At 41.0% G+C, this 52661-nt stretch overlaps 1 protein-coding gene across 1 annotated transcript; it reads left to right on the top strand.

Annotated features, from left to right (window-relative positions):
• Positions 1–24096: 24096 nt before the first annotated feature.
• Positions 24097–44408, top strand: LOC145511561 (uncharacterized). The gene is made up of 7 exons (XM_081505111.1): positions 24097–24388; positions 25652–25755; positions 28658–28834; positions 32363–32575; positions 41631–41808; positions 43266–43394; positions 43611–44408. The coding sequence occupies exons 2-7, from the start codon at positions 25753–25755 to the stop codon at positions 43649–43651; spliced, it is 741 nt and encodes a 246-aa protein (XP_081361237.1). The 5' UTR covers positions 24097–24388; positions 25652–25752; the 3' UTR covers positions 43652–44408.
• The last annotated feature ends 8253 nt before the right edge of the window (positions 44409–52661 follow it).

Below are 52661 nucleotides of genomic sequence, written 5' to 3'. Positions count from 1 at the left end.
GTAGGATAGGTGTTAGCTCCTCTCTAAATTTTTGGTAGAATTCACCTGTGAAGCCATATGGTCCTGGGCTTTTGTTTACTGGAAGATTTTTGATTACAGTTTCGATATCTGTGCTTGTGATGGGCCTGTTAAGATTTTCTATTTCTTCCCGGTTCGTTTTTGGAAGGTTATACTTTTCTAAGGTTCGTCCATTTCTTCCAAGTTGTCCATTTTATTGGCATTTGGTTGCTGATTGTAGTCTGTTATGATCCTTTGTATTTCTGTGTTGTCTGTTGTGATTTCTCCATTTTCATTTCTAATTTTGTTGATTTGATTCTTCTCCCTTTTTTTCTTGATAAGTCTGGCTAATGGTTTGTCTATTTTATTTATCTTCTCAAAGAACTGGCTTTTAGTTTTGTTGATTTTGCTGTACACTCCTTTGTTACTTTTCCATTTATTTCTGCCCTAATTTTTATGGTTTCTTTCCTTCTACTAACCCTTGGGTGCTTTATTTCTTCTTTTTCTAGTTGCTTTAGGTGTAAAGTTAGGTTATGTATTTGATTTTTCTCTTGTTTCTTCAGATAAGCTTGTATTGCACTGCTTTTACTGAATCCCATAGGTTTTGGGTTGTTATGTTTTCATTTTCATTTGTTTCTATCCATATTTTGACTTCTTTTTTGATTTCTTCTGTGATTTGTTGGTTATTCAGAAGTGTGTTGTTTAGCCTCCATATGTTTATATTTTTAATAGGTTTTTTTTTTCCTGTAGTTGACATCTAATCTTACTGCATTGTGGTCAGAAAAGATGCTTGAAATGATTTCGATTTTTTTGAATTTACCAAAGATAGATTTGTGGCCCAGGATGTGATCTATCCTGGAGAATCTTCCATGTGCACTTGAGAAAAAGTTGAAATTCATTGTTTTGGGGTGAAATATCCTATAGATATCAATTAGGTCTAACTAGTCCATTGTATCATTTAAAGTTTGTGTTTCCTTGCTAATTTTCTGTTTGGTTGATCTATCCATATGTGTGAGTGGGATATTAAAGTCTCCCACTATTATTGTGTTACTGTTAATTTCCCCTTTCATACTTGTTAGCATTTGCCTTACATATTGCAGTGCTCCTATGTTGGGTGCATATATATTTATAATTGTTATATCTTCTTCTGGGATTGATCCTTTGATCATTATGTAGTGTCCTTCTTTGTCTCTTTTCACAGCCCTTAATTCAAAGTCTATTTTATCTGATATGAATATTGCTACCCCTACTTTCTTTTGATCTCCATTTACATGAAGTATCTTTTTCTAGCCCTTCACTTTCAATCTGTATGTGTCCCTTGTTTTGAGGTGAGTCTCTTGTATACAGTATATATGGGTCTTGTTTTTGTATTCATTCAGCCAGTCTTTTTTGGTTGGGGCGTTCGACTCATTTACATTTAAGGTAATTATTGATAAGTATGATCCCATTGATATTTACTTTGTTGTTTTGGGTTCGAGTTTATAAACCTTTTCTGTGTTTCCTGTCTAGAGAAGATCCTTTAGCATTTGTTGAAGAGCTGGTTTGATGGTGCTGAATTCTCTCAGCTTTTGCTTGTCTGTAAAGCTTTTGATTTCTTCTTCATATTTGAATGAGATCCTTGCTGGGTATAGTAATCTGGGTTGTAGGTTTTTCTCTTTCATCACTTTAAGTATGGCCTGCAAACTCTTCTGGCATGAAGAGTTTCTATTGAAAGATGAGTTGTTATCCTTATGGGAATCCCCTTGTGTGTTATTTGTTGTTTTTCCCTTGCTGCTTTTAATATTTGTTCTTTGTGTTTGATCTTTGTTAATTTGATCAATATGTGTCTTGGGGTATTTCGCCTTGGGTTTATCCTGTTTGGAACTCTCTGGGTTTCTTGGACTTGGGTGACTATTTTTTTCCCCACTTTAGGAAAGTTTTCAACTATTATCTCCTCAAGTATTTTCTCATGCCCTTTCTTTTTGTCTTCTTCTTCTGGGACTCCTATGATTCAAATGTTGGGGTGTTTAACATTGTCCCAGAGGTCTCTGCAGTTGTCCTTATTTTTTTTAGTTCTTTTTTCTTTTTTCCTCTCTGCTTCATTTATTTCCACCATTCTATCTTCCACATCACTTATCCTATCTTCTGCCTCAGTTATTCTACTGTTGCTTCCCTCCAGAGTGCTTTTGATCTCAGTTATTGCATTATTCATTATTGATTGACTCTTCTTTATTTCTTCTAGGTCCTTGTTAAACATTTCTTGCATCTTCTCAATCCTCGTCTCTAGTCTATTTATATGTAGCTCCATTTTGTTTTCAAGATTTTGGATCATCTTTACTATCATTCTGAATTCTTTTTCAGGTAGACTCCCTATCTCCTCCTCTTTTGTTTGGTGGTGGGCATTTATCATGTTCCTTTACCTGCTGAATATTTCTCTGCTTTTTCATTTTGTTTAGATTGCTGTGTTTGGCGTGGCCTTTCTGTAGGCTGGAAGTTTGTGGTTCCTTTTTATTGTGGAGGTCGCTCCCTGTGGGTGAGGTTGGACTAGTGGCTTGTCAAGGTTTCCTGGTTAGGGAAGCTTGTGTCTGTTTTCTGGTGGGTGGAGCTGGAGCTCTTCTCTCTGGAGAGCAGTGAAGTGTCCGGTAGTGAATTTTGGGGTGTCTATGGGTTTGGTGTGACTTTGAGTAGCCTGTATTTTAATGTTCAGAACTGTGTTCCTGCGTTGCTGGAGAATTAGCGTGGTACGTCTTGCTCTGGAACTTGTTGGCTCTTGGGTGGAGCTTGGTTTCAGTGTAGGTATGGAGGCTGTTGGATGAGCTCTTGTCAATTAATGTTTCCTGGAGTCAGGAGTTTTCTGGTGTTCTCAAATTTTGGATTTAAGCCTCCTGCCTCTGGCTTTCAGTCTTACTCTTACAGTAGCCTCAAGCCTTCTCCATCCGTACAGCACAGATGATAAAATATCTAGGTTAATGGTGAAAAGATTCCCCACAGTGAGGGACACCAGAGAGGTTCACAGGGTTACATGGAGAAGAGAAGAGGGAGGAGGGAGATAGAGGTGACCAAGAGGAGAAGAAGGGGAGTCAAAAGAGGAGAGACCAATCTAGCCAGTAATCAGTTCCCTAAGTATTCTCCACAGCCTGGACACCAGAGAGATTCACAGAGTTAAGTAGAGAAGATAAGGGGGAGGGAGGAGATAGAGGTGATCTGAGGGAGAAAAGGAAAAGTCAAAAGAGGAGAGAGCAATCAAGCCAATAATCACAATTCAGTTCAGTTCAGTTGCTCAGTCGTGTCCGACTCTTTGCAACCCCATGGAGTGCAACACGCCATGCCTCCCTGTCCATCACCAACTCCTGGAGTTTACTCAAACTCATGCCCATTTAATTGGTGATGCCATCCAACCATCTTATCCTCTGTTGTCCCCTTCTCCTCCCACCTTCAATCTTTCCCAGCATCAGGGTCTTTTCAGATGAGTCAGTTCTTCACATCAGGTGGCCAAGGTATTGGAGTTTCAGCTTCAACATCAGTCCTTCCAATGAATATTCAGGACTGATTTCCTTTAGGATTGAGTTGGATCTCCTTGCAGTCCAAGAGACTCTTAAGAGTCTTCTCCAGCATCACAGTTCAAAAGCATAAATTCTTCGGCACTCAGCTTTCTTTATAGTCCAACCCTCACGTCCATACATGACTACTGGAAAAACCATAGCTTTGACTAGAAGTACCTTTGTCGGCAAAGAAATGTCTGTGCTTTTTAAAATGCTGTCTAGGTTGGTCATAACTTTTCTTCCAAGGAGTAAGCGTCTTTTCATTTCATGGTTGCAGTCACCATCTGCAGTGATTTTGGAGCCCCACAAAATAAAGTATGCCACTGTTTCCACTGTTTCTCCATTTATTTGCCATGAAGTGATGGAACTGGATGCCATGATCTTTGTTTTCTGAATGTTGAGCTTTAAGCCAACTTTTTCACTCTCCTCTTTCAGTTTCATCAAGAGGAACTTTAGTTCTTCGTCACTTTCTGCCATAAGGGTGGTGTCATCTGCATATCTGAGGTTATTGACATTTCTCCCAGCAATCTTCATTCCAGTTTGTGCTTCATCCAGCCCAGCGTTTCTCATGATGTACTCTGCATATAAGTTAAATAAGCAGGGTGACAGTAAACAGCCTTGATGTATTCCTTTTCCTATTTGGAACCAGTCATTGTTCCATGTCTGGTTCTAACTGTTGCTTCCTGACCTGCATACAGATTTCTCAAGAGGCAGGTCAGGTGGTCTGGTATTCCCATCTCTTTTAGAATTTTCCACAATTTATTGTGATCCACACAGTCAAAGGCTTTGACATAGTCAATAAAGCAGAAATAGATGTTTTTCTGGAACTCTCTTGCTTTTTTGATGATCCAGTGGATGTTGGCAATTTGATCTCTGCCTTCTCTGCCTTCTCTAAAACCAGCTTGAACATCTGGAAGTTCATGGTTCACGTATTCTTGAACCCTGGCTCGGAGAATTTTGAGCATTACTTTACTAGCATGTGAGATGAGTGCAATTGTGTGGTAGTTTGAGCATTCTTTGGCATTGCCTTTCTTTGGGATTGGAATGAAAACTGACCTTTTCCAGTCCTGTGGCCACTGCTGAGTTTTCCAAATTTGCTGGTATATTGAGTGCAGCACTTTCACAGCAACATCTTTTAGGATTTGAAATAACTCAACTGGAATTCCATCACCTCCACTAGCTTTTTCGTAGTGATGCTTCCTAAGGCCCATTTGACTTCACATTCCAAGATGTCTGATTCTAGGTGAGTGATCGCGCCTTTGTGATTATCTGGGTCATGAATATCTTTTTGTAGAGTTCTTCTGTGTATTCTTGCCACCTCTTCTTAATATCTTCTGCTTCTTTTAGATTCATACCATTTCTGTCCTTTATTGTGCCCATCTTTGCATGAAATGATCCCTTGTTATCTCTAATTTTCTTGAAGGGATCTCTAGTCTTTCCCATTCCATTGTTTTCCTCTATCTCTTTGCATTGCTCACTGAGGAAGGCTTTCTTTCTTTTTTTTTTTAATAAATTTATTTATTTTAGTTGGGGGCTAATTACTTTACAATATTGTAGTGGTTTTTGCCATACATTGACATGAATCAGCATGGGTTTACATGTGTTCCCCATCCTGAACCCCCCTCCCACCTCCCTCCCCATCCCATCCCTCTGGGTCATCCCATTGCCCCAGCCCTGAGCGTTTGTCTCATGCATCGAACCTGGAATGATGTTCTGTTTCACATATGATAATACACATGTTTCATTGCTATTCTCTCAGAATGTCCCACCCTCACCTTCTCCCTCAGAGTCCATAAGACTGTTCTATGCATCTGTGTCTCTTATTCTGTCTTGCATATAAGGTTATCGTTACCATCTTTCAAATTCCATATATATGCATTAGTATACTGTATTGGTGTTTTTCTTTCTGGCTTACTTCACTCTGTATAATGGGCTCCAGTTTCATCCATCTCAATAGAACTAATTCACATGTATTCTTTTTAATGGCTGAGTAATATTCCATTGTGTATATGTACCACAGCTTCCTTATCCATTCGTCTGCTGATGGACATCTAGGTTGCTTCCATATCCTGGCTATTGTAAACAGTGCTGCGATGAACATTGGGGTACATGTGTCTCTTTCAATTCTGGTTTCTGAGGAAGGCTTTCTTATCTCTCCTTGCTATTCTTTGGAACTCTACATTCAAATAGATATATCTTTTCTTTTCTCCTTTGCTTTTTGCTTCTCTTCTTTTCACAGCTACTTGTAAGCCCTTCTCAGACAGCCATTTTGCCTTTTTGCATTTTTTTTTCTTGGGGATGGTCTTGATCCCTGTCTCCTGTACAGTGTCATGAACCTCTGTCCATAGTTCATCAGGCAGTCTGTCTATCAGATCTAGTCCCTTAAAGCTATTTCTCCCTTCCACTGTATAATCGTTAGGGATTTGATTTAGGTCACACCTGAATGGTCTAGTGGTTTTCCCTACTTTCTTCAATTTAAGTCTGAATTTTGCAATAAGGTGTTCATGATCTGAGCCACAGTGAGGTCCCAGTAATCACTAAGTAAAAATGGGTACTTAAGATTAGATTCTTAAAGGTACAAAATTGATAACAAATACCAAAAAGCAAAGATTAAAAATCTAGAGTAGAGGTTAGACTCTCAGAAATATAATATTAAAAATACAAAACAAAATTAATCGCAAAAATTATAAAAAATATATATGAAGTTTTCTTGAAAAATAGGGGGCTTTTTGCAAGGTAATAGTAGGTTATAAAAATGAAAATTAAAGGAGTAATAAAGAACTTAAAAATAAAAAAAAAATTATAAAATGATAATAGTAAAAATATATCAAGGAATTTCTCTGGAGCTGTTGAGGGCAGTGTGGGGTCAGTTCAGTTTTAGATAGTTCCTTGTTCCAGCTTATATTTCTTCTCAAGGTCTATAGGCCCCTTCCAATGCTTAGTCAATGCTAACTACAGGGTTTTAATCTGTTGCATCTGTCACTTCCAAAGCGGTTCCCTCTTCTTTGTTTATTTTGGCTTCCTCTGTTTGCAAGTCTGTTCAGTGTCTAATTTCTGCCCTGACACAAGGAGGTAAAGGTGGTCACTTATTTAGGCTCACTTGTTCAGTTGTGTTGTGGGGAGGGAGGAATACTGCAAGCAGATATCACTGGCTTGTGTGGGGAGTGCTCGCAGTATAGGGATCACACTGGGTTTGCCCCAGCTCACGGAGGCGTGTGCTTTCCTGATCTACACTGCTTAGGCTCAAGGTTGCTCTGCTGGGTGTACTGTCCAATGCGGGTCCTGCGTTTTGTGCGCTTCCCAAGTATAAGCTGGTCAGGTTCATGTTCTTGGGCACTCCACAAAGGCACAAACTCAGTTGGGTGTTCGTTTGATGCCCTTACCAGGTCCGAGCAGCTCAGGCGACCAGGTGCTTGGCCAGTGCACTGTCCAAGGTGGGCCATGCATCTTAATCACCTCCTTGGTCCTGGCTGCTCAGTTTCCTGGGTGCACTGTGAAAACACTGTCTGAGGTGTGCCGTGTGTCTCCTCTGGGGAGCTGATCTCAGACTGCGACCCTCCTGGCAGATGACAACCGCCCAGGATCCCAGGAAGACGTGGTTAGCAACTGGGAGCCTGCTCACAGTTTGGTGGAGGATGGTGTCTCTGGGACCGAGATTGTCCCTTGCCTTCTGGCTCTGGCTGTCACCCACCTGCCTCTCTGCCTCCAGTGGGCAGTGATGGGCCAGTCCGCAGCCCACTAGCTCTCCTTTGGTATTTGCTCAATCTTTTGTTCTGTGAGCAGGCCAGCCTGCGCCTTAGGTTAGAGCTTTTTGCAGGAAAGTTCTCTTTCTTTCTTTTTTTCTCTCTCTCTCTGGCTATCGCACAGTTTGGGTTGCTATCTCACGTTTGCTCCCTCAGATTGTCCTCAGGACATTCAGGCCCCGTCCTTACCCTAAGCATGCAGCCCGCACCTCCCTGTCCAGCCCCCGCTTGCTGGTGGTGGATGGGAGTGTCTGGGCTATTTCTCCTGTGGGCGTTGTGGTTAGGCACATATTCCGTGTTTTTTTTTTCCCCCTCCCCTGCCCTCTGAGATTCCAAAACTCCCCACAGACCCGCCAGTGAGAGGATTTCCTGCTGTTTGGAAACTTCTCCTCCTTCACAATTCCCTTCCCAAGGCAGGTCTCTGTAACTGTCTCTCTTTTTGTCTTTTATATTTTGTCCTACCTCCTTTTGAAGAAAATGGGCTGCCTTTCTGGGTACCTGGTGTCCTCCGCCAGCATTCAGAAGTTGTTTTGTGGAAGTTGCTCAGCATTCAGATGATCTGATGAATTTGTGGGGGAGAAGTGGTCTCCCTGTCCTATTCCTCTGCCATCTTCTGAATACCTTTTGACAAAATAAATATTCTTCCCCTCTTACCCACTGTATCATTGCTATAATTCATTTCTTTTATATATAAGCAAATGTTATATATACATAAATACATAATTCTGCTACATCCCCATTCTCCTGCTACTGTTTACTATTCAGAACCTTTATATAGCTGCTGCATACATTCTGTCAAGATTTTGTAGCTGTATTCAGTGAGAGAGACTGAGTGGGGTGTGTTGCTCCATCTTACCTGGACCTGGAGCTCTTGATTAGAAATGTGTAATTTTTCTATCATATGAGTGGTGGTTGTTGTTTAGTCACTCACTCGTATCTGACTCTTTGTGACTCCACAGACTGTAGCCCTCCAGGCTTCTCTGTCCATGGGATTTCCCAGGCACCAGTACTGGAGCAGGTTGCCATTTCATTCTCCAGGGGATCTTCTGGTGCTTGGCAGTAAGGCTTGTTTTTTTGTTATTGTTGTCAGTGACAGTGTATGAAGTGCACGTGGCAACAGGTGAGCTTTGGAATGCTGGAACAGTAGCAAACATCTACATTTCTGTCTATGGGGAAAAGGGAGATACAGGATCCAGACAACTGTTTCGATCAAAGAGCACCTTGAATTTTTTAAGAGGACAAGTAAGTAACAAAAAGTCTTTTGTCTGAGTTTTAAGATTTTATGGTTAAAAAAATAAAATGTGCCATCTTTACTACAGTTCATCATTGAATAACCCAAGGGTTAGGGGCCTGCACATGCCATGTATGAAGCGTGTAAAAGGTCACAAACTATCCTGTCTCTTTTGATGGAGTTCCTGCTTCATTCTGCATGGGACTGGTGGTACAGCTTCTTTCCTGGTGTTTGGGGTTGTCCCAGAAGTATTCTGGTCCACATGCTGTCATTAAAATGGTGCCTCCATGAAGAACAAGGGCTTTATTCTCCCTGTCCACTATCATGCTGAAGTCACTACCAATTGTCTGATTTTCAACACCTGTATATTGTTAAATAAGTATTACTATGTACAGTTGACCCATGAACAACACAGGAGGCTAGGAACTCTGGCCCCATACGGTTGAAAATGTGTGTATAGCTTTACAGTTGACCTTCCACATCCATTGTTCTGCATCCTAGGATTCAACCAACCTCGCTGATTGTATAATGCTGTAGTACATGTTTATTGGAAAAAATCCACATAGAAGTGGACCTGTGTAAGTTCAAACCTGTGTTGTTCACTGACTGACTGTAAAGCATCTTTCATTGTCAAATATAGAAACTGAATGTATTACGTTATATTTACTATTACTGATACTAATATGTAAGTAATACTTAACTTCTTAAAACTGAGTAATTTATAGACAACCCATTATAGTTATCTCAGCTGTGTTTTCAGGATGCAAATAGCCTATGAGTATGTCAACATATTTTCATTGTTTCCCCTGTTTTCTTAGAGTTCTGTATGTCAATCATCATAAATATTATAACACATGATTTTCTTTGCTAGTATTTCTGTCATTGCATAGAAAAATTTCCTTTTCCAGCAGATTTCATTCATGAATAAAGAGATGGCAGTATTACTCATTTACCATTACCAGGCATTGACTGTATTTTTGTGAATAAATGCTAATGGCTTCATCTGTTATTTATATTTTTATAGTTCATTTATGTAGAGGTAGAGTGATGGCAAAGGAAGGTATTAATAGTATTAATAAATATAAGAGAATCTGAGCTCTAACACTGGTTCTATGCCTCCCTGTTTTTATCTGTAGAGCAGATATGTTTTTTTCTCACCTAGAGACTTTTAAGGATAAAATATATGTGAAAATATTTCAAAACGTATAAGACATGTATCTTTTGTTGTTGAATTATTTTTCAACTGATACACTAAATCATGCATTTTTCTTGCTCTTTAATCTGTATCCTTAGCTTAGGTTTTAGTGAAAGAACTCTGGGTTCCTCACTTTTACCTGTATTCTGAATACACAAACCATTGGAGCACAAACATGCATAGTTTTGATGGTAGCAGTGCAGTTGACCCATGAACAACACAGGAGGCTAGGAACTCTGGCCCCATACGGTTGAAAATGTGTGTATAGCTTTACAGTTGACCTTCCACATCCATTGTTCTGCATCCTAGGATTGCAGATCCTAGTGGGTCAACTGCTTGACCCACTCTGCTTTGCAGAGACTTTAGGCAAAATGTTTTAAATGTTCAATAATTTTTGCATCAAGATTCTAAAATTACTTTAGAGACATTTTTGTGAATGGTCCCTAATCATTGCTAACATATTTCATTCAGGACAGATGAGAGTTTGCTATAGTCAAATAAATGGAAACTTAGTGTATTTTATAACTACTACATTTATACTATTATTATTTGAAAACATATATGTAGAGAGCCCACAAATTTATGTCTTTGTAATACAATTAGCAGGAAGGAAAAATTAGAAAACTTGTTATTATGTCCTGTAAATTAATATTGCTGTTTAATCTTTACTTTTTTTGTAGGAAGAAACACTTTTTAATAATCAATGAAGGGTGAAAATACTGTATTCAATGTTTATCTTTCTTAGGAAAACAACCAAATGTTTATCTCTAAATAGTTCAATTCAGTTCAGTTCAGTCGGTCAGTCATGTCTGACTCTTGGCAACACCATGAATTGCAGCACGCCAGGCTTCCCTGTCCATCACCAACTCCCGGAGTCTACCCAAACCCATGTCCATTGAGTTGGTGATGCCATCCAGCCATCTCATCCTTGTCGTCCTCTTCTCCTCCTGCCCCCAATCCTTCCCGGCATTAGGGTCTTTTCCAATGAGTCAACTCATCGCATGAGGTGGCCAAAGTATTGGAGTTTCAGCTTCAACATCAGTCCTTCCAATGAACACCCAGGACTGATCTCCCCTAGGATGGACTGGTTGAATCTCCTTGCAGTCCAAGGGACTCTCAAGAGTCTTCTCCAACACCACAGTTCAAAAGCATCAATTCTTTGGTGCTCAGCTTTCTTCACAGTCCAACTCTCACATCCATACGTGACTACTGGAAAAACCATAGCCTTGACTAGATGGACCTTTGTTGGCAAAGTAATGTCTCTGCTTTTTAATATGCTGTCTAAGTTGGTCATAATTTTCCTTCCAAGGAGTAAGTGTCTTTTAATTTCATGGCTGCAATCACCATCTGCAGTGATTTTGGAGCCCCCCAAATTAAAATGTGACACTGTTTCCACTGTTTCGCCATCTATTTCCCATGAGGTGATGGGACCAGATGCCATGATCTTAGTTTTCTGAATGTTGAGCTTTAAGCCAACTTTTTCACTCTCCTCTTTCACTTTCATCAAGAGGCTCTTTAGTTCTTCTTCACTTTCTGCCGTAAGGGTGGTGTCATCTGCATATCTGAGGTTATTGATATTTCTCCCAGCAATCTTGATTCCAGCTTGTGTTTCTTCCAGCCCAGCATTTCTCATAATGTACTCTGCATAGAAGTTAAATAAGCAGGGTGACAATATACAGCCTTGACGTACTCCTTTTCCTATTTGGAACCAGTCTGTTGTTCCATGTCTGGTTCTAACTGTTGCTTCCTGATCTGCATACAGGTTTCTAAAGAGACAGGTCAGGTGGTCTGGTATTCCCATCTCTTTAAGAATTTTCCAGTTTATTGTGATCCACACAGTCAAAGGCTTTGGCATAGTCAATAAAGCAGAAGTAGATGTTTTTCTGGAACTCTCTTTTTCGATGATCCAGCGTATGTTGGCAATTTGATCTCTGGTTCCTCTGACTTTTCTAAAACCAGCTTGAACATCTGGAAGTTCATGGTTCATGTATTGCTGAAGCCTGGCTTGGAGAATTTTGAGCATTACTTTACTAGTGTGTGAGATGAGTGTAATTGTGCGGTAGTTCGAGCATTCTTTGGCATTGCCTTTCTTTGGGATTGGAATGAAAACTGACCTTTTCTAGTCCTGTGGCCACTGCTGAGTTTTCCAAATTTGCTGGCATATTGAGTGCAGCACTTTCACAGCATCATCTTTGAGGATTTGAAATAGCTCAACTGGAATTCCATCACCTCCACTAGCTTTGTTCGTAGTGATGCTTTCTAAGGTCCACTTGACTTCACATTCCAGGATGTCTGGCTCTAGGTGAGTGATCACACCATCGTGATTATCTGGGTCGTGAAGTTCTTTTTTGTACAGTTCTTCTAAATAGTAAGACAGTGGTAAAATACAGTATCATTTTTTAAAATAGCAGGTCCTCATTGGTTATATGTTTTAAATATATTAATAGCAATGTGTGCATACCTTTACTTTCTTTATGTAGAGGTGCGTATTTATTGAATGAACTTAATTCTTTCACAGTGAAGTTTTGCTGTATCTTAATTTTTACGCTTATTAGAAATCAGCTCATGGTCTAGATCTAACTGTACTTTTTTGGTTTGTTACAGATTGACAGCTTCCTCCTGGAAGCTGTGCACCTGGGGAATTTGTACAAGATTGTCATAGCCCATGATGGGCTTGGACCAGGTAAGAGTCTTCCACAGGTATTCAAGGTGCGGTTCTGCTCTGTTCTTGTGACACCCCATACAAAACTTGAAAAAACTGTGGGAAACTCATAGTGAACTGGTTTCTAAGTATTGATTCTCTGAGGCATGTGGCAGTGTTCCAGGCATGCTCCTGGTGGACACCGTGTCTGCGTCCAGTGACAGGGACTGCCCATGAAGTGCTAATGATCATGCCAACAGTGGCACCTTAAGGAAGCTGTCCTGGCAGCCTTGCTGTGTTTCCTGTTGTGTCCTATCTCAGCTGTGTTCTTTGCTGCCATTTTTGTTCTCACTTCTTCCTCAGGTTTCCCATCACTTTTGGGACTTGACCCACATCTTCATTTTCTGCTACTGTATAAGGTCTCCATAAGATAAATCCTTTAACAAAAGACATGAGTAAAGTGCACATTAACACAAAAAGGATAAAAAAATCCCAAAGCATCAAAGAAGATGATAGACTCTTTTACTTAAAAATATCAACTTTCAAAACGTTAAGAACAGAGTTCTCATACCAATATGTAGTGGATATGTATTTAAATAATTAATGATGGACCCAGCCAGGTGACAAAGCTAGTTCAAAAGAAGTTACATGAAAATAAAAAATATACATTTGTAATCAGTGAAAACAGAAAGAATGATAAAGTTGACTGACAAATTAAATTAAAAGTATGGCTAATGTCCTAAGATAATAAAAACATACCTTTGAGATTATGTTACCTCTTGGACAAATTCACTTATATTTTTATCAGACCCAAGGCTATTGTATTTTATTTTTCTGCCAGTTGACAACTGATTTTACAGAGTCTGGGCTCTGATCTATGGTCAGTACTAAGTCAGGTAATATTCCATTTCTGCAGGGAGTCAGATGACTGCCCAGCAGGCTTGTTGGACGGTGAATGCTCTGGTAGGATTCTGAAAGGACATGTTAATATGCCCAAGTAACATACACAGCAAATTTAATTCGGGAAATATATGTGGTAGACCTGCTATGTACAAAGTGCTGTGCTGAGTATTTTCTATGGTAAATATGAAAATACTTTTCTGTTGTTTAAAAGCTGCCCCGACTGTGTTATTTCCTTACAGCAACCCAAGCAGACAAAGACAATATTTTAATTTGACAGTTAAATTTCCCATTTTGTCCTACTCCAAATACCCAAATAAAATGGGATTTGTGTTACTTCTGAGGATTTTCACAGTTGCTGGCACAATGTGAGTATCCCATGGAGCCTACATTCTCCAGAAGAACTGTTGTAGGTCAACAACACGGATGCACGTGTGTGCAGTTATTTGAAGGTAAATGTGTACGAAATGAATCAAGAAGTACAATAAGGGATAAAATATGACAACTAAGTAGGGCTCATGCTGGAAAACTGAAGGATCGTCTAGTCCTAGGAAATCTATTAATAAAATACATCACCTCAGAAAATTGAAGAAAAAATTATCTGTCAGCAGTCAACTAATGTTATTATTAAAAATTCTTTCAAAATTTGGAACAGAAAGAATATTTTAAAATTATTTAACTCAAGATGACCACTTAATAAACAATGAAATCCATGAAAGTTAGGAATACAATAAGGATTTTTCTCCTTATGAGAAGAGTCATTCTTTGGGAAGTAATATATGTATTTTTAAGAAGCTTGCATTTTGGAAAGAAGAAGGGTAAATTTATTGTCTACAGGTGATAGAAATGTCTATTAAAATGCAAGGAGGATCAACTGAAAAATAGATGAAAGAAGAGAATTTATAAAGTGATTAGAATTTAAATCAATATACAATAACTGGAGGTTGGTTTTTTTTTCTATTGAAAATATGAGATATAAAAGCTCTTCAGAATAGCAGCAAAAATATATAAAATATATAATAATTAACATCAACAATGAGAAATACATGTCCCTCTGAATTATTAAACTGGCCTGGTCTGAAAGCCATATTGAGAAGTAATAGGAAACTCTAGCCAGGACAGTTTGATTTATAGGTTCTATCTGTCCTGAGGATTAAGTGTTCCTTAACGATTTATTTACCAACGATCTCAGCTGGCACTGTGTTCTTGTTTTGATTTGTTCTGTGTTTTGGTGGGAGAGGTGAAGGTTTTGTGCGTGCATGTATTTACATATTTCCTTTAGGCCCCAGCTGCCTGTGTTTGTGGTGCATTGGCAGTTATACGAGTTAAGAATTTTGTTTAACCAAATTGCGTCCAGGTCTCTCCAATTTTTTGGGCAAAAACAATCTGTGGCAAGATTTATTTTTATATAAGATAAGATCTCAGACGATGATGGGGAAAAACTGCTGTAGTGGTTTCTTTACAGAAAGACTGTTGGTTACTCCACAACCCAGTGGAGCATCACAAGTGAGAAAATGATGGAGAACTGGAAAGAGGTGGGGTGCAGTGCCTGGACATATCTACTGGTGTTGATCAAGAGCTATCACAGACTCAGGAGAGAAAACATGAAAGACAGGGTCATGCAGAGAATGATGAGGAGTGTGGCTCGGCTCAGAGATGGGAATGTGGTGAAGGACGAAGTCTGAGGCTAAACAGAGACCAGTCTGTGACCATGTGCTGCGTTAAGAGTCTACAGTTGATGAGTATTGCCTCAGCAAGTCAAGCAGTTTTAATTAAAGGAGGATACATTTTGAGCTGGCCCTTTGTATAAATAAAACCATGATGGCTAGTTAAAATAGTCCAATTTATCTATAAATAAAATTAAATTGTATTTTAACCAACTTGAGTTTGCAAGTTAATATAAAACTAAACATTTAAGAAGAGACCGTTTTCTTCATTAAATTAGCTCATGCTGTGTGCTTGGGCAGAGTTTCTCAATGAATATGTATTTAATATATACATTAAAGTCCAAATTTGGACTTTAATAGCTTTCAATGTGTATGCATTTTAGAAATTGACAGTATTGCTAACTCATCAGATATATATTCTTTGAAAGATGTTAGGTTGAGGGTTATAAATGCAGTATATGAAATCAAGAGCAATTGCCGAGTTGTTCTATTTTCAACCATTTGGAAAATCACACTGAAGTAGATGTCATAACATACAAATCTTTGTGACTTCCCTGATGGTCCAGTGGCTCCAACTCTGTGCTCCCAGTGCAGGGGGCCCAGGTTTGATCCCTGGTCAGGGAGCTAGATCCCACATGCTGTAACTAAATAAATAAACATTAAAAAAAAAAAAAGAGCTTCCCTGGTGGCTCAGATGGTTAAGAATCTGCCTGTGAGTGCAGGAGACGCAGGTTTGATCCCTGGGTTGGGAATATCCCCTGGAGATGGGAATGACAACCCACTCCAGTATTCTTTCTTGCCTGGAGAATTCCATGGACAGAGGAGCCTGGTGAGCCTTGAAATAGGCTATGCATGTAGAAGAAATATTTTTAAATGCCTCAGAGTACATGTCCCAAGTATCTTGTGTTATCTGAAGTATTAAAGCTTACAGGTGCATGAGGGCTTTACTTACTCAGAAGCTAGAGCTTCTTTCTCAAAACCTCAAGTAATACCCAGTCTGTAACCTATACACACTGCAGTTTTCTTTCTTTAATTTATGTTTAGGAAATGGTTGGTTTCTTGATGATGTTGTGATCAAGGATCCCACAACGAACTGTGAATACACCTTTTTCTGCCACAGGTTGGTAGGCATGCTTTACCTTGAACAAATTCATTTCTTATTAGTCAGTGCCAGGCTCATATATTTTGGGCAAATGGAGAGTTTATTCAATCACTCCTAGTTGTTGGTGCTTTGTTGGGTAAGTTTTTTGAACACTAATTTTAGGGGCTGTTTCTTCTACTTGCAAAGATACCCATTGTATTTATCATCATTCCTGATGATGCAGATTTAGGTCTTTGTTCAGATTTAAAAATACGGTTTCTCTTTATACATCAATAAGGAGAATGAGGGCTTCCCAGGTGACACAGTGGTTAAGAACCTGCTTACCAGTGCAGGAGATATAAGATACCCAAGTTCGATTCCTGGTAGGGAAGATCCCCTGGAGAAGAAAATGGCAACCCAGTCTAATATTCTTGCCTGGGAAATCCCATGGACAGAGAAACCTGGAAGGCTACAGTCCACGGGATTGCAAAGAGTTGGATACGACTGAAGCAACTTAGCATGCCCACTAGCTGTTATTTCTGACCTGGCTAGATAATTACTAGTGGTTAGTGTAAATATAAATTCAGGATATACTTGATTTACTTTTCTTTGCATAGATGGCTGGATCAAGGGGAAGATGATGGCAAAATCGTCAGAGAACTGTACGCCAGGAATAACAGTATCCTCTCTGCCAGTGAGTATCAGATGTTTCTCGAAAAACTCTGTTTTGTAATGACTGAGGAAAGAAAGCTTGACTCTGCTGAAATTAATGGTCCTTTCCCTCCTTTACATCCTCAGGGCAGAAGCTGGAAGTTATTAGAAAAGAAACAGTAAGATTTTACATTTTGACCCTAAATTATTTGTACAAAACAGTGTTCAAATAGCTATTTGATGTGTTAAGTCAGTATATAATGTTTAGTAAGGGGTGTTTCCTAGTAACTTCTTCTGTCTGTCTTCTCATATTGGTGTTGTTTGTTTGTTTTGTTTTTCTACTTAGTGGGCTGCAGAAAGCTGGAAGTTTAGAAAAGGAAATACTCTTCAGTTCTACAACAGGCTTACTGGAGGGTTTGTCCGTCTGCATCCGGACAGCACAGTGGACGCGGTTGGAGAGAAAACAGACAAATATGGTAAAATCATTGGCCTAGCGTGTGATGCCATGGCAGTTTTGGGAGCTGGAGGAAAGCAGGTTTCTAGACCCAGTTTAAGTTGTGCTTCTTCCTTTTCAGATGACTTTATACCAGTATTAAACCATTTAAATAATTTACTACCTACATTAACACAAATGGTCAATAGACAAAAGACACTAAATCTTGGCAGACAATGCAATTATGCAGACAATACACCATGGAAACACTTATATTTGGTAATTCTTACTTGAAGAATAATATGTAGGCAATTAACATAAAGTGTTTATAAAAAATAGCATTTGTAGTTCTTGAAAGGGTACGGCCATTTAAGCAATTAAGTAGGTTCTACTAAACACGGAGAGCCTGTTACTTCAAAGCACCATGTTAAATAATGTGAGGGCCACAGAAATAACCGAGACATTTTTCTGAACTCCAGAGATTCATTATCTGATGCAGAAGACAAACACATACAACAATTCTAATAATGCTTGTTTGTAGTGTCAGAATGATAGTACAGAGGAAGAACTAGGCAAAGGGAAATTGGATTGGTTGTTTAATGTCAGCACGTCATGAAGCCACAACCACAAACATTCATGAAGAAGGAGTAATCCAATAATGGTAGACTGGACTATGAACCCAAACCTCCAACTCCTCTTGAAATTTTGTTGTTGTTCAGTCACGAAGTCATGTCTGACTATTTGTGACCCCATGGACTGCAGCAGACCAAGTTTTCCTGTCCTTCACTATCTCCTGGAGTTTGCTCATGTTCATTGAGGCAGTGATGTGATTCAACCATCTCATCCTCTGTTGCCTTGAAGTTTAGGCCATCTCGATTTAAGCAAAATCCACCTTCTGCATCTGTGGATGTAACTTTGCTGTACCTTGTTAGAAACTGTGCCTTCAAATAACATTGAGAATGTGCAGGAGATATTAACCTCCAGCATCTCCTAAGAAGGTAGCTTCCATCTCCTGTTAGAGACCCCAGGGAATAATCCAACTTCCCCTTCTATGAAAATGTGTGAGAATCTGAGAATGCATCCTAGTAGCTTCTCTTTTCAAAACTAGTCTATTTCTCAGACATTTTTCTTGCCTGTTGGTTCCCATTTGGGATCACTTATCTACTTAGATCCCTCAGAATGGTCCTTCATGTCATGCTCCCCAAGGCCCCTGCTGCCAGTGCTGATGCTCTTTTCCCTTATTGAAGAGAGTGGCTTGTATTTCCAAATGTAAAAATGTCTCCCATTTTGAAATCAGAAACCATAAAGGATCTAAGTTTAACTCTACTTGTGAAAAACACAAGAGCACCGAGTCAAAGACCAAGACCATTATTTCTTGGAGCAAATGCAGCAGGTAGGGCAGCATATTACATTGGGTCCCCAAGTCCCCACCCCTCAGTATCATCAGGTGAAGGCCTGATGTTACCTAGGGTGGGTACATTAAAGCAGAGAAATACCCAAGGTAGGAAACTCTGATCTTTTTCAGGGTTGCCCAGTTTTCCTTTCAGAGAAGGAGAAACAGAGTGAGAGACAGAGACAGAAAAAAAAAAAAAAAGATGAGAATGTAAGCAAATATTCTCCAGGGAAGGGAAGGAAGATCTTTTTCTTTACTCTCCTAGGATGTTGAGAGAGAGGGAAAGAAATGGTGATATCAAAACATTACTATGCTGGAACATTTCCCTATATGTTTTGTAAAAGGAAATGGCAACCCACTCCCATGTTCTTGCTTGCAGAATCCCATGGACAGAGGGAGCCTGGCAGGCTACAATCCATAGAGTCACAGGAAGACAGACATGACTGAGCACACACTCACACATACATTTGTAAATCCCTTTATTCATAGGGGCTGGTCCATGCAGGAAAATGACAGGTGTAGGGATACTTGTCTTCTAACACCCACCCCGACAAGCTGGTTTATAAAGGGAACTCAACACTCCCACATCAAGAAGTGGAGCCTCATCCCTCTCCGGGTCAGCCCTTTCTCCGTATTTTGACTAATAGAATGAGCACGCTGTAACTTCTAAAGTCCTCGGCTTCTGCCTCCACTTCTTGGATTAATCCTTCTTGGAAGCCAGGTCTCATGATATGGATAAACCCAGAGAGTTATGCAGAGAGGCTTCCCAGGAAAGAACTGGTGTCCTGCAGCTGCACAGACAGCAGGCGTGTGAATGTGTGTGTAGAACTAACTAACCAGTGGATGATGAAAACAGAGAAATTTTACCCTTAAATGTTCCCAGCATCTAAATACTCTAGTCCTGCAATATATAGAGTAGAATGAGCAGTCCTAAGAAAGGCAGGTGCAGGATGGTATGAGTCATTTTCCTCGGCGTAACTGACATTTTTGCAACAGGAGGTGTTTTATGTATGATAATTACTGCGGCATTATTTCCTGATGTTATATGCCTTGTCCCGTAAATTCACATTCATGAATCAGTTTTCACTTGCCTGGAAAGGGTTGTGATGAACAACGCTGACCCATGAACATCTTTTCAAGAAAATATTTTAAGAATATATCTCAGATATGTTGGCTTTCATGTTCACTCCACACACACACAAAATGTATTATCATGTGCCAACCCTTCTATTTAGTTATCAAGCTGGTTGTGAATTTAGCTATTTCCATGCCCAGAGTTAGAGTGCTCATTTCTCTGAGAGCTGCTGAACCATTTCTTGGCAACACTAGACCCAAGAGGAGATACACAGCGTGAGAAGATCATTGAAATACCACAGGGAACTTCATTTTTACGATTATAAGCTCTTAAGAATTAAAAAAATAATACTATGCCTACTCTGACAATGACCATCAAAAACAAGTCTTCCTGTCCCTAGTGTCAATCTCAGAGCCAAAAGGGAGGCCCGGATGACAATACAAATAAGTGTTTAGTTCTAAACCATTGATGGCTACCTTATATCAGGGCCAGTTCACAAACTTCCCATTCCCTGAAATTTCAAAAAGATTTACTATAAAATATAGATTCACATAGTTCTCTCATTATATTTTTCAAGGAAAAAAAACATAACCTAAATTCAGACTCATTCAATTTATAGTCCTAAAAGGGTTAAGCATGTAATTTTAAATGTACAATGTATTACTACACTGAAAGTTTCTAATGCGTCTTTATTGTTCTATGCAGTGTCTCTATGGACCTATGTGAATAGTTGTACCTGCTGTTGCTGTTTAGTAGCCAAGTCATGTCCGACTCTTTGCGATCTCATGGACTGTAGCCGGCCAGGCTCCTCTGTCTGTGGATTTTCTCAGGAAAGAATACTGGGTTGGGTTGCCATTTCTTCCTCCATAATGAGATTGCTCAAAATTCTCCAAGCGAGGCTTTAACAGTACGTGAACCGAGAACGTTCAGTTGTTCAAGCTGGATTTAGAAAAGGCAGAGGAACCCGAGATCAAATTGCCAACATCTGATGGATCATAGAAAAAGCAAGAGAGTTCCAGAAAAGCATCTACTTCTGCTTTATTAATGCCAAAGCCTTTGACAGTGTGGATCACAACAAACTGGAAAATTCTTAAAGAGATGGGAATACCAAATCACCATAAAGAAAGCTGAGCGCCAAAGAATTGATACTTTTGAATTGTGGTGTTGCAGAAGACTCTTGTGAGTCCCCAGGACAGCAAGAAGATCAAACCAGTCTATCCGAAAGGAAATCAGTCCTGAATATTCATTGAAAGACTCATGCTGAAGCTGAAGCTCCAATACTTTGGCCACCTGATTCGAAGAACTGACTCACTAGAAAAGACCCTGATGCTGGGAAAGATTGAAGGCAGGAGGAAAAGGAGATGAAAGAGGATGAGATGGTTGGATGGCATCACAGACTTGATGGAAGTGAGTTTCAGCAAGCTCTGGGAGTTGGTGATGGACAGGGAAGCCTGGTGTGCTACAGTCCATGGAGTCACAAAGAGTCAGACACGACTGAGTGACTGAACTGAACTGAACTGACCACCTTACCTGCCTCCTGAGAAATCTGTATTCAGGTCAAGAAGCAACTGTTCGAACTGGATATGGAGCAACAGACTGGTTCTAAATTTGGAAAGGAATACGTAAAGGCTGTATATTGTCATCCTGCTGCTTGTTTAACTTATATGCAGAATGAATGAATGAATCAATGTGAAGTCGCTCAGTCGTGTCCAACACTTTGCGACCCCATGGCCTGTAGCCCACCAGGCTCCTCCATCCATGGGATTCTCCAGGCAAGAATACTGGAGTGGGTTGCCATTTCCTTCTCCAGGGTATCTTCCCGACCCAGGGATTGAACCCGGATCTCCCGCATTGTAGGCAGACGCTTTACAGTCTGAGCCACCAGGGAAGTCCCAAATATGCAGAATACATCATGTGAAATGCTGGGATGGATGAAGCATAAGCTGGAATCAAGATTGCAGGGATAAATATCAATAACCTCAGATATGCAGAGGACACCACCCTTATGGTAAAAGTGAAGGGGAACTAAATTTAGAACCTCTTGATGAAAGTGAAAGAGGAGTGTGAAAAAGCTGGCTTAAAACTCAGCATTCAAAAATCGAAGATCATGGCATCAAGTCCCATCACTTCATGGCAAATAGATGGGGAAACAATGGAAACAGTGACAGACTTTATTTTGGGGGGCTCCAAAATCACTGCAGATGGTGACTGCAGCCATGAAACTAAAAGACTTGGAAGAAAAGCTATGAGGAACCTAGACAGCATATTAGAAACCAGAGACATCATTTTGCCAACAAAGGGCCATCTAGTCAAAGCTATGGTTTTTCCAGTAGTCTTGTATGGATGTGAGAGTTGGACTATAAAGAAGGCTGAGTGGTGAAGAAGAATTGATGCTTTTGAACTGTGGTGTTGGAAAAGACTCTTGAGAGTCCCTTGGACTGCAAGGAGATCCAACGAGTCCATCCTAAAGGAAATCAGCCCTGAATATTCATTGGGAGGACTGATGCTGAAGCTGAAACTCCAGTATTTTGGCCACCTGATTGAAAAACAGACTCGTTTGAAAAGACCCTGATGCTGGGAAAGATTGAAGACAGGAGGAGAAGGGGATGACAGAGGATGAGATGGTTGGATGGCATCACCAGCTCGATGGACATGAGCTTGAGCATGCTCTGGGAGTTGGTGATGGACAGGGAAGCCTGGTGTGCTATGGTCCATGGGGTCGCAAAGAGTCAGCGACTGAACTGAAGTGAATAACACTGGGTATTTCTAAAGCTCAGGGCCCTCAGCTGTAACCAGAGCCCCTCCATGTGCCTCATTCACCCGGTCCTGCTCTGCATTAACCCCAGGGGACTCAGTGGATGGGGATCTGTAGAAATCTGCAGCTCTCGATGTCTCCTGTGCCAGGTCTAATAAACTGTCACTCTAGCGAGCATGCTGTATCTTTCCTGACTCAGTTTATGAAAGTCTGACCAGCTGACGTCACTGCTGCTCAGGGACTGTATGCCCACAGGGTGCACTGGTGTCTTCTTTGAGGCCAGCTGTAAGTTGAATGGCAAGAGGAGAGCCCCGAGGTCGTCAGGAGAGAATCTAGGAGGGCACAGCAGGGTAGAAGTGGTCAGAGGTTGACATGGGCCCCTAAGGTCTCTTGAATGTGAGGCCTGGACTCCTGGGTTTCTGGCAAGTTTAGAATGAGCACAGATAGAACATGTGAGCAGGTGCCATCCAGCCACCGCTAACAGCATCCAGTGCAAGAGGGCCTTGTCTTGCTAGGGCTCCCCAGCTCCAGGAGGTGGTTGAGGGTGTTAGAAGGATGCAAACCCAGTGTAACATACTCACAGGTCACCATGGGACCCTTGCCTTATGGGATGGAGAAACGGGCCACGACCAACCATGGAGACCTCTAGCGCTGACTCCACGAGATTCGCGTGAGCAGCAAGTCACCTCCAGCCTCACCTGGAGGTGGGAGAGACAGGGAAACCAGGAGACAGAAGGAGGCTTGGCCCAGATCCTTTCAGGGGACTTCTAGCCTTGCACACGAGCTGAGGTGAGAAGCACTTTGAAATGTAAGACAGGGACTTGAGATTCCAACACACAAACTACAGCACAAAGCACTGATCAGAGAGTTAATGCTTATGTTTTTTTTTTACATATTGACTTTAAATTATTTCATCATTCTCAAGAAATTCTGAGGGAAATCTTGCTACAATTACACTAAATCTAAATATTAACTTGGAAGGAATTGATATTTTTACAGTATTCAATTTTTTTCTTTAGGAGTTTTTCCTCTAGTAATTTAAGACTGTGTTTGTGTGTGTGTGTGTGTATGCCTGTGCATGTGTGTATATATATATGTATATGTATCCCGGGAGAAGGAAATGGCTCCCCACTCCAGTATTCTTGCCTGGGAAATCCCATGGACAGAGAAGCCTGGCAGGCTACAGTCCATGGGGTCTTAAGAGTCAGACACAACTTAGCGACTAAACAGCCACCATGTATATATTTCCTCTCTTCACACAGGCACTATAACGTCTGGTTAGTATTGTTCCAAGGCGTGGTTAACATTGTAAATAAACCCCTCCCCATTATAAAGCTAACATATTAATATATACAAATCTGTAGTTTTTATGTTTTGCTCGTTCAGTATTTGTTAAGTGCCTATGGTATGTCAGGTCTAGATACATACTTATCTTGAATCATACCACTTTACTCCACTCTAATTAAAGAGTTTTTAGGTTTTAAAAATATGATAAATTTATCTACTACCTCCCAATAGTTATATCTATTGATTTGGTTTCAAGCACTGTTCCATTGGCAAGAACATCTTTAAGAAAGTGAAATAGTGTTGGTAATATTGGCATTCTCATTCTGTAATTAATCATAATGGGATGTTTTTATTGTCTTCGAAGAGTTGGGTATTTGAAAAGGCATCGATAAATAATACCATTGTCTCCACTCCTGTGTACAAAATCAATTAAGAAATAAGATACAGAACACAGACAAATGGAATTCAGAACCTCAGCTTTATTATTGATGAAACCAAGTTGGGGTACTGGCTCTGTGTAGGAGCTCACAGAGCTTACTAACTCCTCCCAGAAGGAGGCGCGATTCGGGGCATCCACTGTCTCCCCTATGGGGGCTGTGCTCACCAGTGACAGAGAACCTGAGAGAAAGCACCTTCTGTGAGGCAGCTCCTCTGGGAGTAAAAAGGGCCAGAGCTGGAGCACCTGCCTCCTTTGTTATCAGTTGAAGGGCTGCGCCTGTTCTCTGGTTGCAGTGGGAGGAGTATGGGCTTTGGCATGGGGGAAAGAGGTCCCCTTCATGTTATGTGTGTAAAAACTTGTCCTTTAGCATGAAAGGAAAGTCATTTCTAATTTCACTAAGAACCCTGTTAAGAGGATTTAAAAATGAATGCTAAACGTTAAGATGTTTCTCTTTGGCATCTGCTAGATTCAATACGTTATTTCACGGTGGCCTTAGAGTTATGTAACTTGAAAAAATTTATTTTGTAAAAACTAAATAATATTTTCATTCTTGTATTGAACTGCTTCATAGTGGGGAGCTCATTAACTCTATAATTTAAATGAGATTTCTAAATTTTGTTTTTCAACAAGTTTTGAACATTTCCCTTTGTTATTTTTTTAATAGAAATATAGTTGGCATACAGTGTTTTGTTGTTTCAAGTGTACTGTGGAATGATTTGACATTTGCAAATGTTATGAAATGATCACCATTATAAGTCTAGTGATCATCTGTCCTCACACAAAATTAGTACAGTGTTATTGACCATATTCCTTATGCTGTACATTACATCCTTGTAACTTAATTATCTTAACACTGGAGGTTTGTACCTCTTAATTCCCTTTACCTGTTTTGCCCACCCTCTACTCCCTCCCTCTGACAGCCACCCATTTGTTCTCAGTATCTATGAGTTTGTTTTGGTTTTTAGATTTCACATGTAAGTAATATCATGCAGCATTTGTATTTGTTTTGGAGGATCTAATTAGGGATCTTATCTAAAGAATGTTTCTTGAAGGCCTGCTATGTTCTAGGCACTGTTCTAAGTGTTGGTGTTTAGCTGTACACAGAGTGGTAAAAAATTCATGACCTTAAGCTCGTTTCAAGATAAAAATGGCATGTAAAAGTATACTGAAAGCTAAAAGCAATCAAATATATGATAACATAACCTTTGTCATCATAATCATACAAACCAGTCACCAATGCCCTGATAGTATGTATTTAATTTTAGAATGTATCAGTTTATTTTATCTCAAGTTTCTGGGACTTACAGAATGGAAATGGATTTTCACACTAGGATAATTTGTCTTCCTGGAAACAGTTCCATTGAATGTTTTTTGTTTTTTGCCTTTTTTCTTTCTTTTGGGTTGTCTCGGGAGTTTACTGTTTATTTGGGGAAGGCATCAGATATTTTCCTTGGAAATGCCACCAGATGCCAAGCAACATGTAGATTATTAAACGTTACCAGCATTCTTCTACCTTTTGACTAATTAAAAGCATTTAACTGAGAGATGTCATAAAATATATTATTAGAAGGTTTCAGTGTAGAATAAGAAAAAAAAGCTTTAAAAGCATGAATTACTTGTTAATACTTAAAATGTTTTATAGGTCTCTTTGATGTTATTTTCAACAAAGGAAATGTATGCATTTTCCAAAGTCATGAATTGAGACATCTTTCTCTGGCTCTTGACAATGGCTCTGTCATTGGAATGGTATGTGGTAATCTTTCTTTTTGGCATATGTCAAATGTATTGTATCCATATGTATATGATATATTCTTGCACAAGACACTTTTATAAGATTATGAGTTTGTATTTTCCTTTGGCTTTTGCTTCCACTTTTTTCATGTTGTTTTGTCTCACTGATTTTTGAGATTTTGATGTGTAAATGACCTTAAATTTCAGCAGTTAGAATTTAGACAAGAAAAAGTAGAACACGTCTCTGAGAACATTCAGGATTTTAATGAGCCTCAAAATGGGAAATCTGACCTCTCAAATGCCCCTTCAGGGATCACATTATTAGGGGAAAACCAATAGTTTCACATAATTATGCCTTGTATTACTTAGTTGGGCTTCCCTGGTGGCTTAGTCGGTAAAGAATCCATCTGCGATGCAGGAGACCTGGGTTTGATCCCTGGGTTGGGAAGATCCCCTGGAGAAGGAAATGGCTACCCACTCCAGTATTCTTGCCTGGGAAATCTCATGGACAGAGGAGCCTGGTGGGCTACAGTCCATAGGGTCGCAAAGAATTGGACACGACTTGAGTGGCTAAACACAGCACAATGTGCTTTGTGAGGGAGTGTGTGAGATTACTTAGTTTAGGTTTGAGAGGAACCCAAAGCCGGTGCTCTGTGACAACCTAAAGGGGTGGGATGGGAAGGGAGTTGGGAGGGAGGTTTAAGAGGGAGGGGATGTAGGTATACCTATGGCTGATTCATGTTGATATATGGCAGAAACCATCACAATATTGTAAAGTAATTATCCTACAATTAAAAATAAAATGAAATTTTAAAAATATATAAAACTTCTAAAAATGTCTTTTTAAGATCCATGTATGATTATTTGTTTTGAAACTGAGAAAGCATAGGATGACATGCACTGTTTTAAGTGTTAACTATGTGTTGTAACATTTAGCCTTTTTATCTGTCCTATGAGAGAGTGCATTAGCATCCTTTTCTGACAGAAGAGGAGCCTGACGGGTGGGAAGACTGAGTGTGTTGTCCAAAGTCTCAGAGCTAATCAGTGTGAAAGCAGGCACCGAGCACGGACTCCTGGACTCCAGCCCTCATTCTACAGCTTTCTCATATAATGTTACATAATTTTATGCAATGACTTTGTTTTTACTTATAGCTTATTTTTAAACTTAAGGATAGCAATAAATTTTTAAGAAAAAACATGATCTGTAGGACTGAAATTCAGGCTAAGTGACTAATGAAGTCACCTTTTTTTTTTTTTTAAGAAGACTGACCATATTTATTTTGTTCACAAATCTGCAGTTGGGCAGGACCCAGAGAAGGTAGCACATCTCTCTTCCTCTCAGCATCAAGTGAAGTGGCTGAAATGTTAGAAATTGGAGTCATCGAAGGGCTTGTTGAGTCGCAGGTCTGGTAGTTGATGCCAGCTCTCAGTGGAACAGCTATGTGTGGTCCTTTCTTCAGTGCAGCTGCTTGACTCTCTCACAGTATGATAGCTAGGTTCCAGGACAAAGATGCCAAGAGGGAAAATAGTCAGGGGGAAGCTGTATTGCTTTTTTTTTTTTTTTTTAATTATTAATTAATTTTCTTACTTGCTTCACTGGTGGCTCAGATGATAAATAATCTGCCTGCAGCATAGGAGACCCAGTTCAATCTCTGGGTTGGGAAGATCCCCTGGAGAAGGAACTGGCAACCCACTCCAGTATTCTTGCCTGGAGAATCCCATGGACAGAGGAGTCGGGCAGGCTAGAGTCCATGGGACTGCAAAGACTCGGACGTGAATCAGTCACATTTCTTTCATGGTGTCTTTTCTTTGCTTTGGACTTAGCATGTTACCCCATGCTGTTTTTTATACTTATTTTTATTTATAGTTTGGCGCACTGGGTTTCAGTGGTAGCATATGGGGTCTAGTTTCCTGATCAGGGATCAAACCGGAGCACCCGGCATTTTGAGCTTGGAGTCTTAGTCGTTGGACCACCAGGGAAGTCCCGCATGCTGTATTTTATAGTGCATTGTGCTTCATAAAGGTCCTAGTCAGTAGAAGTTTAATAAATATGAATGTTGTGGGTATAGAATCCACTCAAATTAAGAGTTCAAGAAATGTTCTATTTATTTTTATAAAATCAAATTAAGTCTCTCTGTAAGCCCCTATCCCTCTAGGTTGGAGAAAAATCCCACCTTGGTTATTATGAAGGTCACCTTGTTGTATACACATTTCATCTGGTGTGTGGGGCCTCTGAATAGCTGGTGACAACTCTCTTAGCTTCAGTCCACACTGCTCACTGCCCATATTCTCATCAAACATCAGGTGGTTTCTTGATGAACAGCTCCATGGCTTACCTGCCATCTTCACACAAGAAACTTCACTGAGGTTGGCAGCCTTAGTGTCATGGATCAAGCCTTTCAAGCAGCATCGATAAATCCTTACTTTCAGGCCCAGATGCCTCCTTGAGACAGTGAGAGGTCAGACCTCAAACAGTGCCCCAAACTAGAAATGACTCACTATAGTTTGTCTTCTTGATTTGTTCAGTTTTTCACAAGAAAAATCTAGTAATACACATCTGTTAATTTCATCTTTTGATCCCATGTAGTCTTTAATTAGGAAGACACAAAGGAAGAAATGAAAAATAATGATAAAATACACATTAACATCTCATTAAATTACCCTGCCGCTGGAGTTATTTTTGCTCTTATTTAGCGTTCTACACGGTTTCTGAGAAATCAAGAGAAGGTCCTTGGAGCAAGACCCTGGAAATCAGGGTGAGAAATCACAAGAATTGAATCAGAAAACATGTCACTGTGCACAGCTAGTTCAAGGGTTCCATGGAGTGCACTGAATCTGTGCACACATAGAATGTCAACACACTTTCTATTGCTTATGCAGAGCTTTCATTTTGTTTTGTTTTCCCTTTTTCTTTTAGGCTAGTGGTGGAGCCTCCACTGAGATGCGGGTGCTGTCTCAGCCCAACCGCTGTGCACTCCTTGAGTCAGCACAGGTTCCCGGCCACTTGGTTATTTTTGATCGTCATGGCAAAATAACTAATGAATCATCAGCAGGCTACGCAGAGCTTTCAAAAGAGTTTGTGATTTTTGTTAAGGTAAACTGGAGGAAGGACATTAAAGTTGATACTGCTAAACTTGTATTTTCTTTTGCCCTGTTGAGGAAAACTCTTGAGTGAAATCACAATGGAGAAATCAGATCTCTTTCCACTGGGAGCATTGATGCCTGTGGTCATTTTGTCCACCCAGAATGTGGTCGTAGGGACAGCAGCCTTAGCAACACTAAAATGATGGGAGTAACAGCCAATGTCAGTTGAATTTGCAGGTTAAAACTATGGCTGTGGGGATTTCAAATAAAAAGTTAGAGACTCTTACATTTGGGAGTGAAACAAATCTATATTTAACTTTTCTAACGGTTAGAGTATTTACGTACTCTCTGAGTGTTGTATGTGTGTGATCATTTCATATTGCTCGTGTTTCTTTCTTTGTAATACATGTTTGTGAATTTATCTTTTTATCTTTAAATGATATTATTAATACGACAGCTATCGTTTGTGAGATTGCCCATTTTATTACAAACACTTTCCTGAGAGCTTCACCACATGCGATACTAAATCTAGTCACCACGACATTGCTGACAGATATTGTTATCTACATTTTAAAAGTAAAGAGAATGTTTTCCGAGAAGTTACAACTTTTAATGAGTGTAACATATCTAGTCTGGTGAATTATGAATCCAATCAGTCAATTTGTCTTCAAAACTTTTTAGACCTACTATGTAATAAACACTTCATTATATTGTTATTTTCCCCAGACAACATGGTTTTTAATGGTTGCATAATATTCAAACATTAGGAAAATATGAATTTGTCATTGGACATTTCATCTTAATTTCTTTATCTTATTACCTCTAATATATTACTGGAAAATGTACTTGGACTTATGTCTCTGACAACATATTTTATTATTTTCTTAGCCTAGCTCATTCAAAATTGAATTGAAAGGTCAGAATATGAGCCCTTTAAGACTCTTGACAACATATTGACAAACCTCTTCCCAGAAATGTACCAATACTTAATCCTGGGAAAGTCAGATCATGAGGTTAGAGGGTATAGTTGACATGACCACCCTCGCTTCTGACAGGGATTTCGGAGTGAAGGATTCTAGAGGTCACTATCAAGTTTTGATCATTCATGCAAATGACCCAGAACTAAATCAGTGCTCTCACATTCATGGTTATGGTTTATTACAGAGAAAGGATGAAGAGATGCACTAAGGGAAGAGATGCAGAGGGCAGAATCTAGGAAAAGCACCAAATGTGGAAGTTGTGGTTGTCCTCTTCCCCGGAATCAGGATGGCGTGACTTTCTCTGCACTGATGTGTGAGAGTATTCATGGAGCATTGCCAACCAGGGAGGCTCGCCTGAGAATTGGGCCCAGAGTTTTTCCTGGGGTTCCTCACACGGGGAGTCCACGTGGCCAGTCTCGGTCTCTTAACATTCACTAAAGGAAGAGATGCAGAGGGAAGAGACCTCTTGGGAAGTCAGCTGACACCTTGTTACGCAAAGTTCCCACCCTAAGTTAAATCTTTACTATCTGGCTGACCCAAGGCCTCCAGGCAAACAAAGACACTCCTGTTAGGCACAGCACCCCTAGGGTTTGGCGATTACTTCTCAGAAACCTAGGGCAAAGGCCAGACCTCTCCAGGTAAAATTATGCTCTTTACTACCAAGTTCGCTTTGACAGAGCAGGATATTATTTATATTAATATCATGGACCTTGGTGTTGAGTATGGCAGTCCTTGAAAGGAACTTTGACAATCTTCTAGAGAAATAAACATTTAATTTTCAATTTATTATTATTTTTATAACTTGTATAGATTTTTTTTCCTTCTGCATATTCATCATTTGTATTTTGTGGCTTGTGTATTTGTGTCTTTTATTCATTTCTCTACTGTGTTAGTACATTTCTAATTAACTTTGAAGAACTTTTTATATCTTCCTCTTAAGCTATTGCTTAAGCTATATGCAGAATATATCATGTGAAATGCTGGGCTGGATGAAGCACAGTCTGGAATCAAGATTGCAGGGAGAAATAGCAATAACCTCAGATATGCAGATAACACCACCCTTATGGCAGAAAGTGAAGAGGAACTAAAGAGCTTCTTGATGAAAGTGAAAGAGGAGAGTGAAAAAGTTGGCTTAAAACTCAACATTCAAAAAACGAAGATCATGGCATCTGGTCCCATCACTTCATGGCAAATAGATGGGGAAACAATGGAAACAGTGGCAGACTTCATTTTCTTGGGCTCCAAAATCACTGCAGATGGTGACTGCAGCCTTGAAATTAAAAGACGCTTGCTCCTTGGAAGAAAAGCTATGAACAACCTAGACAGCATATTAAAAAGCAGAGGCATCAATCACTTTGCTGACAAAGGTCCATCTAGTCAAAGCTGTGGTTTTCCCAGTAGTCATGTATGGATGTGAGAGTTGGATCATAAAGAAAGCTGAGCACTGAAGAATTGATGCTTTTGAACTGTGGTGTTGGAGAAGACTCTTGAGAGTCCCTTGGACTGCAAGGAGATCCAACCAGTAATCCTGAAGGAAATCAGTCCTGAATATTCATTGGAAGAACTGATGCTGAAGGTGAAGCTCTTTGGCCACCTGATTAAAGAACTTACTCGTTGGAAAAGCCCTTGATGCTGGGGAAGACTGAAGGCAGGAAGATAAGGGGACGACAGAGGATGAGATGGCATCAACAACTTGGTGGACATGAGTTTGAGCAAGCTCCGGGAGTTGGTGATGAACAGCGAGGCTTGGCGTGATGCAGTCTATGGGGTCGCAAAGAGTCAGACATGACTGAGTGACTGAACTGACTGAAGCTATTGATTACAGAAGATTTACTTAATTTGGCTTTAGTTGTATTTGATACTTCTTTTCATTCATTCATTTATTCCTCCATGCATGTGTAAGTGAGTGCCATGTCACTTCAATCATGTCTGACTCTTTGAGACCCTATGGTCTGCTCCTCTGTCCATGGAATTCTCCAGGCAAGAATACTGGAGTGGGTTGCTGTGCCTTCCTCCAGAGGGTCTTCCCGACCCAGGGATCAAGCCTGCATCTCTTATGTGTCCTGCATTGGAAGGCAGGTTCTTTACCACTAGCACCACCTGGGAAGCCCATCCTGCATGCATACATTTAAGTAATATCCAAAGATTACTTGTCAAAATTCAAGCACTCTTATAGAACACTATTTTTATTCTTCTCTGTATTAGTTTTCAAACTATTTGCTTAAAGTGGTTGGGAACTTCTTAAGAGAAGTGTTTGTGGGTTTTGCATCTTCTTAAAATCTCTGTAGCATCTGATGCTGATTCTTACAGTCTCAATGAGTAATGATTAATGTAATCATAATGAGTCAACGAGACCACCTTCTTTAGTTTTGTTTAGCTTTACATAGCAGTTAAATTTTTAATGTCCTTTTTTTTTTGGCTCATTCTTTCCCACCAAGCTTCTGGTAAGATCCCGATCACTGCAGCTGTTGTAAGAAAATGGGCTCTATTGCCGTATTTCTCTGGCGAGACACAGGCGTGTCCCTTACTGCTTCTCTGTGCTGTTGGTTGCTCTGCAGGCTGTGTTGCTCAACAGTGCAGTGGTTCTGCTTGCCACCAGCCTGTGCCAGGCCCTCTGCCTCCAGCCGGATGGGAGCTGCACGGGCGTGGGAAAGCCGTCTGAAAAGTCCTACTGGAGAGTGCATAAAATCAGCTCTGGGATCTGCATGTTTGAAAGTGTGAAGAATGCACGGATGTTTCTGAGGATTAAGGACGGACGGTGTGACGGAGCCGTAAGCATCTGCTCGTGTTTTTCTCAGCAAATGTCTAAGACGCTTGCCAAGAATTGCTACGAGTGTTGCTTGCTTGAGTTGTTTTGCTTTTTAGTTTTAACCTATGAGCACTCTGGAAATTGGATATGCTACGTGGTGGCCCCCCTTGACTGGTGTTGTTAATACGTGGTGGGGGGTGGGTGCCCTCTTGGTGTGACCAGAGCGGGTCCTGACCCTCAGACACTGCTTCTGAAATGAAAGGTGCATGCAGATCACCTGGGAGTAGTGTTAGAAAATGGGTTTTGACTCAGATAGATTGTGCCAGGACCTGTGTGTCTGTGTTTCTAACGAGCATCCAGCTGCTGTTGTTGAGTCAGGCCCCAAACCACACTTTGAGAACCAAGGCTCTGGGAAGTCCCATCTCAGCTGTGTTTCCTCAACCTGAGTTCCCATCAGTGGAAAGCCTGCTCTGTGAGTAAGGAGGTAATTTTTTTTTGGCTGCACCCTGTGACATGTGGGATCCTTGTTCTCTGGCCAGGGATTGAACTGGGGCCCCCTGCTCTGGAAACACCGAGTCTTAACCACAGACCACCAGGGAAGTCCCAGGAAGTAATTTTATGCTCTAAATATTAGGAGTTTTTCCTTAACATCTTGTAAGTCTGGAGGGGGCATGTATTGCAACTAATATCACATCTTTTATGTTTTCGTACATCTCTTGACGGGTTGAGGAGCACATACAGTTACCATTTAGCAAGTCTATTAATGCCCTGCTCATCCATTTTCATTTGAAAGAGTTTGGTTTAAACTGTGTCTTTTGGATAAACTTGGAGATGCTCCCTATCCCCCCTTTCCTTACCAGGGGAGCATCTCTCTGTTTGGGAGAATTTGCATGAGCTTCTGGTTGGAGAGGAGGGAAGACTTAGACCATTCAGGGTTCCGTGTTCCTGAGTTCATTGCTGACGGGCCCTCTGTGTCTGGTGAGCTGCACTGGTGTGCACAGTGCAAAAGCAAAAAGCACATGCACACACACATTTAATTAGCATCCTGGATCCGCTCACAAGAGCATTGTGAAGTGGGCATGTCCCGTGTCACAGAAGAGACAGAGTCCTGCTTATGGCCTTTAAACTGGCAAGTGGACGAACTGAGACGAAAATGGTTACCAGCTCTGCTGTGGCCAGACTGTGGGAGGTGAGATTTCATCACGCCTGGTCACCTCCAGGAAGGCACCTTCCTTGCCATCACCTACATCCACAGAATGGACAAACCTGTTTCTTCTGGGGCTCGTGGGACTGCTCAGAACCAGGAGACAGAAGGTGTGTTGCTGTGTGACACGTGTCTTTATGTGCATATGTTTCAGAATTGCTGGAGGCAGTTCGTGGGGGCACAGATAAGTGTCACCCCAAACTGGGGGTGGACCAGCCCTGAAATCTGTCTTCCTGTGACAACAGCCAAAGGGCCAGCTTGGTGCTCAGTCACCTTACATGTGGCTGCCTCATCCTCTGGTTGGATGGGGCTTCTCTTGGTTCTTCCATTTCTCCCTTTCCAGTCTGCGGGAGCCTCTCTGCCGCTTCCATTTCTTCCTCCGCATGGTGTTTCGCTTGTCCCTCCAGGCGAGGACACTTCTTCTGCAAGTGTGGAGCAGAATCTTGGCTCTGTCCGTGCTCCTCTGAACACTCAGGCTTCCTTCTCTTTCCTCCCTCCTGCCAGTTGGGTGACTCAGCACTCTGACCAGCTGAGGGAATGGAAGGAGTCCTGGCGGAAGGCTTTGCTGAGCATAGGAAGATGAGCAGAAATGAACAGATTAACACAGGGGAGTATTATCCTACCACAGAACTGGCTGAGTGATTGTCCACAGCTGCATTGGTGTCAGCTCTCAGTCATACCAGGTCCACCCACCTCCTGTTGTGGAGGATTCATGGTATCAGCATGGAGACACTGCGTTGATCTCCAAGAGGTAACTGGAGTCAGGATACACTGCAGGGAGGTGATTCCAAAAGACAAAGTGTTTTTCTTCAGCAATTTTTCTAGAACCTGCCTTGCTGACAGCTTTTCAGGTGAAGAATTGGGTCTGAAATTGTTTCTGCTCAGGCTGTTTTGTGCTCTAACCAGCACGAGGACCAACCCCCTGCCCCCCACCCTGCCCCATGGATTTCTCAGGATGAAAAGCTAGGTTCAGGATTTCCTGTGCACTTTGGAACTGAGGCCAGCAATCAGGTATTGGTGTTTTAAACTCAAGTAGCATCTCTTAAAGATGTTTGATAACTTGAAGAAAATAGAGATTCTCTTTGCTTTTGGACAGTAGTATTAGTCACTAAAGTCCTGCCCGACTCAGAGACTCCAAGGACCATAGCCCACCTGGCTCTTCTGTCCATAGGATTCTCTAGGCAAGAATACTGGAGTGGGTTGCTATTTCCATCTCTAGGGGATATTCCCAACCCAGGGATTGAAACTACATTTCCCAAATTGCAGGCATATTCTTTACCATCTGAACCACCAGGGAAGCCTGTTTCACCTTTATTTTGGTATTGTTATTACGATTATTTTAATAATAAAGTCATGAATTTGAACTTTATTTGATTGTCTTCATTTCAAATTTGCTTTTACTTTTCCCTGGCAATTCAGGAAGCTTTTTCAAAAAATATTTGTGAATATTCTTCTTTTTTTTTTTTGGCCATGCAGCATGTGAGATCTTAGTTCTGCAACCAGGGATCAAACCCGTGCCCCCAAGATTGGAAGTGCAGAGTCTTAGCCTCTGGACTGCCAGGAAAGTCCTTATTTTGGTATTATTAAAAAGAAGAGCACAGGCCCAAGAGTCACTTATGCTGGGCCATGTCACTGAACACGGACTTAATATCTAACCTGATTGAAGTTTTTTGTTTAGTCGCTAAGTTGTGTCCAACTCTTTGTGGTCCCATGCACTGTAGCCTGCCAAGTTCCTCCCCATGGATCCATGGGATTCTCCAGGCAAGAATACTGGAATGGGTTGCCATTTCCTTCTCCAGGGGATCTTCCTGACCGAGGGATTGAACCCATGTATCCTGCATTGGCAGGTGGATTCTTTACCACTGAGCCACCAGGGAAGCCCAACTGAAATTTTACCCTCCCCTAGAAACGGAATCCTAGCTGGTCGGTTAGGGATTTTCTGTAGTTACCTCAGCTCCAGATCATGTGGGCTCTTTCCAGCCCCCAAAGGAAGATGAGGTAACCCATCTAATAAGACCTTTCTGTCCCCGAAGGGAGATGACTTAATCTGAAATAATCTTTTTTATTAATGACTCTGCTGCCTCTTCACTTGGCAGCCCGCCCCCCCACCCAGTCTCCCCTCCACGTGCTGTGTGGGGTGCTGCCTGGCTCATGACTCATTGAAAAAGCCAATTAGATCTTCAGGATCTACTCAGTAGATTTTATGTGATTGTCAGTACTTTCGCAGAGAGGCACCTGCATAGAACTCTCATCATATCTATGTTACTTCAACTGCTTCCATCCTAGTGTTTTCTTTACATCATAATTTGTCTACTGACCCTTCAATATGGTTGTCCAACTAAAACTCTCCCCCTGAGATTTTGGTAGTGATGTTGATTAGGTTTGTGGCCTCCTTAACAGACGCTGACTAGAGGCCAAAGAAGAAATTTGGGCAAGGCTTCATTGGGGTTCCCTCTTCAGCAGGTGGGGAAGGAAATGCAACCTGCTCTAGTATTTCTTGCCTGGAGCATTCCATAGACAGAAGAGCCTGGCGGGCTACAGTCCACGGGGTCACACAGAGTCGGACATGACTGAACACGCTGCCACAGGAGGGAGTGAGAACAAGTAACAGGTGCCCTTGCTCACTGCCTGAGGTGGGTGAGCTGGTTCCTTCTAGGGTGAGGGGGTGTGCCCACAGGTCGGGCAGGAGGGGTGGCTTAGGTGCTTTGCCCACCCCTTATGTGGTGGTGTGTGCAGGGGGCATGTGCAGTCCCCTGCTTTTGCTCTGGGTTGTTTAGAAATGGCAACTGGGGTTTCTCGGTCTCTTTGTATCTTTTGTCCAGGATTTGCCCTCACCTGTGCATGCATGCAGTTATTTTTAATCTATTTTGTTGTTTGAGGAGGTTTTTGTCTAGGTGCAAGCATTTCAGCACTGCCGCAAAGGGTCCCAGGTTCCAGCCTCTCTCCATGGTGGGTCTTTTTAGTCAGAAAGCATATGCCTTTTTTGCTTTTAGGAGCTATTATTGATACATAACAATCAGGCACATTATTGTTCACTTTCACTGTATCTGATCAGACATCCCTGGGCTGGAATGACTTCACTTTTGAAAAGAGAATGGTAGCAATTATCTTAATTACTCTGATTTGCATAGAGGCTAGCGTAAGGCATGCTTATGATCTCCAAAGGAATTGAAGATGCAGCGGGCATTGCTATACCTTAAATACCTGCCAGTGCCTCAGTCCTGGGAGCTACTCTGCAGATGCTGATTGTAGAAATTGCATTGAATAAAAGCATTAATGTTTGCAATGTGTCTGCCATTGTATATTTGAAAACATTTCTTATAGGCAAACACACTTGTGTTTAAACCAAGTGATGCTGATCCTGTAACAAATGTTTCTATTTCTGTTACCATAAAATTGTTATGCCGTAGGAGTAAATCACTTTAATAGATTTGGGTGTAGAAGGGATTCAAGGTAGCATGAATGCAAACTACTTGCCTTCACTAAGAACAATTGTATGGTTGTTAATATAAAGAAGAAAAACAGGCCTCAACACAACATAGGTGGAACTTGTCACTAAACATGAATATGAAGGGAAAAAAGGTGTAGGATTTATAGGAAAGACAAGCTGAAGAGTGACCAGGAAACCAAAGACAATGTACGCACAGACACACCCCACACCAGTAGGATCCTTGTTTGTTGGCAAGCGTTTAGTTTGTAGAAAGTAGGCATGATTCTCTCATCTCAGTTTTATCTAATGTTGCCTCTTCACTCAAAATATATTTCTACACATGCAAGTAACTAGAAAGTTAAAGACTTCATATTTTCATGAAGTTGCTTATGAAACATAGAGCTGGGCTGGGTAAACTTAATGCTAGATCAGTGGGTTAATTCAGTGAAAAACTTCGTTTTATGTAAATAATGATAAGTCATGTTTTTAGTGGATCTATGTCTCTCTCAATGAAAAATTTAATCAATAGTCAATCTAAGAAAGAAATAGAAAATTTTATTCAAGCCAAGCTGAGGACTATAGCCTGGGAGAAAGCCTCTTGGAGAGCTCTGAGAACTGTTCTAAAGAGGCAAGTAGGGAGGTCAATATATGTGTGATTATGGAGAAGGGGGTATGTGAAATCAAGGACAAACCCCAGCAGAAGCTTGCCGCTGGTCATGAGGAGTGGACATCTTAGTTAATGGTGTTAGTTCTATTCGAAGTATGTGTGCATGCGTGCTTAGTCACTTCAGTCGTGTCTTGCTATTTGTGACCTTATGTACCGTAGGCTGCCAGCTCCTCTGTCCATGGGATTCTCCAGGCAAGAATACTGGAGTGGGTTGCCATGCCCTCCTCCAGGGAATCTTCCTGACCCAGGGATTGAACCCGAATCTCCTGTGTCTCCTGTATTTCAGGCAGATTCTTTACCCACTGAGCCTCCTGGGAGGCCCCATTCTAAGAATGGGAAGATGCAAAAATCCAGATTCATAAAAAATTTCTCCTGAAAATATCTAGCCATCTGAAGAGCTCTTCTTCAGTTTTCCCAGAGCACAAGAGCTTCATCCTGATCTTTGTCCCGAATTCCTTTTAGGATATACTATATGTCAGAGACTGCAGTGCTAATGGCTTGTAGAACTGGATGGTGGGCAACATTATTTTACAATCCCCTCCCTTTTGGTCTTAATTTTGACAATGTTTTAGGAGGCATTTTGTGGGACCAGCTTTGTCCCATAGCACTAGGAACACCCAATCCCTAGTCAGGAGAGGATTTCATGGATGGCCAATCAGTGCTGTTACTTGACTAGGCCCTTTTATCAATAACCAAAAGCCTCTGGACCACCTGTCTCACTAATTTGTTGTGGTCTAGAAAGTGGTTCCCTCTTGTTGCTTTTTAATCATTGATCTTATAAAACTATATATTTGGTTAATTATTTCAAACTGCCTAGTCATCATTAATTTTATCTGAGGTTTAGTCACACATTTGGTAATTCAAAAAACGTGTGCTCAGTCATGTTCAACTCTTTGTGACTCTATGGACTGTAGCCCATCAGGCTCCTCTGTCTATGGGGTTTTCCAGGCAAGAATATTGGAGCGGGTTGCCATTTCCTCCTGTAGGAATCTTCCCAAGCCAGGGATTGAACCCAAGTTTCTCGTGTCTCCTGCATTGGCAGCAGATTGATTCTTTATCACTGTGCCACCTGGAAAGCCCATCTTAAACGATAGGCAGAATTCAAGTAATTCAGCTAGTAACATTAATAAGATCACGAATAAATATTTAAGCTGAGAACTAACTTCCATTAGGTGCAGCCCAGTATCTCCCCCAGTCCTCTGATCAGTCAGTTCTTCACTCATCACTGTCTTTACAGGAAGTTATATATCAGCATTTTACAGAAAGTTCACCAAAGATAATCTGCATGTACAAGGTGAGTATGGGTCGTCATCCTCCCTTATGGGACTTGAGAAAGAAACATTATTTTCTGAAGAGTTACGAGGCTATTGCCAGATGTATAAACATTGATCTTTATGGTTGAACAGGTATTTCTGCCATTGGGGAGATCTGATCAATGCACCATGCAGATAAACAATACAAAATGGAGGGGAGGGAGGAGGCCAAAGGGCAGAGAAAAAGTTTTATGTTTCAGTTTTTCTTAAGATGTGAATTTTTATTTCATCACCTCTGGACTGTGAACTGTAAAAGTGCTTCTCAGTTCTAGGGTGGCCAGAGGGGGCTGGAGCTGGATAATTCCCTCCCTCTGGCTCAGTTCGGCTCTGATAAAACCTAAAAATGCAAATCCCTGGTGGCTCAGATGGTAAACAATCCTCTTGCAATGCAGGAGACCAGGGTTCAATCCCTAGGTCAGGAAGATCCCCTGGAGAAGGGCATGCAACCCACTCCAGTATTCTTGCCTGGGAAATCCCATGGACAGAGGAGCCTGCTGGGCTATGGTTCATGGGGTTGCAAAGAGTCAGACATGATTGAAAACCTAAAAAGGTTAGGCTCTGGTTAACTACTTTTTCCTATGGGAAGCCCTTGCTAAGAGCAGAGTGAAGAAGCTGGCTGTTCTTACGCTGAGTGTGATGAAGAATGGAGAATCATGGAAAGATGTTAGACGATGACAAAGGGTATGAGTGAAGCCTGGTGGACTGGGGAAAGGGCAGGACCTATTCGTCAAAGCCCTTCTGTCTTGGAGATAAGGACACCCTAGGAGGACACCTTTCCCACATGAGGGTCTTATGACTGGCTTTGGGGGAAGGTCAGAAAATCCTTCCTGCACCCCAGCTTGAAACATTCAGTAGACGAAGGTGCCATATTGTGGGTGAAAGTGAAAGCATTTGTTGCTCTGTCATGTCAGACTCTTTCTGACCCCATGGATTGTAGCCCATCCATGGAATTCTCCAGGCAAGAATACTGGAGTGGATTGCCATTTCCTCCTCCAGGGACTCCTTCCAACCCAGGGACTGAACCCAGGTCTCCTGCATTGCAGACAGACTCCTTACCGTCTTAGCCACCATAGTGTGTCCTAAAGCCTATCACTTGGAATGGTGAATTTTAGAGGGACTAATCCCATTTTTCATTATCAAAAAGAGAGGGAAAGACATTGCATGAAGAAATTATGAGATTAGAAACGAGCAAAACAGATAACTATTTTTAGAGCTAATAAACGTTTATTGAGTTTCTTCCTTATTCTCCAGAGTTTCTCTCCCCAAACTGGAGGAATTCATCTCTATCTTGTTGGCCTTACATATTGTGTTTTTATTTGTATATGTCGTTGTGTCCTCTAATTGGCCATACAAATCAAAGCTGAGTTTTATTGTATCCAAAACAAGAACAGACTGTAGAGGTTGCTTAATTCGTATTTGCATTATGGGAGAGAACGGACAAGAGACATTTGGTTCTTACCTAAAAGAAACTCACTTTGGAGGGCAGAGACCTGAATGCAGTTATCTTTTACAAATAATAGATGATATTGGAAATTTCAGTCCAGTCTCACAAAACCTATTTTTCAGAACTCCTAAATCTTATAAGAAAACTTTTTAAAGCAACGAAAAGTAAAATGTTTTCTAGTATTAGATTTTAAATACCATAAAAAAGAGGTGATTTTGATGATCTGAAGGGTGTGTAGATTACTCCTGTTTCTTGAATGTTTTGCTCTACAAGCCTTGAGTCATTTATGTGAACTCTATACTGGTGAAAATTGGTTTATGTTTATTTTTGTTTTATTTAAAAATTTATTTTATTTATGTATTTATTTTTAGATGTGCTGGGTCTTCGTTACTGCGTGTGGGCTTTCTCTAGTTGCAGCAAGCATGGGCTACTCTTCATTGTGGTGTGCTGGCTTCTCATTTCAGTGGCTTCTCTTGTTGCAGAGCGTGGGCTCTAGAGCATGAACTCAGTAGCTGTGGCACACAGGCTTAGTTGCTCAGGGGCTTGTGGGGTCCCCCAGGACCAGGGATAGAACCTGTGTCTCCTGTATTGCAAGGCAGATTCTTAACCACTGGACCACCAGGGAAGCCCCTGGTTTCTGTTTAAATGTAAATGGACTTGTAAGAATTGCCCTCTTTTTGAACACCACTTCATAGAGTATTTCCAAAACACTCATATGTCAGCTTTCCATCCTCACTTACAGGGGTGGGCAGCTCTGGAGATAATGAGCACACACTGCTCTCTACTAATGTGAAGGCCCTCTGAGATGCAGAGTCCTGTGTCCACTCGCTCAGCCGATCACTGGCCTCTGTTTCTGGATCTTATGGAGCAGGGTGAAGCGCATAGTGGGCTTTGTGCAAACAGCTTCTAAATTTCTCAAGAGGACTTGAAGCAAAATTATATTCTTGTGAAATGACTGGTTTTAAGTTCTATTCTTCAGTGTTGCTCATATTTATGAAATAATGTTCTCTTGATTATAGGGAATAGGAGACAGTGACTGTCATTTTAAAATTAAGAAGAACTTGAAAAATGCATGTATAAGCCTGGAATCGGTGAAGAGCCCAGGGTTGTTTGTTGGACTTCAGTCAGATGGACAGGCAAAACCAGTTGTTTATACTGAAAACGGGAGTGTTTTCTTCTATCCACAAGTCATCAAATGTACGTTAACCCTGAACTGTTTCCATTTTGATTTGTTTTGTTATGGTGTGTGTACAATGACTGATAATTTCACTGTATGTACATTTTTGTTAATTCTAGAAGCAGTGAAAAAGGCATAATAAAGACACACCTCAAATTCTCAGATATTTCATGTTAGGTATAGAGTTTTTGCTGCATTAAGATATTTTGTAGTCGTTTAAATTGGGTGTGTGTATGTGTGTGTGTGTATGCGTGCTTGTATTTTGTTATTTAAGGATGTCTCATATACAGAGAGGGGATGGGGCTGTTAGAAACATTCTTAGCTTCACTGTGATTAATTTTTAATGTTCACAGTGTAAAAGGGGATAAAAAGATCAGTACTAATGGGATTTGAATTAAAATAGGATTTGGGATAAAATTTCTAAGAATGGGATAGAAATGTGAATATTTTGAAACTGATTTCCCTCATATTTAAGTTCAGGTTTTCTAGCAAAATGAAGTAAGGCTTTAAGGACTTTGTTTAAACAACTGAAGCTTAGAACATATTTGCCTGAGCAAAGGTTAATGGGGTAACTCTAATGTGTTCTTAAATTATCTCAAAATTCAGTTTGTGATATAATTTTTACCCTATTTAATCCCATGGATTTTGGCTTAATCAAAATCTAGATGATTTTCTTAGTCTGTCTGTCTCTTACTTAACTTCTCTTTTCTTAACAAGGTCTACCTATACTTTATATGGAGACAGATATAAAATTCTCGACTTTTTAAAATGTATATCCTATCAGATGAGTGATACATAAATATAATATGTATCTTGAGGGTAATATATATAATATCTATATTTTTATCTATTGTTGTTGATCAGTCACTCAGTTGTGTCTTGACTATATGGACCTTTGTTGGCAAAGTGATGTCTCTGTGTTTTAATACACTGTCTACGTTTGTCATAACAAGAAGCAAGCATCTTTTAATTTCATAGCTAGGTTGGGGATATCTATTTCTGAATAAGATGCCAAAACAACTTGCTTCTAAATAAAAGGCAGAAAACTAGCTAATGTTTTCTTCACTTGTAGGTATATATATATACTTCTTTGATTCTTAAATTCCAGTAAAGTCACATAAAGCATTTTAGAACAACTTTTTAGTCAGTTTTAGCTTTTGATGTAGGCAATGTACCCATTTAGAAGCTATACGAAAAACATCTTGAATAAGTCATTCGATTCATATTGTGACATTAAACTATTGCTTGGATTTAAAAGGAGTGCACAGAAATAATAGGGATACCACTCATGTGCAGCCCACTGTTATAAAAAAATCATTTTTCTGGTTTCTATGTAGCACAGAGTAAAGAGCTCTGACTGGGCATCGAAGTGGAAACAATAGCAAAACTTAAACTTGCATAGCTGAGCAGATGGTGGGTTTTCTGAGAAGAAACAACTGGTTTGAGAGGATAGAATCTTTCCAAATCTTAATTTCAGTTGGCAGAGAAAACCCAAGTGGTATGTCTGTAACACCCAGCCAAGAAGAGAAGATCCTTGAGTCAAGAAACCAGCAAGAAATGCCATCAGAACCAGAGGCCAGAGGAGCCTCATCTCCTTCAACTGCATGTAAGAAACAGCTGTTTTCTCTTCTTTTGGTTTGTTTGTCTGCACTGCTTTTTCTGTGTCTACCTCAGGAAGAATCCCAAATTATTTTTATAATATAGGTTACATTATATCATGTGAACTTGCTTTTCGGCTGTTATCTTGCTTTTTCATGCTTCAGTTTTATATTGCAAAGATTATGTATATTTTAAAATGTTTCTTTCTTTCTCTTGAATTCAGTGTTCACTCCAGAAAAATACTTGAAAGGAAAGTGCTATTAAATGATGACATGATACTGGACTATTACCTACAAAATATTTTATGAATATTTTTTATGAATAACAGCAAATTCTCACCAAAGACTAAGCAACAACAAAAATAACTTCCCCCATTTTCCTGATACAGAAATTAAGGCACGAATAAAGTATCCTAGGCCTCAGAAGTTTGGAGTTTTAGTTTCCATCTCTCAGTATGTTTAATTATTTTCCTCGCTCTTAAATGTATTATGTTGTTCTGTGTGACTGACAAGCAAGATGAACGATACCTGACAAATTCTGTACATCAGAATGTAGTCATCTTTGGGCAAAATGAAGTAATGACCACTGTCTCTGAACCATTTTTCTTAAACCCATCTTGAGAGACAGGTATAATGTTATCTTTAAAAAAGCTGCTTTTCGAAAATGAGTTACTGCGTGTGCTCTCTGTTCTTTAGAAAGTGACAGAACATAGATGTCATTCTTGCTGAAAACCCTACGGTGATAACACGTCAACCAGAGGGGAGGGGAGTTAGCCTTTCGGTTTTTATTGCATTGGACGAGGCCCAGTTTTGTATTTCATGACATGTCATGAATCCATGGAGCCACATGACAAATCACACTGCATGAGAAACATATATTTAGTTACATTTTTTTCACAGATGGGGAATTTAATCTTGTGTCAGGAAGTAAAGGCCCCTAAATCTGGAATGGCCACATTAAGTAAAATTTTCCTTGGTTGAAAATAGCATGCTTAAAAAAAAAAGAAAGAAAGAAAAGAAAATAGCATGCTAGTTGAAATTTCTAGGAATATTCTTTTTTATGAGTAGCAAAATACTTAAGAGAAAAATCTTCTACATATTTTATGCAAATTTGTTCTGGCAGAAACATTTAAAAATGTTACCATTGTTAACTTTTTTAAGGTGTACAGCTTATTGTTTGGATACATTTATGTACTGCAATACTATTGCCATTGTAACATTAGCTAACACCTCTATCATTATATGTTTATTTCTTCTTTGTGATGAGAATAATTAGGATCTAGTCTCTCAGTAAATTTGATGTTTATCATACAATCTTGTTGTCTATAATCACTGCAAGGTGCATGAGATCTCTAGGTCTTATTTGCAAGTTTGTACCTTAAATATCTCTCCTAATTCTCCCCCTACTCCTGTCCTTGGTAACCACCATTTTACTTTCTGTTTTCATGAGTTCAGCTCTTTTAAGATTCTATGTAAAAGCGATATCATATTTGTCTCTTTCTGACTTGTCTTACTCAGCACAGGGTCTTCAGGGTCCATCTCTGTTGTTGCAGTGGCAGCATTTCCTTTTTTCTCATGGCTGAATAATAATTTCTATGTATTATTATTATTTATGTATTATATACATTTTCATTCTCCATACATCTGTTTGGGGGCACTTAGATTGTTTCCACATCTTGGTTATTATGAATAAGGCTGCAATAAACATGTGAGTACACATATATCTTTGATACCTTGTTTTCATTTTCTTTGGGTAAATAACCAGAAGTGGAATTACTGGATTGTATGGTAGTTCTGTTTTTAACTTCTTGAGAAGCCTCCATACTGTTTTCGATAGTAGGTCCACCAATTTACATTCCCCACAGCAGTGCACAAGTGTTCTTTTCTCTATATCCTCACCAGCACTTGTTATTTCTAGTCTTTTTGATAATAGCCATTCTAACAGGTATGAGGTAATATCTCATTGTGGTTTTGTTTTGTAGTTCCCTGGTGATGAGTGATGTTGAACATCTTTTTATGTACTTGCTGGCCATTTGGATGTCTTCTTAGGAAAATGTCTCTTTAGTTCCTGTCCTTTTAAAAATTGAATTATTTGTTTTTTGCTATTGAGTTATTTTTTAAATAGTTTGGATGTTATCCCTTATCAATGCCACTGTTAAGTTCTTAAGGATTGAAAATAAGTTTTATAGTGAGGCAGAGCAGGCCAAGTTATTTTCAAAAATGATAAAGTTAGGCTTCATGATAAGTGTAGACCTTTAAAAATCATTCTTTCATTTAATAAGTCATCAAATATGTGTTGTGTGCCAACTAAATATTTGATGTAAGGTCATACAGTGATGGCCAAAACATCTGACTTCTTGAAACAAAAACATCTGACTTCTTATCTAGTGAGCCAGATAAACATGGAGCAGTTACTCAAAAACATGGGGTTAAAAATGGATAAATGTAATTATCCTGTGGAGGAGGCCATGAAAACCCACTCCAGTATTCTTGCCTGGGAAATCTCATGGAGAGAGCAGCCTGGCGGCCTACAGTCCATGGGGTCGCAAAGAGCCGGACACGACTGAGCGAGTGAGCACGGCGATCAGCGTAATTTATGAAGCCGTTCTAAATGCTGACGTGGCACAAGTTTTGGATTTAGACATGGAATCCTGGAAATCCAGATGATAAAGCGCTCCTACTACACATGCCATCTACAAAATGCCCACTTATTTAAACTTCGTCTTCTCTGGGTTGCACTAGAAATGTTTTTTTAAGCATCCATGGCTTAGCTGGGGAAAAAATCTCTTCCTACCTGAGCATTACCTCAAAGATTCCCATTCATTGCTGAGTAATTAGATCATGACTCTCTAGCGGTCTTCTTTCTACTTCCATCAGACAGTAGTTAAAAGTTGTTTGGCACAAGAAATACCTTCCTTCTGGTTTTGCAATTTAGCTGTCATGCTAGATAGATTTGGGTCACATTAGCCATTGATATTAAAATCATGTTAGTTGAAAAATACTTCAGAAAACTTATTTCATACTTTCAAAGACATCAGAAACAACTGACAGCTGAGATTAAGAATGAGATTATGTTTGTCAGTGAGCATCCAGGATGGGGCAAGAGGTTCATAGTTTGGGAAATTAGGTGTTACTGGTAAAATAAGACTATCCTCTGTATTTAAAATGCTCATCTATTAAAAAAGAAAAATAGAGCTACTTTTATCTACATGGAAGGAAGACAAAGATTTAGAACTTATAACACCACACATATACAATAAATGGTACTTTTGTAGTGGTAAACAGAGGCCCAGTGCTATTAAATTTGCAGCTTTTTCCTTCAGGGCTAAGTTGAATTTTGGTGTTCATTTTATTAGGGTAAGTAGAGTTCAAGGAAGAAATACTGTTTTAAAAAGGATATTTTTCATTATGGAAAACTTCAAACATGTAAAAGTAGAGGGGATGAAGTAATGAATACTCATATATCCATTGCTCAGTTTCAAAAAATGCCAATATCTGCCTAACTTTGTTTGTTTAGAACTATAGATTTTATTCAGAAACACCCTGAAGGAGCCTGCCAGCTAATCCAGAGACCCCATCAACTGTTCTTCCAGCTTAGAATATTTTAAACCTCTAGTCGACAAAAGCGAGTGCTTTTATATTTCTCAAATGGATAAATTTATGGTCTGAGACTAATGGACTTTGGTTCATTTCCAAAAGATCAGGCCATTAGATTGAATTCATATTTAATTGATAACAGCAGAAACTTTGATACATTGTTCTGTATTATAGATTATACCATATTAAGTCATCAGTTTTTGTGACGAGTGCACTCTGACAATGTGTTATATTTGTGCAAATACTTCATGTTTGTGAAAATGTGAGAGCAGGAAGAAGAGGATTTGAAGATTGGCAACTCGTTTGCAGATTAAGTCAAACAAACAAGCTCAACATACACACACAGAAGCATGTGTACATAATTGTGCATTCATACCCCAAAAGCTGAAACCAAGTAACCATGATGTCTTGACCCCACTCCAAGGTTTGTTTATCTGTTTACTGTTCACTGCTCGCTGGCCTTCCAGCTCCCTGCTCCGTATGGCTCACCTGTTTCAGACTGATGTTTTTAGTATGCCGACCATCTCACCCCCAGACTTTAGCAAGTGGTGCCTGCACAACGCTGCACCCACTCCCTCTCCACCTGCCCAGTGCCTTCCACCATCTCACTGTCTCCGTCTCCCTTCATCTCACGTGACACCTCTGTGATGTCATGGTCAACACGTCACCACGTGTGGTCCTTCCATCATGCCTGCTGCTTCAAGCCTTGCATGTTCAGGTGAGCTGCTCCCTTCACCTGGAAAGATCTTCCTTTCTTCTTTCTGCAAAATTCTGACTCCTCCTTGTACACCCAGCATGCGGTTCCCTCCATGACACCTCCCTGCCCTCCCCTCCATAGTCAAACACTCCCTCCTTTCTGCTACTTTGCCACTTCATAGTATTTCTTTTGTTTTCTATGAGTGTGTCTGCTTGTTTGAAATCAAATACCTCTATATCTGCCTTTCCCAGTAGGCAGTGTGTATCTCCAAGGTCAGATTCTCATTTTTCAGATTTTTCTTCTCCTCCGTTAATACTTAGAGAGCCATGAACCTAACACCGTGCCCAGAAAAATAGTAGAAACTACATAACATTTTCTTGAATTGAGTAAAGACAATCCTTTTCAATGGCTAAGGTACTGAGTAAATGATTAGCTTCTTAAAGCATCTTCTACTGACGTAGATCATGGATTGTTCTAGGGCTCACAGACGTGCTGTGGGGTTTTCCTGACTAGAGATCTGATTGCACTGCTGTCTCGGGTCTGAAGTTCCAAGTGGGTTTCTGAGGTTCTGGATGGTTCGAGAAGAACAGTCCTCTGCTCATCTCCAGCATTTGCGTGTTGAAGGTCAGGCTGTAAATTATGTTTGACTGACTTGTGATCTTTCCTAGGTCAGCAGCCTTTGACAGTCCATCCAGTGGACTGCATAGGGTGCATGTTTGCCTGCCTGGATTTCAAGTTTAGTTCTTGGTTGCTGCCTGTGGACTCTGGGTAGATGACTTAAACTCTGAGTTCCAGTCTGTCCACCCATTTAATAGGGCTCAGTGCCTCTTAGGATACTGTTAGGGGTGAGCAAGGTGATGTGATGATGCAAGTTCAGTGTTTAGGACAGTGCTCGACACAGAGTGAAAGGCCTTGTGTCTGGGGAACCATGTATAGAGGAGCACCCAGCACCTGTCTGGTGTGTTCAAGCACTAGGGCTTCAGAGTGTGACATACATGGTTTCCTTATTGCATGATTTGGGCATGTTAGTTAACCTCTGCCTCTTTTTCTTATCTTAAAACAGACATCATAGTTTGATTCAGTTTATGGGGTGAGAAATAAATATGAAGCACTCAACACAGAGTCTCTGTATAGTAGGAGCTAATAAATGGTGATTATTATTATAATTGAAGGGGAAAAAAATGCTGACTGTTATGACAGAGATTACCCAGGATGGTAAAGAAGGAGCAACTTTTAAAAATGAATGCCTATCCAGTCAATCCTAAAGGAAATCAATCTTGAATATTCATTGGAAGGACTGAAGCTGAAGCTGAAGCTCCAATACTTTGGCCACTTGATTTGAAGAGCTGACTCATTGGAAAAGACCCTGATGCTGGGAGATTGAAGGCATGAAGAGAAGGGAGTGACAGAGGATGAGATGGTTAGATAGCATCACTGACTCGATGGACAGGAGTTTGAGCAAACTCTAGGAGATGGTGAAGGACAGGGAAGCCAGGCATGCTGCAGCCCATGGGGTTGCAAAGAGTTGGACACGACTGAGCGACTGAACAACAACCGTGCAGGCAGCTGTTAGGACAACCTGTGCCACAAGGACCTACAGCAACGCTGGATCTGCCCTTTACACCAAGTAGCTGAACCATAGTTAATAGGCAACTGTCGATTCTGGGAATGTCCCAGACATAAGTAAATTCCTGACCCTTCCTCAGATGATCTTCAGGTAGTTGTTCTCCACAGAAACGTGAGAGGAAGTGACAGGTGGGGACGTTTCTCTGTTCCTGCTCAGCACCTACTTCGAGTCCTGCGTCTCTGGAAACCTCAGTGAGATTCTGACGTGACAAAGTGGTTCTGTTTAGGGATGAAGGTTCCAAGATGCTTGTTCACAGCAAACATGGGAATGTGCTTCACATGGTTTACAGAAGAAGCTGCAGGAGAGGGTACACAGGAGAAAGAAAGGAGAGAGAGAATGAGGGGAGGGAGGGGGAGGAAGAGAGATCGGTCCCTTGTGTCTCGAGGAAAGTCAGTGTTCACGGAAAGTAAATGTGCTGTCAGGCTACCAACCTGACCACCTAACAGGCTGCTCCTGGGGCAGGAATGTAAGAAGAGCCACAGGCTGGAGGCCTTTGTGTCAGGGCTTGCCTATTTGTTACCCTGGACACGACTCCAGTGGAGAAAATAAAACTCCAGGAGAGAAAGAAGCATAGCCACAAATGCATTTTTAATAGATCAAAAAGTAATTTGCTTGTCTTGCTCTCCTCACTACCCCCTTCTGATGCTAACTGCAGCAGCCTTATCTCTGAGGCAGTGCCCTGCTGCCGGGCCACCCTCGGACTATTGTCATTGCCCGCACGGTCTCGTGCTGGACTCAGGAGCTCCCCGTGGGGTCTTCTCTATCTCCACCCCAGGACCATACATTTCTCGTGGAAGCACTGTCTCTGGGGAAACTGCAGAAGGTGCTGTTACTCTGTGAAGCTAGTGACAAGTCTCAGTGCTGGTTTTGCAAAAAAGTGGTGTCAAGGAGCCAGGGTGGCATCCGCATGCACCTTCCCTGGTGAAAGGTAGCGGCCCTGCAGACCTGGAGGTGGGGCGCGGCCATGCTGGGCTGCTGGTGCTCGTGGTGGGCACGGGTTCTGGGGTGCACACAGCAGAGATGCTCGGAGTGCACATCAGAGGGTAAAAAGAAGAAATCCTAGTCACGCTTCTTGATGCTTCATCATGGAAAAGAATGTACAGCACGGCTGAACCAGGGCAGAGAGAAAGCTCACCAGGTGTTGGTTCCTTTTATGAGTTAAGTGGGGAGAGGCGTGGCTGAAACACAAAACCTAGCGACGGGGAGGACACATTTGTCCCACAGACACCTCCTGCAGGAATGTGCATCTCCTTCTCAATTGAACACCCACATCCTTATGGCTGTATTTTATTTCCATACCTGAACACTTCATTTTTCTGCCTTTTGTGCATAAATATGGAGTGTATTCTCAGTCACTCAGTCGTGTCTGACTCTTTGTGACCCCATTGACTGTAGCCTGCCAGACTCCTCTGTCCATGGGATTTCCCAGGCAAGAATACTGGAATGGCTTGCCATTTCCTTCTTCAGGGGATCTTCCTGACCCAGGGATCAAACCCCCATCTCCTGCATCGCAGGCAGATTCTTTACCACTGAGCCACCTGGGAAGCCCATAGATAGAGTATACGGCACTGAATTTCTACCGTTCACACATAAGAGTTGGCTGCTTGAGGTTTGGAGCAAGCAAAATTTGCATTTACATCAGGTAAACGTTCAACTGACTATGAATTGAAGTAAATATTCTTCTTTACTGTAGTGATAGGTGACTCACTGGTAAAGACTCCACCTGCCAATGCTGGAGATGCAGGAGACACAAGTTCGACCCCTGGGTTGGGAAGATCCCTGGAGGAGGAAATGACAACCCACTCTAGTATTCTTGCCTGGAGAATCTCATGGACAGAGGAACCTGGCCAGGCTACTGTCCATAGGTTCGCAGAGTTGAACATTACTGAGCACGCACACATGGATGGTAGATTCTTCTTCACTATTTGTATTAGTTTTCAGTGACTGCTCTAACAAATTGTAGACCTGGTATTTTGCAGACTTGGTGGCTTGAAGCAGCAGAACTGTATTCGCTCACATGTCTGGAGGCTGTAAGTCTGAAATGCAGGTCATCAGGGCCCTGACGTCTTGGGTTGCTCTTTCTCTTCTCTTTTAGTGTCGGCTGGTTGGGTGCTGCCCGCAACCTGTGTTGCCCCCAGGTTTGCTGCTGCGTGGCTCCAGTCTCTGCCTCTGTCATCACAAGCTGTTTCCTGTTTATCTCTGTGTCACTCCTCCTCTTTTGATGAGGACCCTAGAGCAGAGGGCTGGCCTTGCTCCAGTCTGACCTCATGTTAATCAGTTATATCTGCCGAGTGCCTCTTTCCATGTGATGTGGTCACATCCTGAGGTTCTAAGTGGACGTGAACTTCGGAGGCGCCTTTAGCCCATATACTATTTGAGTGGAGTACTATCCACTGCAAGTTTATTAGCATTAAATTAGGGATCTCTAGACTTTTCTGTTTATCATCAAACTTGTAGTGGTTTTGGACATGTGCCTGTGCATGTGTGTAGACTTTTAATAATGAAATAATTTTTAAAAAGCTAGCAGCTACTTCTTAATAGAAATGATGTCTTTTATGAATATATGCATGAACCCACTTTACCGCGGAGGGTCTAGGTCCACAGCCCGTTAGCAGCAGCAAAGTTTTTCAGCCTCCAGTCAAGGAAGCTCACAGTGTCGCCTTCCATTCCTCCCGGCGGGTTTGGGAAGTGGCCTTGACAAGAGCTCGTGCAAGCAGGTTATTGGAAATAAAGGCCTACCCCGGGTGATTCTAAATAGGAAGGGATTTGTGGGTGCAAAAACTGAAAAGTTAAATACAAATAAATGACATTTTTAAACAACTGCCTAACTGGACTTGTCAGGGCAAAGCAGCACAACCAGCTCTGTCCTCATAAAACCAAATCGCGGGGCGGCGGAGGAAGGGGACCCCGAGGCATTTTACCCTAAGGACTGAGGACAGGCAGCCCCCCTGGGCTCTCCAGGCTGAGGCTGCAGCCCACGCTTGTAAGTGTTTCAGTCTCATTTTTAGCCAAGAGGCCTTTTTTTTTTTTTTTTTTATGAGAAGGGTTGAGACCATTTCCTTTGTGTAAAAGTGGAAGGAAAGAAGACTCGAGAAGGTGTCCACTCTGGACAGAACAGAGCATCAGCAGGTCCTGGGTGCTGTCCGAAGCTGGAATGCCAGCTCTGCTCCAGCCCAGGCTGCCCGTTTCGTGACGCTCTACTCCATCTTGCTGATTGTGGGAAAGGCGGTCTCCTGTTCCATGAAGGCAGCTCACCTCCCTGCAGGCCCGTGAGGCTAGTGTGTGGGCAGAGCAGAGAGGAAGGCCCCACCCCGCTTTCGGGACTGCCTCTAATCAGCTCCCCAGTCCTCCAGC

Source organism: Giraffa tippelskirchi, chromosome 6, assembly GCF_054371585.1.
Source record: "Giraffa tippelskirchi isolate mGirTip1 chromosome 6, T2T-mGirTip1v1.2.pri, whole genome shotgun sequence".
NCBI lineage: Eukaryota > Metazoa > Chordata > Mammalia > Artiodactyla > Giraffidae > Giraffa > Giraffa tippelskirchi.
This window is presented reverse-complemented; position numbering and strand designations above follow the sequence as displayed.

What these genes read in the sequence shown, in the direction of transcription:
- LOC145511561 (XM_081505111.1), top strand. An exon ending in AGTTTGTGATTTTTGTTAAG is followed by an intron (nt 28,835 to 32,362) that starts GTAAACTGGAGG and finishes GTTGCTCTGCAG; the next exon opens with GCTGTGTTGCTCAACAGTGC. An exon ending in CTATCCACAAGTCATCAAAT is followed by an intron (nt 41,809 to 43,265) that starts GTACGTTAACCC and finishes TCTTAATTTCAG; the next exon opens with TTGGCAGAGAAAACCCAAGT.